This window comes from Hydra viridissima, unplaced genomic scaffold (genome assembly GCF_058129835.1).
Source record: "Hydra viridissima isolate aposymbiotic clone 2 unplaced genomic scaffold, HvirCarnegie_v1 scaffold_4, whole genome shotgun sequence".
Taxonomy (NCBI): domain Eukaryota; kingdom Metazoa; phylum Cnidaria; class Hydrozoa; order Anthoathecata; family Hydridae; genus Hydra; species Hydra viridissima.
Window position 1 is genome coordinate 1812901 of NW_028324303.1, and position 72089 is coordinate 1884989.

Genomic DNA, 72089 nt, shown 5'->3' on the forward strand with positions numbered 1-72089 from the left:
TAAACCAGTGAAATTTCCAAAGCTTTGAGTAAAAATATAAAATAATACGTGCGTAAAAACCTTTTGCGATTACACTCAGCTTGAATCGGTATTTTCCCAAATTTTAAGTAGAGTTTGAGAAGTCGCTAATTTATAAGACTGTCAAAAATCGCAAAAATGCTTGCCCGGGTACCCGTTGAACGAACGGGTGGGTACCCGGGCACCCGTTAAAAAACAATAGTTTTTATAAAAGTTGTACTTATAAAAAATAAAAAACAATAAAAACGTCATATCAATGATGTCATTCATTTAAAGTTTCGTTAAATCATTGATTAACGCTAAATCAATGATGTCATTCATTCAAAATTTCACTTAAATCTAAACTTTATTTTACATTAAGTGTCCAGGTTACACAACTCCCAATTACGGTTAAGAAAAACTAAAATGACTACTGTCTCGGGTGCCAATGATGCACGCCGTCAATTGACCACATGTCCAGAAGTTGAAAGAGCGCATTCTGCTGGCACCGAAGTCGCAGCTATGCACATGTACTTGCAAGCCAAAATAGAAAGCTTTGGATAACGTTTGGTGTTATCTCACCGAAACTCTAAGATATTTCCATTGACAGTCAATGACGTTTCCGAAAGGTAAGACGCCGATTCATCCATATGTCCAAACCCTTCGTTGGCTGTGCACAGCAATGCCAATTCATCAAAAACATTCTCCTTCGGTAAGTCCGGTTCTATATGACCCCCGTGCTCGCTTTGGGAACGATTCTTCTGCTACTACTTTTATATTTTCTTCCAATACTGGCATAACAATAGCTTCCATTTCAGCTCTAATGGCGGAGTATGTTTCATTTTGAATAGGGTCTTCGAAAAATTTTAAAAGCTTGTAACTTGGATCTAATACAGAAGCTCTTGGTCCAGGTAGTACACTTAATGCTTCCGGAAAATATCGCTTTGTTATTTCAGTAGCAATGGCATTTATGCAATTATTGGCAGCAGTGCATTCGTCTGGTTTTGCTACTTGAACATTTTTTAGAACAATAGACAACAGTGGATAAACTAACGACAGCGAGTGATATTTTTGACCAGATGACATGAGTTGACGCATTTCTTTTTGTTGTAAAATTTCGGTCAGATAGCACGGCTCCGATCACCAAACGTAGCTTCACTAATCGCTCTAACATGTCCAACGTGGAATTTTGCATGGACAACGGTTACCCTTCATTTGATAATGCTGCCCGGGCAGTAACCAACGGGGGGATAACCGGTTGCCCGGGTACCCGTTGACAGCCTTACAAATTTAGCATTTGTAGTAAATATATATGGTTTTTATACAAGGTTTTTTGTGCTTAATAATGTATGCAAAGTTCTTCTTGCGAGACTAAGAGTGGCTTAACACTTTTCACTTGCTAATGCCTCAAAATCGTTTGCAACTAGGTGTGCTAGCTTTTTTAGATTTCTCTTCAAACTTTTTTAGACCTGTTTTCCTCAAAAAACAAAAAATGTCAAATCAAAAAGAACAGGCTAAAAACCCCTTAACATTCTCAAATTTTTATTCTTCTGGGTCTGAAAAACGATAAACAGACTTTCCTGGAAAAAAAAAAAAGATTTTGTAAAGCCAAAGTTTTGAAAAATTTGGATTTTTTTACCGTTTTTTTCGTCATGCTTAGTTTATGAAATGTAATCAGTATTCCAAAATTTTTCATTCGTTGAGTCCTTATTTCCTGTGGCCCTGCCTAAGTATCTTCTTAATGTGGTTTCTTTACTTGAAAAGAGCACTTACGTTTATTGCTTCTTTGGTAAGTTGAAGATTCTATCAATCAATCAATATATTTCATGTTAACAAGGTTGAATATTAAAAATAGAATTTCATAAAAAGTTATACAAAAACACCCATAAAACAGACTTTTTAAAGGGATAAGATATAGGTCAAATAATTGATACAATTTATTTACATACATACATACACATATACATAAATAAAAAAATATATAAGATGTGCATATACACAAAGAAAAAAGCTAAAAAAAAAGGTAAAAAATCCAGTAAAAAATCTGATAATGTGAAACAAAGCGAAAAAATTTATCTGATAAAGCAAACTAGAAAAATCTTTTTGGGGACCTGAATGACTTATCTTACACTTCAATCATCAGTAGACATTAAGATGTTCTTAGGTATGAATTGTCCCGAAATTCTGTAGGATAAAGATGTTTTATTACAAATATTGATTTAGATGGGTATGTATCTGTTCACACGCCACCTAAAGCTGAAAAGGGTGGTGTTTTGATGTATATTAAGAGTCTATCTTAAACCTTAACATTAAAATTGATTTGATCCTGATTAAAAATAAAGAACTCAAGTTCATATTTTATTGAAGTAATAAATTCTAAAAAAGCAGCCTAAAAGGTTGGTTGTTTATATCGTCATCCGTCAATGTGTCCATCTGAATTTGTTGATTACTAACTAACTCCTCCTCTTGAGATAATTAGCTTAGGCAAGAAAAGCTTATGCTGATGGGAGATTTCAACTTTGACTTGCTCGAATTCAGTACATCCAATTAGGTTTTGCATTCTTTAGAATTATTTATCAAATATGTTTCAAATTCTCTTTTTCCTTTTATTATACAGCCTACACACAAAACCATTTTGCTCAATTTGTAATAATGCCACATTCCAAAAAGCAATTTTCACCTAAATCTATTGTTAGGAGTTTCTTTAAAAACTTTAAATAAGTTGAATTTATCCAAGATATTTCAAATGTTGAATGGGATGACTTAGTGATTTTAATGGTTCCATTTTAAAAATATTCAAAATTCTTTATTGTATTTTGAATAAACTTGCCGCTTAAAAAAATTAACGATAAATCAAATAACTAGTCATAATAAATCTTGGTTAACGAAAAGCTTTCACATGTCAATAATTAAAAATAAAATTCATTAAAACATTTAAAATCAAAAAACTGTAAACTGCAAAATTTATAATATAATGATATTGATTGGAAAAAAGAAATAAATGAAAAATTTGCAAATTATTGGATTGAAAAAAAAAACATCAACAAGAATTTATAGTTTGGTTACAAAATTGCGATATTTTCTTATATTCCGTTTTCATAATACAATTGATAGTTCTGCAAGCAAATATTCATCAAACCAAAAAAAAAATTATTATGAACATACGTTTAAGAATAGTATTTACAAAATTAATCTGAAGCTGCTGCAGAGCTTTTTTGCTGTGTAGCAGCTTCAAATGCTCCTAAACAGACAAACAGTTCCTAATAAAGTTGAAAACTTGTGCACAATCACTACAAATAAGAAGTTAGTTATCGCTCGTCGTATTTTGTTATAGCTGTAATATATGTATATATACATATACATATATATATATATATATATATATATATATATATATATATATATATATATATATATATATATATATATATATTTGTATATATATATATAAACATATATATATATATAAACCACCGTAATTTTGTAATTTTGTAACGGTTTTTTTACTTTTGCTTTGTATTTCATGGCTAATGATTGCCATAAGGCATGAAATTTTTTAAGAGCCATGCATATTTGTTGTTTCTTCGTTTTATATTTGTATATATATATATATATATATATATATATATATATATATATATATATATATATATATATATATATATATATATATATATGTATATATATATATATATATATATATATATATATATATATATATATATATATATATATATATATATATTGCTCTATTTATATAAAATATTTGGCACTCTTATACGAGCATGAGGTTTTGTATTTGAAAATAATTCAACTTGAAATAGCAATATTCGTTCCTCTTGTTGAGCGCTCTACTCAAGTCATCAAATAAATAGAAAAAAAAACTTAAGATAATCAAAAATATTCCAACACCGTCTGAAAAAACCTACATTTTGTAATTACTAAAGAAAACAGAATTGCAGAAAAAAAGAATGAGATGGAAAGCAATTTTCTATAGCAACAAACATTTAAAGAACAAAGAAAACAATAGATCTGAAACTTTCGGAATTAACATCGAGAAATGCCCGCAACAAGTTAAAGAAATGGCACTTTTTGAAAACGATTTATTGGATCTAGCTGAGATCATCGAGTTCCAAAAAATAAGAAGCAACTTCCAGACAAAGCTAAATGATGACATCATAAATATACGCAAATCTGATAAAACACTAACCCAGGCTGACAAAGCATCTAACATGTACATGTTGTCTAAAGACGAATACAATAATTTACTAACAGGTGCTAATAGCGTCGTCATACATAAAAGCCAATCCTATAATAAAGGACCAAGTAAATATTGAAAGTAAAAGAATTTTCACAGAATTAAAATGAATGGAACATCTAACTGGTTTTTAACTCTGAAAGACCACAAAGAGAACATTATAAACAACCCAACAGTCCGATTACTAAATCCTGCGAAAAATGAAATTGGAAGAATCAGTAAAAGTATACAATCAAAAATAAACTCTGATATCAAACTTGCTCTCAACCAATGGACATGCACTCAAAATGATATTGATTGGTTTAAGAGAATTACTGATAACACCTTAACAACTTTCTTATTTTTGGCATCAATGATTTCTACACGTCAATTAATGAAAAAACTTCTAAACGACGCAATTAGCTTCGCTGATCAACACATAACAATTAACAATAAGCAAAAAATAATTTTATTAAACACGCAAGAAAATCTGTGCTCTTCAACAATGAACAAGTTTGGGTAAAAAATGAAAAAAGTTTAATGTTACCATGAGTGGTTTTGACAGCGTTGAGGTTTGTGACCCTGTTGCTATTTACCTATTTTTCCAACTATTGCAATATTATAACAAGGCTGATTTTAGATTATGTCGAGACGACGGTTTAGCTGTATTTAAAAACACAGTGGTTCCCAAATGGAAAGAATCAAAAAGCACTTTGTTCAAATCTTCCACGATGGCCGACTTATTTCCATCCAATGTAATGTAAAAAGTGTCAATTATCTTGACATTACTTTAAACCTCGATGATAGCTCTTTTCGGCCTTACAGTAAACCTGAAAATGTTTCTTAGCTATATTCATGCTGAATCCAAACACTTACCAAACATCTTAAAGCAGATTTCGCTCTCCATCGAGCTATGATTGTCGGCCAATTCATCTAGCGAATACATCTTCAGAAATTCTTCCTATATATACAAAGAACGTTAAGAAAGTCTGGTTACAACCAAAAGCTTAAATACATTCCCAACTTACAACCCGTTAACAACAAAAATCGTCAGCGAAAAATTATCTGGTTCAACCCTCCTTGCAGTAAAAATGTTTTACACAAATAAATAAAAAAATATAAAAAAACGATTCTTAAATCTGGTCGATAAATATTTTCCGTTAAACCACAAACTCCATAAAATATTCAATAGAAATCCCATCAAAGTGAGCTACAGCTCAATGCTAGAGAAAAGACTTTTAATTGCACGGATAAAGCAAAGTGTCTTTTGCATCAGAATTGCCTCACAAGAAATATGGTTTACCAAGCAATCGTCACCTCCAACAACCCAGAAATAAAAGAAAAAACATATTACGGCATCAGCGAAGCACCATTCATATGCAAACCACCTAAAATCTTTTAATATTAAAAAGTACAAGAACGACACGGAATTATCTAAAGAGATATGGAAAGTAGAAGAAGAAAATTTTACACCTAATATAAAGCGGAAAATTTTCAAACACTGCAAACCGTTAACCCGGCCACAAAAAGTTGCATGATATGCAGCATGAGAAGCACTTGATAATATTGTTTCAACAAGGAAATTTATTGCATAAAAAGAACAAAATGGTTTCCTAATGTAGGCATAAAAACAAATTTCTCTTTTGGTAATTTGACACTAGCGACTAGGCCTAAACTATTTCTTTCTTTACTTCTTTTTTTCTTTCTTTCTCTCTTTCTTTATTTCTTTCTTTCTTTTTTTCTTTCTTTCTCTCTTTCTTTATTTCTTTCTTTCTTTTCTTCTTTCTTTCTCTCTTTCTTTATTTCTTTCTTTTTTTCTTTCTTTCTCTCTTTCTTTATTTCTTTCTTTCTTTTTTTCTTTCTTTCTCTCTTTCTTTCTTTCTCTCTTTCTTTATTTCTTTCTTTCTTTTCTTCTTTCTTTCTCTCTTTCTTTATTTCTTTCTTTTTTTCTTTCTTTCTCTCTTTCTTTATTTCTTTCTTTCTTTTTTTCTTTCTTTCTCTCTTTCTTTATTTCTTTCTTTCTTTCTTTCTTTCTCTCTTTCTTTATTTCTTTCTTTCTTTTTTTCTTTCTTTCTCTCTTTCTTTATTTCTTTCTTTTTTTCTTTCTTTCTCTCTTTCTTTATTTCTTTCTTTCTTTTCTTCTTTCTTTCTCTCTTTCTTTATTTCTTTCTTTTTTTCTTTCTTTCTCTCTTTCTTTATTTCTTTCTTTCTTTTCTTCTTTCTTTCTCTCTTTCTTTATTTCTTTCTTTTTTTCTTTCTTTCTCTCTTTCTTTATTTCTTTCTTTCTTTTCTTCTTTCTTTCTCTCTTTCTTTATTTCTTTCTTTTTTTCTTTCTTTCTCTCTTTCTTTATTTCTTTCTTTCTTTTTTTCTTTCTTTCTCTCTTTCTTTCTTTCTCTCTTTCTTTATTTCTTTCTTTCTTTTCTTCTTTCTTTCTCTCTTTCTTTATTTCTTTCTTTTTTTCTTTCTTTCTCTCTTTCTTTATTTCTTTCTTTCTTTTTTTCTTTCTTTCTCTCTTTCTTTATTTCTTTCTTTCTTTCTTTCTCTCTTTCTTTCTTTCTTTATTTCTTTTATGACGTCGGATAACACCCCACCGTAATTTTGTAATCTTGTAACGGTTTTATTATTTTTTATTTGTATTTCATGGCTGCTGATTACCATAAAGCATGAAACATTAAGTACCATGCATAGTTATTGTTTCTTCGTTATATATATGTATATATATATATATATATATATATATATATATATATATATATATATATATATATATATATTTATAAATTTTTACGGTTTGTAACATCTGATGATAGCTATTACGTGAAACTTTATGTGATGTTATTTAAAATAAACTAATTATTTAGTTTGTGTAATAATAATAATAATAATAATAGTAATAATAACAATAATAATAATAATAATAATAATAATAATAATAATAATAATAATAATAATAATAATAATAATAATAATAATAATAATAATAATAATAATAATAATAATAATAATAATAATAATAATAATAATAATAATAACAATAATAATAATAATAATGATAATAATAATAATAATAATGATAATAATAATAATAATAATAATAATAATAATAATAATAATAATAATAATAATAATAATAATAATAATAATAATAATAATAATAATAATAATAATAATAATAATAATAATAATGATAATAATGATAATAATGATAATAATAATAATAATAATAATAATAACAATAATAATAGTAATAGTAATAATATATATATATATATATATATATATATATATATATATATATATATATATAAACTACAGCTTTATATACTACTTTTACTATGTTAGTCAAGCTCTCAAAAAGAACTGGAAAGAGTATGGAATATGTATTTGAAGAAAATGTAATTGAAGAAACAGACAAAAAAAGGAAAAACGTAAAAAGAAAAAAACTCGAGAAAGAATTTTCTATTGAAAATGTAAAACTGATGCATGAAAAACGGACTTTAATGAATGCGCAAAACTTTTTCTCAGCGTTATTTAGTTTTAACAATTTAGCTAGTAGTTGCGAAGGATGCAACGGTGGTGTTTACGAAATTTTAGAAAATAACCTTATCATCTACATCAGTGGATTACCACCTGATGTTCACATAAGGGATGCATTAAACGCTCATTTCAGTGGCAATGACAGACTTGCTATTGGAAAATATCTGTCTCACATGGACTACAGACAATGGAGATCTGTCAAAGTCCGTTTCTTGCAAAGTGAAAACCCTCATGAAGATGCCAAACTTCTACTGAGACATTTTCAATTAACGAATCAAGGAAGAATGCCGATATTTAACTAATGCACCTTAGGAATTATTTAAAAAAAAAATTTTTTTTTTGTCTAGATTTCTACTTTTTATAAAATAAATTTTCTATTACTTTTAACTTTCTCATTTTCTTTATATTTGTTTTAAACTTTTTTATTTATTTTCTAATACATTAGGTAAAATTGTATCTAACGAAATTACTAAGTTTTAAATATTAAGTATTGTTCAAAAATATTGAATATTTTAGAGGCTTCTTCCAATTTCTTTAAGCGTGCATTATAACTAGGACCAATAGAAATTCAAGGAAATAAAGTCAAATTTCACGGCATCGTTCTTAAAAAATCCCATGAATTCACGGTAAAATTACAGTGTAGTTCAATATCTTTTATAAGACCTATACAGTAGTCACACTGAACAATTAAACCATACAGGCTTTAAATAACATTTTTTTAAATTTTTTACAAAGCCTTTGCAAATATTCGTGTAACTTCAGGTGGTCGAGTTTATCCAGTAGTATGTTTGAAGCAGCAAAGGCTTCAACTAACTCGAAAAGCGACACTAATTGCACCACGCGATTGAGTTAAAATAAACCAACATCAGGTCCTTGGTTTTCAGCACGAACACCTTCAGATTCATCAAGTTGTTTGCGCTAAGTCACATGAAACTGCGTCAAAAGATGTTTTTCAAATGAACCTTTGCGGCAAAGATCTAAAATTATGCTATAGCTAAAACAAAACAGCTGACCCGCATCAGCGTGCAATACTCTTTTCGGATATCGTTTTACACGATCGGTGCAAAAAATTTTTATTGCCTTCTTCATTACAATATTATTGTCAGGCCCTTTCCAAACTCAGATTTAAATTTAATCAGCGATTAATATTATTTACCGTTAATTACGGTTAATGACGGTAAATAGAATTAATCGATGTTTGTTACGACTAGTAAATTGTCTTAATCACATCAAGATTGGTTAAAAACAAACGATACAAATTGGTTGCTTTATTTAAACTATTTATTTTGCATAAATATTGTACTTATGAATTTATCTTTTTTCTCATTTCACAAAACAGCAGGAGAGTTCATTTTTAAAAAAATCCCGGCAAATGACAAAAAACTTGAAATTCACGGTTTCCGTGACTTCGTGAATTTCTATTGCCAATAGAAAGTCATGGGAACCGTGGGAGTCATGGGAACCGTGAGAGTCATGGGAACCGTGGGAGTCATGGGAAGTCATGGAAAGTCATGGGAACCGTGAAATTATAAATAATACTGGAAATATGTTAATTATTGCAAAGGCATTTAAACAATAGAAAATTCATTGAGAAAATAGAAGAAAAAAAGCTTCAACTCCCAGCATCTCATTTTTTTTGAATACTTTTACTTAATAAGTGGGTAACATTGTAATTTTGAGTAAAAATAACATGTTTTTTATAAAATTATTAGCTTTAAACACTTAAATAAATGTTCTAGCTCTTTTGATCTGTAATCATATTCAAGTTAAGGATACTTTGTAATTTCATTTACGTCAATTTGATGCAAACCGATACACAGTGGGACGAAATCCCGATTTCGTGGCCAAAAGTCAAATTTTTGAGTTTTATATTTTCGTCTTTTTACGTTCAGATCGTGTTTACAGATAGTCCTAGAACAAAGTTCCGAACAGGGCAGGTATATACCTGCTCTAGGGTGACCTGGACATTAGTTGACATTTAGCCTCCGTTCGGTACTCACTAAACAAGTGTACACGTCGAAAAATTCTTGCCTGTTTTAAAGAGCTGTTAAACTGAAGAAACTATTTCAATTGGAATTCGGCAAAATGGAATCACTTTCTGGAGGCATGTAGAATATATGGTTATGCACTTGTTTGCTAATTTTAATTTTTTTAATATTTAAATCGCGCGACAAGTAAACATAAAAAATTGTAAATTTTTTTATCTGAAATCGATTTTCTAATGTCGTTTTAAAAATTTAACCGCGGTTATCCACCTTCTTTTGACAAGGAACTGATAGTGTATAGTGTTAAATATAACATATTAAAAACTGGCTGCCATTGAGTGCCATTTTAATAGTGAGACTAGTTTTTATGGAGGAATGCGTGGTGCGACATTAATCTATTAACATAGATTAATGTCTGAAAATGGTCATGGAAATTAGTGAATTAACTTTATTTAATGGTACTAATTAGATTTTAATGCAATAATTTTTTATTTTAAATATATGCTTTACAAGTTACTTCTCATTCCGTTTTATGATAATCTCAAAGTTTTATAAAATAGTCCTCAAAGAACTCTCAGCAGTTTTTTTACAGAGTCTTCCAAATCTTCAAATATGGAATTTTCAAGAAAAGATATATTCTTTATGGTGAAAGACAGTTTAAAAAATCCTAGACCATCATCTCTGCGATTCTTCAGACCAATAAAATTGCAGTTTGTACATGAAGATGTACAGTCAACATTGAAAGAAGTTACCGATATTGAACAGCAGATTTAGGGTCTTGCACCATATGCTAATGAACAAAATGGAAAATCCGTTTCAGTAACTTATTGTATGTCATTTACGATGATAGACGGTAAAGTCTGTAATGCAGTAACTGGTACCACTTCTACACAACGCTGCTTCCTGTGCAAAGCTTCCTCTAAAGAATTTAATGACACCAACAACATTATAAAAATAGACATTACTACAGATAATTTAAGATTTGGTATATCTACATTGCATGCATGGATTCGTTTTTTCGAGTCGTATAAGCTAACAGCTGAAAAGTGGCAAGCTCGTCGAGAGGAAGATAAAAAGAATGTGAAAATACGTAAGGAAGAAATACAAACTCAATTTAGGATAAAACTGGGGCTTATCGTTGATCGACCAAAGCCATGATATGGAGGCTCTAACGATGGAAATACAGCGCGTCGCTTTTTTCAAAATGCTGCTATATCTGCTGAAATAACAGGAGTCGATGAAAAATTAATTCACCAATTTCATGTCATTTTGCAGTTAATTTCGAGCAGGTTTGATATAGATGATGAAAAATTCAAAGACTATTGTGTAAATACTGCCCATTTATTTGTTGCTTTATATCCTTTATATGCCTACATCTGTACATAAATTGCTGATCCATGGAGCAGAGATTGTAAAGTATGCCCTTTTACCGATTGGACAACTTTCTGAAGATGCCCAAGAGTCACGCAATAAGGACATTAAAAACTTCAGATTACATCATTCAAGAAAATGCTCAAGAGAATCGAATATGAGAGACATTTCTCTCGAGCATCAGGAAATTGCCCCAGAGACCGGTAAAATCTCTACATCAAGAAGCTATACAGTTGTTAAAACAACCTGAAGTCACCAGACAAGAGACAAGGAACGATTTCGATTCAGATACAAGTGGTTCAACATCAGATTCCGAATCGAATGATTCGAACATTGATGAATATGACATACGTGATTTTTGTTACTAGGATTAAAGAAACAATTTTTTTACATATATGTGACTTAATCTTTTACCAATTTTAAAAAAATAATACAACTAAAATTACAAATTTCTGTTTTTTTATTAATGGTATAATTTTGGAAATAATTTTACAATGTTTTTGTTCTCATTTAACTCCTGAATCATTAGCAATGACCTCGAAAACCAAACTACATGAGATTTCATATTTTCAACATATGAACAGTTTTGGCCACCATATTTTGAATTTTTTAAATCTGACCTCGTAATCAGCGACCTCGAAAACCCTTATGTAGGTAATTTGGGAATTTTGGCCACAAAATCAGGATTTCGTCCCACTCTGCGACAGAGCAAAATCAAAAAATACCTCAAATATACACTTTACAAAAACCCTAAATGCTGTCTACACATTCTTTTTTTTTTTTTTAAACACAAGCAGATATAGTTTTCATAAAAAATATTGAATTCAAATTTATTTCGTCTCATTCAAAACCTAAGTTATAGATTGTCAAAGTCAGGAACTTTGTTGGAATTTTCGGATAAGATTTTACTGACTCGCCTTAACTACGTCGAGTAGTAGGATGTATTTTGTTTTTTGTTTATTAGTGTAACGCGCTCTAACGTCATTTAAGTGTAGCAATTTTCAAACTGAGAAGCGTGAAATTTAAGAGTAGCAATTTTCAAACTGAGAAGCGTGGAATTTAAGTGTAGCAATTTTCAAACTGAGAAGCGTGGAATTGTGCAAAAGAAAACGCAAAAAGTTTATTAAAAAATTTTAATTGCATATTTAAAAATATATTTATAAAAATAAACTGTATAACACTATTTTTATTAACCATAAAGCCAGTCTGCAGCAATATTTCAAGTTAAACGTAAATGTTAATCATTTTTAACAATTCCTAATAAAGGAATAACTATTCTTTATAATCACAATCGATATATTAAAATAGTAAATTCTATTAACAATAATATAAAAAAATAATATGAGAATCCGGTCGAAGATCTTATTTATCCAATAAAGTTGCAGAAGAAGATTTTATTATTTCAATGTCGTTACATTAGGCTACCATGTTTTAACGTAAAAAACTGGTCGTGGTATTACTGATTATGTTTAGAATCTAGTGGGAATGTTTGTAACCTGTATGTGAAAAAATTATGATCTCTACTTGCCATGATAGTCCGGGAAACATGAAGAAATGCTCGAGCTTAATATAGTTGGAAGTGTGCAGCACTGTGAAGCACATGGTTTATACATACTTTTAGTTACAGACAGCTTAAGAACAATTCTGTATTCGATGAACTATCACTTAAATGTTGAGATATTGCGTCAGCACTGCATTTCGAGATTGTGGATGAAGGTTGCATAAAGAGCTGGCATGCTCCAAAGATAAAACTGTTCTGGATTAAAAGCAAAGCTAGCTCAAGCGTGCAAGTTGATGGAGTTAGAAGATCAGTTCCCGTTAACAGCCGATAATGAGGAAGATGCAGAAACATAAACAAACGATATACAGTCACAGCATCGGTACCGTCATTTAAGTTTAAAACTATCATGCACAACTTTTGATGTAATTCATTTTTGTAAATGATAGCGTGGTAAGACCTAACAAAGTCTTGTACTTTAAGAAGGCCCTAATTTAAGAAATGATATAAATTTTGTATATATATAACAAACATTTAGAGAAAAAAATTTAGTTATATCAACTAGATATCTAGTTAGTTATGACTTTGATTTCATTGAAATCTGATTAATGATTGTGTACAAAGCTTTTAATTGCAGCGGTAGGTGGAAGAATATAAGGTGACATGATAGTATTGCACATGCTGCGATCTATATTTTTGTCTTGGAAAAGCAACAATTAGTTTTGATTTTGCACTAAACATTCAAAAATGAGTTAGTGCACTTTTTCATAAGCTTAAGAGCATAAGTAAACTTTTAGCCGTAATTTTAGCTGCACATGGAATAAATATTCACAGTTATCATTATTTCTTTTGCATTATCAAATAAAAACAAAGCAAAAAGTCAGCAAGAAATCCGTATGAACAATTTTTCTACAATTGTTATTAAACCTTTGATTTCTAGGAATTATCATCATCTGTTCAAAGTTTTTTTTAGACAAGGGGTCAAGTGCCAAAAATGGCCAGTCTTGTTGCACATTTAGCTCCAGCGGAACTTTATAGAAAAAGGGTGTCAAAGCTTTTGCAAATTTTTGAAATACTTCGAAAACTAGCGGAAAAAACTTGTGCCTATCAAGTTTTTGGCTTCATTGAAGTTTTTAAATGATTTTTTTCTTCAGAGCTTCAAAACGCCTTTTCTTTTTCTTGCCAATCTTAGTTACACCAAAAAGTCCATTCTGTTTTTGTGAAAAAACATCAGTTCTTACTTGGATTGATGTTTGTTTCTTCTCTTCAATGAACAAGCAACCGAAGCATTGCATTCAAAGTTTAAAATATTTTTTTGAATAATACTTCAAGAAAATAACGCTTGCATCGCTCGTTGGGAGTGGCACAAGCGCTGCTCTTATTATCGTGAATATGGAAAACAATTTTTCAGTTGTGTTGTTAGCTACAAAAAAAAAGAAGAAGAAGAAGCAGAAGAAGAAGAAGAAGAAGAAGAAAAAGAAGAAATTACTCATCTTTATCTACAATATTTATGAAGAAGGTTTTCAGTTCCAGCCTCCTTTGTGTCATCTGTGAGAATTAGTAATTTTTGGCTTAAAGTAAATTTGTAAAAATATATCTTTAATAAAAATATTTAATTTTTCAGCCAATTTTTTAAAGTAACTTTAAAAACTTAAAATTTGGTTTGGAAAAAAAAAAAGATTTCAAAAACACCTTTACGTGTGTTCACAAGGCCCATACAATGTTTCCCCAAAAGAATTTTTTTGGTCCGCTTTAATGATAACTGTGAATATTTACTAGAGCATCCCGCCATCAAAAATTGCGTAAATGCGTAAATTCTGATGTGAGAAATAGTTTATAAAGGTGACTCCGATGTGATTTAATCTTTTTATTTTCCGATATTTTCCGATGGTTTGTGGTGGCTTGCAAAATTTTGCTGTAATTTTGCGAAAACTTCGTAATTATAGATAAATACATCGGAAATACCACAATATTACGAGTTTACACTTTAAATACGATTTATTGTGAAATTACGCGAAAATATCGTACGATAATGCGTAAATCTCGAAATATATCGGAGAGTGCGTGAAATTCTCCCCATCGGTCTCGGACTACATCGCACCTTCGATGTGATACCATTCCTCACCATGGCATCACATCGGAGTCACCTTTATAAACTATTTCTCACATCGGAATTTACGCATTTACGCAATTTCCGATGGCGGGATGCTCTAATATTTACCGGATGTATTTCTATTGAGTGAGGAAAGATTATCAGGCTCAGCATTGTTGTCTATTTTAAACAGACTTGGTGAATATTTTTGACCATGGAGTTATGGCTTTGTATTATTCAAAAAACTTTAATTTTAGCACTCGAATAAAATTTTTAACTTAACTTAATATATTTTAAGATCTTAACATGATTAGCATGTAAATCTTTTTTTTTTTCTAATATAAAATCAGAACAAAAAACAAAATAACTATTCATTTTCAATTTCTATTTAATTCCTTGTAAAAAAATAAAACTGTCATAAAGTATAAAACTGTTATAAGTACAAATTACAATAAAATACGGTTAGCAACTATACAAAGACGTAAATCAGAATTAGAACTTTGTAGCAGCTGACGCTTGAGAAAACCAATTATATTTTCAGAACCAACGATGTAAAACATTTTGAAAATTTGTTACTTGCTTTTGTTACCCACAATTACCTTCAGGCCCCCCTTGCTGTTAAGGAAGTGAATTGCGTCTTTTCTAAAAACTTTCACTGTTGTCAAAAGCTGGCCATGAAAGAAACTCTTGGTTTATTTTATCAAAGTTTGAGGCAAAACAAGTAATTGTTGACAAATTATCTTCGTGGTTCCGAGATGTAAAGCGGCGGAGAAACAATCGCCCTTATTACGCTACATACTTAATATTTAACTATAATAAAATAAAAAGATGGTGTTCGCTTTTTTACAAATAAACTTAATTATGCAAATAAAGTTCATTAATCTTACAAATATATCCGTTCATTGCATTAAGTATAACTTTAAATATGTTTTTAAAAATGTTAAGTTGTTAAATTTTAACTTATTACGTAAATCAAACTTTGCTATTCCTTTAATAAAGCATACTTTTAACATTTGAAAATGTATATTTAGTAAAACTAATTTAAATTAAGTAAAATAACATAATTAAAAATGCTAATTTACTTTAATTATTCGATAAAATAGGTTGTAGATATAAATGATAGGTTGTAGATATAAATAATCTTGTTTTGAAGTGATTTCCTCATTTTTAACTTTTTTTTCCATTAGTTTATTATCAGAAAGTGCTATTCTTATTTTTTCTACAATCAGTGAGACATAATGTTTGTTTGTAAATAGCTAACTGTAAATGTTGTTTAAAGTATTTAAAAAAGTTATCAAGATTAAAGCTGACTTGCAAGATAATGTAAACATTTTTTTGATTTAGAAATGAGCTAAGGAAATGTTTTTATCTGAATCTCATGTCCGTCTTCATGATGAAATGCATGGAAAGCTTGAATACATATTTCCTGATCTTTCAATGCACAGTAGCAAGAAAAAAAAGAACACTGATGATTTCTTTAGGAATTCACGAGTTATTTCTGCATCCGAAGATAACATTACCACAAAGCTTAGTCAACATATTTTATCCCCTGATTCTAAGACAAAAAAGCTCCCTACTAGTAATTTAATTTATGATACAGAAAGTGATTCTGATTTGGAAAATGAGTCTAGTGAGCATTTGTTTAGTGATAACCTTATAAGTTGTGATATATGTACTCTTGTGTCTCAGCCCACTATTTGTTTACAATTTCAGCAAGGCAATGAATCCACATCACCTGCAACTGACATTCCCATAAAGCAGAGCAAACAAAAAAATAAAAAATCAAAACATGTAAGAGAACGTAAAATTCGTTCTGCTTTAAATATCAATGATTACAAAGACTGTGCTCATAAAATGGAAGAATTCTCTGCTGACAGTGAGCGGAAATGGACTTTGGAATATTTTTATGATAAACAGGAAGATCAACATAAATTATCTAAAATAATCATTGGTCGTGGGCAGAAGGATGATTATCCAGAGTTCAACAGCATTCATTTAATAGATGCTATTAAAGGTTGGGATACTGCAGACTGGAGAAATAATATTTTTTATGCCCTGAAGAAAAATAACTTAATCTCTGAGAAATTTTCTATGCTTCCAACTAATAAGACATGCTTATTTTGTGTTAATGAGCAACAAAAAAAAATAAATGAAGCCATCAGAAAAAGACTTCCTCTATCAAAACCTGCTGGTGTTTCTGAAAAAACTGAAGAATTAAAAAAGGTTATTTTGCCTAAAGATACTGTTTGTACAGAAATAGAAAAACATTGCACTGAGAAAGATTTCAGAGAAGAACGCTTAAACATTCTTCAAATTGGCGTACGAAAGAATATGATTGAAATGATTAAAAAATTGAAGTTAGCCAGCAAACTTTTAATTCAAAATAAGAAAAAAGCATCTGCGATCATGGAAGAGGAGGAAATAGATTCAGAAGAATTCGAAGTTTTATAGTATTATCACATTAAAGCATTTCTAATAAAATCTGAAATAGATTTAAACCTTCTTATTTAATAATAATCTTTGCTAATTTTTCCTGACATTTTATTTCTTAGGTTTTTCAACAGTAATTAGCCTGAGTTAGTCTGCTATTCTTTATACTTATTGTAATACATAAAACATAGTTTTGTAGTTATTTATTAATTATAAAATGATTTATTTTATTTATTATAAATTAATTTATTTTGGGAATTTTTGTTTTTACATTATTACACATTTAAAATTAAAGAAACTCTGTATGTTTTTTTTTTTTATTCATATTGCACTTTTTTTTAATTTTGTATCTTTATTAAATATTATAGTAAAATACAATACATGTAAAACATGTTACAATTTTTTCTTATTTGTTTTTTAAACCTAAAAAGTTTGTGATTAAAAAGTAGATTTTAGATTTTTTTACAATTTTTGCAATATAGTTATTCATTTTTTAAAGCTTTAAAAGATGCTGCAATGAATGTCACAAAAGTTACCAAAGGAGGGGGGGCTAAACGTAGGAGAGAATTGAGTGAAGAGCAAAAGCAAGAAATCAAAGAGGCTTTTGAGCTTTTTGATACTGACAAAGATGGGGCTATTGATTATCATGAGCTAAAGGTGATATCCTCATTTCATCAGTATGATATATTTTTTACTCTTGTATTGTTGCAAAATATTCCTTCTATTTCAGGTTTCAATGCGTGCCTTAGGGTTTGATGTGAAAAAGCCTGCTGTTCTAAAAATATTGAGAGATTATGATCATGAGTCTTCTGGAAAGATACAGTTTAATGACTTTAGAGAAGTTGGTGAGTTACTCAAGGCAGAATTTAGACAAGACACAAAATTATGACTTGTAAAATAACAAATATACTTGGATTTTTTTTTTATTGCAGTTACTGATTGGATGTTGGAGCGTGACCCTCACGAAGAAATACTGAAAGCATTTAAGCTTTTTGATGATGACCAGACTGGTAAAATAAGTTTTCGAAATCTTCGGCGAGTTGCAAGAGAACTTGGTGAAAACATGAGTGATGATGACTTAAGATTAATGATTGATGAATTCGACAAAGATGGAGATGGAGAGAGTAAGTTATTTAATTTAATCCAGAAGGTTTATAAAAAATTCTAAAAAGTTAAAAAAATTCTCAAAAAGTTAAAAAAAACTTCTATAAAATTTATAAAGTTCTTTGAAGTAAATAAAAAAAGCTGAATCAGCATTTTCTCAAAACATTCATTTTTAAGAAATTATTTTCTAACTTAAATGAATTTTTAAATGAAGTTCACGCAGGTTTTTTGTGATTTCTTTTTAGTAAATGAAGCGGAGTTCATTTCCATAATGACAAGTGACATATGACCTTTTTATCCAAAAATTAGTATGAATCTGGTAATGATTGTGCTACCATTCTTATAATACTGCTATTATATTTAAAAATAAGTTTTGAAAATTCAAAAAAGTAACAACTGAAAGTTGTATTTTGGTTATTGTAAATGTGTAATATATATATTTAATTGTATTATAGTTAGAAAATTACTAATATTGTTTGAGTTTACAAAGTGATTGGTTGTTTCATACATGAAAATAAGTTTTACTTCGCTTTTTTTTTTCTAACTATTTCTATTTAACTCATTTCAAGTTTGACTCAAAATATCAAAAAATATCACGTAAGGTAATCATGAGTTAGGAAATATCACATAAGGTTATCATGAGCTGTTGAAGAAAAAAAAAATCCCTTCGAGGAAAAATATCTCTGATACTACTCTCGAAATCAATCTCCAAATCTGAGCTCCAAACTCAACTCAGGATCTCAACTTTCACACTGCAAAATATTACTCCATGATATCATCATAAAAATGACTCAAAGTGTACCTAAAAACCATTTTAATCAGTGGTTCCTGACTGCTACGTACAGTTTTTTTCAATAATAAAAGAAACATTTTGAGATATATTCACCATTTTGATGCAAAATGGGAAAAAAAAAAGAAAGTTTAACAAAAGTTCTTGCTTTTAGAATGAGATAAAAAAAAACGAAATCCACTCCTGGCAAAATATGGGATTTTAGTTGTATTTTAAATCAAATTTAATTTAAATCAAGGTTAGATTTTTGCATCTAATATCTTGATGAAACAGTTTTTAAGACTCGGAAATTTACCACTATTGACAAAGTGTAAAGATGCAAGATTCAAGTTTGGCAAGGGCCACACTACATGAAACACAAAATGGGAAAACGTTAATTTTTTCCGACGAAAAACAGTTTAACTTATGATGGACCCGGTGGTTTTAAGTATTGCTGGTATGTTTTGACAAAAAAAGAAACCATTAAGGTTTCGAGTCGTAACTATGAGGGGGAAGACAGTGACGATAATAACTGCATTTATAGAAAAACTTTATTGTGCTTTATTACTAAAAAATGAATGGAATGAACAATGAACATTCGAAACAATATCTAATATTCTCAAATGATTTGGTACTCAGTGTTTTGCTTGACAAAAGATTAGAAAAAAATTTTTTTACTTATTAAGTCATTCGATAGCTACAAATTGTAGGGCAACCTATTCGAAAGGGCTATTGTTTGCTTTCCAACACGAACACAGTCGATCGGGCTAGTCATCAACCACAGCATGCAGCTCATACATTTGGAGATTTTTTACTGCTCGGACGAGAGTGCGCTTTTGAGACTGGGTATTTAGGTGTCTAGCCATAGCCTCCAACACGGACCACAACTTGTAGACGGTTACTGATCCGTTGAAATGACTCCGGAACTTTGTTTTTAAGCCACACTTCAGTTGATTTTGTCCTATGGTCCGGAACAGAATCTTCTTAAAAGGTCCACGACTTGTTTGCAGGTAATGTCTGTTGAGACATTACCTGAAACTGCTCAGGTTTCCGGAGTGACAAATCTGGATGTCATTTAAAAAAAATTCCGCTCAAAGTCTTTTTCTGCTAGTTTATTATCCTTGTTAAATATAACTTGGTATGTAATTTTTTCCGCAGAATTCAAGTACTACCAAATATAATCTACATCTTTTTCAAACCATAAAATGACTTATCCATATCTTTAACATACTTTTTCACTAGAAATCATGTTTTGAAAATGTATTTTAAATTTAACACGATATAAATAATCTTTTCCCACACTAAAGTTATTAATTGCTTCTCACGGAGACATCTGCTGTAATAACATTTTTTATATCAACTTCATTCCGAAAATCTTGATTAGTTGTTCTCTTGCAAATTCTCATTCTGAATATAAAGGTTTTTAAAAACTGTGTATAATGATATTTCACTTTTTTACCTACACGAAAATGAATTAAGATGTAAAACAACAAAATAAAGCTTCATACAAATATCTGATAGAGTTAATACCGATAATATTAAGAAATTAGTAACCCTTGCTTATAATAAGATATTAAGGTAGGGTGGGGCAAGAAGCCCTTAACAAACTTTGAGGCGCACAAAATACTTTTACAATTTCTAGCGTTTTTTCTTTTTAATATCAATATTTACTTATAAAAGAAGACTATCTTAAGATTAAAAAAAACTACTATATTACTGTTAATGTTTTTGGTTGAGTGCCTTATTATGTGCAGTTGTGTCTTTTTACAATATGGCTGCTTGTTGCTTTTCTTTCATATTCTTTTCACACTCTTCTAATTGCTTCTCAAATGGCAATGAGGTGAAATTTTTGGCTGAGTCTGCCTTTTTTTTGCTGTTGTCTTCATACAGCAAATATGGTCGTGGTATAATATTTTTTCCAAAATTTTAGGGACAATAAAATTTGAGTTAAAGGTGTTCACTAACAACTGGCAAAACTACTATTTTTTCAAGTGGTAGGAACTACGGCACTTGATTGTCATGGTTCTAATGTCACAACAGTCTTCAAATTTGCAGCAGCAGATATTTTTCTCATAACAACTGGCAATTGGTACAACATGGGATAAATCAGGCAAAACAGTAGGTTGTTGGGAGTACTTTCCAATGGTCCAGTTTCACTAGTTTGCAAAGCTGCATTATTAACCTCATCGTTAAAAATAAGCTCAATTTCCAACCAGAGACAAACCACCAATCACCTTTACTTTTCCAACCCAACAACTTTTTAATGTGTTTCTGTTGATGCTCAAGTAGTGTGAGGAGGGAGAATTAAGTTAAAAACAAAATAAAGTTAAAAACAACGATCAGGAAAAGACGTACGCACGAAGACTCATCAACGCCTCATTTAAAAAAATGATATGAGGATAAAAGTGGAACGAAGAAAAGTTAAAAACAACGACTGGGAAAAGATGACACACCGAAACTTATTCAATTTGCCATATAAAAAAACGATGAATAAGTATCGTAACCGAAAACAAGAAAAAGCTATAAAAGCTCAAAAAAAAAGTAATAATAAAATAACAGAGTTTTACAGATTGAAGATGGTGTTTTACAGAAGAGAAGACGGAGTTTTAAAGAGGGAGAAGTAAAATGGAGTTTTAAAAATAGAAAAAAATGGCGTTTTACAAAGGGTTTTAAAGCGAGTTTCTGACGGTTTTTTAAGAATTTTTTTAGAGAGAAGAGAATTTTTGTGATTGAAGTGTTTTTGGATAAACAAAGAGAAAAAGAAGCATAATTTTTGATAAACAGAAGAAGTAAAGAATTAAACAGAAGTCAGAAGAAATATCGATTAAAAAAAGTAAACGGATGTTTTAGCCGTTTCTAGTAAAGAAAAAGAAAATGAAATATTCTTATAAAGAAGAATAAAAGAGAACAAATTGATAAAAACGGTATTAGGTACTACAAGAAGAGAAAATATTATTTGTATTTTACTAAAGTAATGAATAAAAGATTGTAACCAATACACACTATTAAAACCATGGCCAACTATCCTGCTTAAATAGAAAAAGAAGAGAAGGCCAGTTTAAAAATCGTATATTTTGTCAGATGAACAAACTTTTTCAACATATTTTAATTACTGCGCTGTAAATTTTTAATAAGTAAATCTGGCACAGGATAAAAACTTTTGCGTTTTCTAAATCTTAATCTCTACTAAACTTCATGTACTTGATTGTAGCATATATTTATTAATAGATAGTAACTATGGTTAAAGATGTTGTGTTGTTGGTTGTACCTCCAATTATCTAGGCGTTAAAGTAGTTCCAGTTTTTGGTTTTGCCAAAAGATGATGAGTTCAGAAAGTTACGGATTAGATTTATAAATAGAAAGTGCTGGACTGTCACAAAATCATCTGTGATCTGTTTAAAACACTTTGAAAAAAAAAAAAAAATACATAAAGGATTATCAGCAAAACAATTTCGTTTGCTGTACCTGAAGCCTGCTCCTACAACATAACCGACTAGCATAAAGACACACACAAATGTTACACGGATGAAAAGAAAAAACGAAATGCAGAAAAAATATTTTTGAAACGTAAAATTGATGACAGCAATTCTATATCTTCCCGAAATAGTGGAAAGACAAAAACTCAGACAATAAGAGAGTGCTTTGAACACTGAATCACCGCGTGGCCAACGGAATCAAGTGAATATCAATTGCGTCAGGATAGAGTGATTGAAATGATTGTTAATACCAGCTATCCAATGGTATTGCTAGATCAGCCGTCGTTTTGAAAGATGATAAAAACGCTTGATCCAAAATTTAAATTGCCAGGTAATAATTAACAAACTAAATTTTTAAATTGTTTTAAATTCATTCAATGCTAAACAATTTTTAAATGTTTACCTGTAATTATAGTATCATTAATGTAACACTATAGTAACTAAGAACACAAACTGATGTGCATTAAATTTTAACTGATTCAAATTTTATATTGCAGGGTTTGCAACACTGAACAAGCGGATAAACGAGCGTTTTCTTCTACAATCTGCACAACTGGAAGACTTGATGAATCGTACACGCAAAGTAACAATTTGTCTTGATGGTTGGACGAAGAAGCGTCTCACAGCATCGTTCCTTGGAATATCTGCTTGTTTCTAGTGTGTATAAATTATTTTCGGAATATTATTAAGTCTACAAAATTGCGTCTTACCTTATTTAAACTAAAAAAACGAAAATGGTAATAAATTGTAAGAAGTTCATTAGTCATTATCATTAAAAAACAAGACAGGGTATATAGTCTTTAAATTAGGTTTACTAATAACACGGAAATACTTTACCCTGCCTTTTAAATCACATTGCAACAGTATGGAAAAAAGAGACGTATATCAATGATAATTATTAGTTATTACAATTGTTATTAGTAACCTTTAATTTCAGACGGTTTACTTAAATTTAGGAATCGACACATTCAAAGCAAGTGAATGGGTTCGTCTTCAAAACATTTCTTCACTTTTGGAACCCTTTGCAGTACAAACAGATATACTTCAGACCGATGCCCAGTCTCTTTCACAGGTTCTACCATCTATACTCAATTTGGAATGCCATTTACAAGAATATCATACCAACAAGTCTTTGACAGCGAATCTTCTTGGAGATCTACGTCAACGGTTTCAATCAATTCTGCAGCCGGACTCAGATGCGTTTAATCCTCTTCCATCTGCTGCATATTTGTTAGATCCAACCGTTGCTGTCTTTATCCTCACACCGGAAATGGGCACCTTGCTCCATGCAGCAAAGATGTATATAATAAAAGTTTGTGGAGTAGAACAAGAATTACAAGCTGCTGCTGCTGAGCCAAATGGATCTGAATATGAATTTGCTGCCATAAAGCGCTTTAAGTTCTTGTCAAATAAAATCTTTACAAAAGAAAGAAAAATTTATAACCAAGACAACCTCACTGTTGCAAGTCAGCTGTCAAGGTATTTGGTAGACATAAGCGGTGATGAAGCGCTGCCAAGTAACGGCCTGCTCTTTTGGAAACAAAACAAAAGCAAGTATAGCAAGATTGCAATTTTGGCTGAAGATTTACTGTCCGAAAGGTTTTTTTCACTTTGTGGAATTTTAACTGTTGGTCGCCGCAATCGAATGAAAAAAATCGTTAGAGATGAGAATTTTTATGAAACTGAACAAAAACTTGTAATTACAATTCAACCAGATATTTTCTTTCAATTTCTTATTATAACTCAATTGAATCATTGAATGACTATTTTATGACTATTTTTATCCTTATTTAGATGTTACTAAGGTGGTTGCTATGGTTACTAAGTTAAAAAATTGTTTAAATATTTTTCTTGAAATTTATGTATTACATTATTTCTTGAAATGATGATAAGGGAGACCGGGACTAGTTGTCAGCAGGAGTAAGTTGACGATTTGCATTTTTCTGCAGAGTTTTTTATCAAAAAGTATCAGAAATTTCAGGGAACTTTCCTAATTGACCATTTCATCTTGGGTCGTATTAATAAAACTGCTATAAACATTCCAGTCACAATTGATTTACTATTATCAGTCAGGCTGTTTTAGTAGTTGTCGTTTTTCAGGATCTTTAGGCAGTTTATTGAAAAGTTTTTGGGGTTTATTGGCAAAATTTTCACAGGGGAAGCTGGAAAACAAAAAATATCTTTATAAAATTAATTTTTTTTAAAATTTTTATTTCTAAAAATATTGAAAAAATTTATTTTTACAAAAAAAATATTTTTGAACTTTTTTATAAAAAAATTTTTTTAGGGGATTTTGTTACCAGGAACAAAGGTGGGGTGTTGTTTTGTTACCAGGAATAAAGGTGGGGTGTTGTTTTGTTACCAGGAACAAAGGTGGGGTGTTGTTTTGGCTTCATATTCAAATTACTAACTGCTACTAGCTCATAGAAATAATAAATAATTTTTATACATTTTTACTCACTAATACGTTAATAATCTTTTTTATAGTTTGCGCCAACTTACCCCGGGGTGGGACAAGTTTTTCTTTTTTTAAGGCCCAGGAAGGAGCCATTAGATTTTTTTTTTTAAATGAATGTAACTAGTACAAGTTACCCAAATTTATAGACTTCAAGACTACACTTTAATTTTTTCAAAAAAATATGTCGCTAGGACTACTAATTGCTGTAAAATTTGATAGAAGTAAAATATGAACTGATTTAGTAACTGAAATAAGAACTAAAATGATTAAAATCATAAGAACTGAACTGAAATTAATTTCATCAGAACTGATTCAAAAGAAGTAAAATTAAAATTAGAAATTAAATCAATGCTACAAGAACGAAGTAAAAATGGAAATTGAAGTTATATTTAGAACTTAAATATCACTGCACCAAAGCAATTCCGATTGTAAAATTGAACAGCGACTGGGTGAAGCCTGAAATTCTTAACCTGATTCAACTTTTAATTAAAAAAAATAGTTTTAATGTTCGAGGTGTTGTTTGTGACAATCATTCTTCAAATGTTTCTTCTTTTATGTAGCTTCACATAAAAAAGATCGTTTTTAGTTTTAACGCCGATCTATCTATGTGAAGTTCAACATAATTTATATACAAACTAATTCCCTTGACATTCACACTTATGTCTTTTTATGCATAAAATCACTTACAAGTAATGCTAATTGATCATTTGCTATAATTACACTCCCTTTTGGTCATAACGACCAATTTAACTCACAGACTATAACACTCAGGCGCCTTTCTTTTTCAGCTGCTTTCGGAAGTTTAACGTCTCATTTGTTCATAAATAATTTGCTTTGAAATGCTGTATTATTATCCGTCAGAATTTCGTTTGGACCGCCTTGTTCGAAAAAGATTGCGTTTAATTCCTGAATAATACATGCACTAGCTTGATCTTTAAGATAGCATCATATTGCATACCGTGAAACCCCACAGTCAATCCGGGTAAGATAGTGTTGCCCCTCATAATGAGTTATATCCACATCAAGTTGTTCCCACATTCCTTTTACTTCGATTTTCCCTCTCGGCCACTTTATTCGACTTGGATCAATTGATTGGTAGGCTATACATTTTTCAACCACTTGTCTGACTTCTTCCCTGCTTACTGATGGGTCAATTCTACGAACAAAATAAAATGTTCTCTCCATAATGTTCTGTGGACCTATGATCATGATTTATTTCTTTGGAAGATAGCGAAACACTAATTGTTCCACCTGCGGCAAGTTCAGGGGGTTTATTGAAAATTTTCCACCAACTTCCAGGCACTCGAGTAAGTGCATCGGGCAAAGTTAGACTCCAAGGGTATAAGTTTGATATCGACTCTGAGTTTGTATTCGTTCACAATATTGGTAATGCCCTAAAGCCGTCTTCTAATCAGCACTTCGTTTGAAGCTTTTGTCTTTAGTGCATCGGTGACCCAATGAAATACTACAATTTGAATCTACTACTACTACTTTTGAATCAGTACGAACATGTAAAATATTCTCTTTCAACTGAAACTCATGTTTAGTCCATTGATTACTGCGTTATATGTGTTGTATCATCTTTTCCTAACCAATAAGCATCTTTTATTATATTGCCATCAACTTCGGCAGTCACACCTAGCGCTGGTGAACAGCGTCCACCCTTACTGTTGCCTCGTTGCCATAACATTCCAAACTCCTCTGGCAGGATTGTTGTTACGTGTTCTTTTTATCATATCGTTCACCATTTTTTCAACAAAATTGCATTGTACCTTTTTATCCCATGTTTTTGTTAGGGCGTTTGTCGTTATTTTAACGAATGCCGAAGCTACACGCAACCAACCACAAACTGGAAGATTCCCTGTCATTTTTCTGCATAAAGAGATCTTACGCCTTGTTAGTGAACTTGGAACTTCAACAAAAATCGTTGTCTCTCTTCTAAAATAACTTCTTATTTTCAATTCCAGCTTGTTAACCTAAAAATCTTGCTCTTTCGGACACACGAACTGCCGGCTTACAATGTAGTCCATACATTTCTAAATGGTCAAGACTTTATCGGATGATTCTCGTGAAGTTGCCAGTTATATTACTGGTTTTATTGCTAAAAAATTAACAAAAATTTTGGAGTATTTTGTAAATTGCTTTGTACTCAACATTGTCAACAGGAGTCAACTGATATAATTATTTAAATAAATTGTCCAGAAAACTCCATTAGTACAGCTTTTAGAACATGTCTGTGGCAGTTTTACTATGCTAGATCACATTTTTGATGTTATTTATCAGTCTCAAATGCAACACCGTAAAGCACCAAAGTTAGTTCTTGACAGTAGAGAAGGGTACCAACCATTTTTATATTCAAATCATCAAAATCATGGAAAAGAAATTATACACACTGTTATTATAAATATTTATTTTAATAGCACTAGAAAGAGAGTCAGGGATTTGATTGTTGGAGATAACATTGCTGCAGTTAAAAAAAAACAGAGAAAAATGAAAATATTTTGTTTCATTTTAAATCAGTTTGTGTTGGAATTTTTTTATACTTTTGAAGCATATTTTTGAGAATTTGTGTATTTTTATTTCTTGCACAGTACTTGTTTTAATTTCTTACATTTTACTTGATGTTACCTAATGTTACTAATTTCTTACACAGTACTTGACATTCCCAAAATTTAACACATATCTTTCTTAAATCATTTTATTTTGGAAAATTAAAAACTGGGTCACTTCATAACAAATATAATTAGAAGTAAAACTTTAAAAGCAAAATTAAAAGCATTTATTAACCATAATTTTTATCTTATACTAAAAAGAAACCACAATAAGGCATTCAAAGTTTAGTGAAGTTTAGTAGAGTTTTTTAAGATTTAGCTAGCCAACGCAAAATTTTTTATCCTGTGCCAGATTTACTTATTTAAAATTTACAGCGCAATAGTTAAAATATTTTGAAAAAGTCTGTCCACCCGACAGAATATACGATTTTCAAACTGACCTTCTATTTTTTTTCTATTTAAGCAAGATAGAAGGGCGTGTATTTAAGTTGGCCATACTTCTAATAGTTTGTATTGGTTAGCACTCTTTTATTCATTACGTTAGTAAAATACAAATAATATTTTCTCTTCTTGTAATACCTAATACCGTTTTTATCAAATTCTTCTCTTTTATGCTTCTTTATATGAATGTCTCTTTTTCTTTACTAGAAACGGCCAAAACTTCCGTTTACTTTTTTTTAATCGATATTTCTTCTGACTTCTGTTTAATTCTTTACTTCTTCTGTTTATCAAAAATTTTGTTTCATGTTGCCATGGTAGAACGTAAACTGAGATATATTGTATATTAGAATATACTGAGGACGAAAAACACACCTTGAACCTTTAACCAAATAATCCTCAGACCCTCAGCCTCAACCTCAATCTTCACATACCTTCCATATAACGCTAGAGCCCATACCTTCTGGACTCATCTCTATAACCCTCTATCCTAATAAAACATTTATGTAAAAAAACCGCTCTCACAGATATGATGCAGCTTTTTTCAGACTTCCAACTTTATTCTGCCATTTGATGCATGTCCCTATGTTTTTCATACCCAATTTCTCACCATTATTTCAGATGTTTCAATATGCATCAAAATAAAAACACCAAAAAAAATAATTCAAGACTTGAATTGCAATTCCGTTAAACATATTGCTTTTCACATGCACAGAGTCATTTCTAGATACCAAAAATCAACTAAAAACCTAAAAAAAATCATCAAAAGGCCCGATATGCACAACATTCCACTTTCAACTGATAGTTTAATCAGAGTCTTGCAAAAGTTATATTATGAAGAGTAATTATTATCATCGTTGTTAATTTATAGGTTGTGAGTCTTTTCTCAAACCAAAATCAACAACTTTGAACACAGTTGATTTTTATCAAACTCTAGTTCTACAGAAGTTTGCGAACTTTGGACAAATGCAGCTTCCAGATTTTCCATGGCCTGCAAATACTTGATGATATTGAAATCAGAGCCAGTTCTTTGAACCTCGCTGGTAACATGGATAATTTCAGGTATGGCTTAATCATTTTTAAAGCAGAGGAGCTTCTTTCTCCGGATACAACCTGTGACTGAAAGTTTAAGAAGAAAATGCAATGCGATGCTGAGATTACAGAAGCTACTCACTGTAAATGTAGCTCAGCATGTCTTTTAGACAGGAAGAGATATGGTTGAGAAAGGTGTGGGTGGCTAAACTTCTAAAGTTAAGTCTGTTTCAATGTCTTGAACTGTTTAAGAAGCATCCTTCACCTCTCTTGCAGTTTTTTGTCGCTAAAGATGTTGATGATTTTAAAGTTGTGCTTAAGCTTTTTTTTTTTTTTGGCATTTTAATTTTTACTCTATTTTAAACCATTTTTTCCAGTATTTGCCAGTTTTTTCAAGTTTAGAATTGATTTATTAATGTCCTTTTAGCAAAAGACACAGTTACTTGGACGTGATTTCTTTAAACTTTATTTTTAAATGTTTGCAAGTTATTTATCTAATAAACGAGATTTGTAGTTACTCAGTTGTTTTAAATAACAACTGTCAAATTACAAGTCTAGTTTCCAGGCGACTTTGTGCGTTACATTTTTCAGATTTTCTTTTCGAATTCTGAACAAAACTTATTTATACAAGAAACTCCTCTGTAATCCTGGTAAAATGAGTTTTGAAAAATCTCGTGATGATTGGAATGTTTTTAAGTAAATTCAAGATTTTTATTCATTGAAACATTCCAATCTCACGAGACAGCGTCATATTTCGTTGTTATTAATACAATGTCTCAATATCAACTTTTTATCATATATTGTGGCACATATATATATGCCACAATATATGATAAAAAGTTGATATTGAGATATTGTATTATAAACAATGTAACTGACTGTCTAGTTTTGTTAATCGTTATTTGCACCTTAAAGAGAACATAGTTCTCTTTAAGGTGCAAATAGTCTGTTCCTCTAATTTTTTATGTTCTCCTTAAGGTGTGATTAAGAATTAACGAAATCAGACAGTCAGCGGAACGTATTTAAATCGGAGCAAGTATCAGAAATAGAGTGCTAACTAAAAAAAGTAGTTTTTAAGTCATTTACACCATTCGCCATTGACGTTTAAAGTGTTCAGTAAAATCTTGAATTAACGAACCTCAATACGAAGAGCATCTCGTTATAACGAACTAAACTCAATTTCCCTTCGTTTGTCTCGAATGTAACTTTCTGTATAGAAAAAAAAACTTTTAATATAAGAAGAACCATTTTTTTGTTTACCTTCAGGCTTCGTGAGATCAATATTTTACAGTATTACGTTTTTATGGAAGCAGATTACTCAGTAATAAAAAATTAATAAATAAATAAAAAATTTAACTTACATCTAATCATCTGTTTTTAAATTAAACGACAAATTAATGCTAATTATCTCTTAATTTTGACAAATACGCACAAATAATTTTCGGCGTAATTTTTTTTTTTTTTTTTTTTTTTTTTTTTTTCAGATTTGAAAGGGTATAATGTGGAGAGTATTTGGTCCGTAAATAAAATTTTTGCAAATATATGATTAAAAAAGTATGACCATTTCAAATTAATTACATAAAACAAATTACTATGAAAACCCGCGTTCGTCTGAGTTGAAATCCTTTTGCAGACACAAAGCTTTTATGAATTATTTCGACCACCGCCTGAGTATAGTGATTAATTTAAAATGTTACAGTAAATATTTATCAAATAAAACATAAGAAATGATAAAAATAATAATAAAATTGTATGTTTACTTCTATTGAGTTAAATTTCATTCAAGTTTTTACAATCTGAAAAATGTCTCAGCCAAAAAACAAGGACTAAGAACAAACATTGCACAGCCACATGTGTAAACAAACTTTAGAAAAATAATTTTAAAAAAATAAGAAAATAAATAAGGCATTTACTGTTTATTTTTTTTAACTTTCTTGCTGATATTGTGCTTTTTTGTTTTGTTTTGTTTTTATTCTTCGTTATTATAAACAGGGTTTAAACAACTTGTTACTCAGCCACTTCTTCTTCTTTCTTCACTGTTTTTGGAGAAGTTTCTGAGTTTTTCGTGGAAGTTAACTGAGGCTCAGTATGAAAATGTATGGTGGTGTGTAAAAGAAATTTTTTTCTATAAAAGATAAAAGTTGATATTGTTGTTTGCATTTAATCTATGTCACTTGTATGTGACTAATTATGTTAATTATGTCACTTGTATGTGACTTGCGGATCTAATTATATGATATTATATGATTTTTTTATTCTTTCCCAGAATAAAGTAGTAAAACAAATGCTATTTTAAACATTGACCAAATTTTCGGAAGAATCTTTTGCACGTTTCTCAATTTTAAAAAGTTTTATATTTTTTGATTATTTACAATTCATTTACATTTAATTTCTTTTAAAAAAAAGCGATAAAAAACAAAGCAGCTTCATTTTTAAATCACTGAATAGCATGGCTCCTAAGTATGTTTTGAACTACTTTGGTCTCCAGGGTCGTGGGGAAACTATTCGACTTCTGTTTCATTACAAACAAGTGGAGTTTACGGATAACATTATTAACTTTCCTGATTGGCCAGCACTAAAGAACGATAGTAAGTATTTAATATATTTACTGCATTTGTTATTTATCTGTTGCTTTCTAAGTATGCACAAAACTTTCTCAGACTTAACTTTATGAAATATTTATTTTAAGGTTCTAGATTTCCATTGGGGCAATTGCCAACATTAGAAGTAGATGGAGAAGTTATTTGTCAATCAGCAGCTATTTACAAATACCTTGCTGAAGAGTTTGGTCTTTATGGAGCAGACATTTCTGAAAGAGTGATAATTAATCAGGTTTTAGAAACTGTGAATGATTTTTTGAAAGAATACTCTACTGTGTACAAGAACAGTACACTAAATGGAGATGAAAAGGTGATTATTATAAGCTAGTTCTGAATTGCTTGTCGTTCAAAGAGATTTTAGTTTAGAACATTGTTCTTATATTTAGCTAACTTTTATAAGGTTGCAGTTGACAAATGACTTTTTGCTCATGCAATATTTTAGTTTTATTTTAAAAATTAAACAAAAAGTTTAAGTAAAAGCGTTAATTTTGCTAACATTTATGCGATAATTTAGATTTTAACAAAGATTGTTATTTTAAACATCAGAGTTTTTAAACCTAATTTGAAGCTTGAATTTTGTAGAAAGAAGCATTTGCACAGCTCTTTTTGAGACCGTCAGTCATAAGTCAATTTACATTCTTGGAGAACATAGTAAAATCTAATAGTGCTGGATCTGGATATTTTGTGGGATCCTCAGTAAGATTTTTATGTCTTCTGACAACTTTATATTTTTCAGTCTTATTCATTCCTCTTTCTTTCTTACATTTATCTGTTAACACATTTTGTTATTACTTTCTATTTTAGATTAGTCTTGCTGATCTAGTCTTTCACAGTTTTACTGGACTGATTTGTCAATCGTTTTTAGATGGCTATCATTTACTAAATGAATTAAACCAGAAAGTAAAAGCAGCACCAACCTTGAAGAAATATCTTGATGAAAGAACACTTCCTGTGTTATTTTAACACACAAATTTGTTAATGTCAAAAAAACTATATGGCAATAACTTGTTTTTAATGCTGTGAAAAAAATTTTGAAAACAATTTTCTGAAACAAGTTTTAACAAGAAAATTTTTCCTCAGAAAATTTTTTGAGGGATGAAAGTTAAGAAATAAAATAATTTTTTCTTTTTTTTTTTTTATTTTTCTCTTGATGTGCTCAAACTTACACATACAGGGTGTTCGTAAAGTCGATTTAAGTCTTTGATTAAAAATTTCTCCTTATTATGATAATTTATTCATTTAAATAGTAATATATGCTTTAAAACTTGATTCTAGGAAGTATAATTTCAGAAAAAAAATGAGCTACCAACTATCTCTTGAAGAGAGAATTAAAGTTGTTCTTCTCTATGCCAATTTCGAGAGTTCTGAGCAAGTTCGATGAGAGTGGAGAAAACAGCTCGGCACGCAGCCACCCTCCAAGCCGGCGATTCTAAAGTTGGTTGACAAGTTTAAAGAGACAGGCAGCGTTCATAATCAAGAGGGATCGCACCGGCCTTGCTCAGCTGTGACAGAAGAGGCAGTCGAAGGAGTGATTGAGCAACTCGTGAAAACCAGTGATCTTTTAATTCGAAAGGGCAATGTAGCTCTGGGCATGAAACAGACCAGCTATTACCATGCCGTTAAAGAGTCAGGCCTTTGACCCTTCAGACCAAGCAAAGTCCAAGAGCTTAGTAAAGACGAATTTGATAGACGAGTGCAGTTTTGTGAAATACTATTGAACAATTTTTCCAAAAACCCAAGTATGATTGTCAAGATTTGTGGTCGAATGAGAGTCAGTTTACTTTGAATGGAGTTATAAATTGTCACAATAGCTGCTACTGGGCCTAATCTAATCCGCATGAAATATTTCAGGTTGGCAAATCTAAAGAAGGACTTATGGTGTGGTATGGAATGACTTCAGGTGGACTTATTGGACTATACTTCTTCGATGGTTCTGTCACTGGCGAGTCTTATCTGGAAATGTTTAAGACGAATGTATGGCCTAAAGTTAAACAACTTTGTCTCTACTTTCAACAGGATGAAACGCCTTCCCACTATTCACTTGTAGTGATAGAGTGGCTCGATCAAAAGTCCCTTGGTCATTGGATCGGCAGATGAGACCCTATTGAGTGGCCTGCGCGTTCTTCTGAACTGACTCAACCAGACTTTTTCCTCTGGGGCTACTTAAAAGATAAAATATACGTGAACAAACCCTCTACGCTTACTGAGCTACGCAGCCGAATCGAGTAAGCCTGTGCGGAGCTACAGTTATCAATGTGCGAGAAAGTATACACAAGTGTACCTGACACAAGTATACACAAGTGTACCTGATCGGTTGAAACTCTATATAACTGCAGAAGGAGTTCATTTCGAAAATTTTCTCTAACTATATATATTATCGACAATTCTACTTTAAAATAAAATATATATAAATTGATTATCTTATTTCTCTATTTAACTATATTTCATCAAAGACTTAAACCGACTTTACGAACACCATATATATATATATATAATAAATCGTGGAAGACCAGAACATCCCATGAGCTGCTAATTTTTTTAACCAGTAAATGTAAGGAAAGGGTTTGCTGCAGACCTTGACTTTCAGGAACGGTTATTTGAGGTGCCCCAAATCTCTCCACTCACCACTAAATGTTTACATTTATATATATATATATATATATATATATATATATATATATATATATATATATATATATATATATATACACACACACACACAAATTTGTTCATGTCAAATGTCAGCTAATCATGAATTTCTTTAAAGACAAAAATTTAATGGCTCCTAACTATGTGTTTAACTATTTCAATCTCCAAGGTCGAGGTGAGATTGCAAGACTGTTGCTACATTATAAAGGAGTTGAGTTCACAGACAACAAATTCAACTTTCAAGATTGGCCTGCGCTGAAAAATGACAGTAAGATGCTTTTGATAATAACCAATGAAAAAACATTTTTAATAATTCTTGTCTTAAAAATAAAAATTGTTATCAACTGTTCGATTTTTATAATATCATTTCTCAGGTGTTTGTGTATGTAAATGCGACATGTTGTTGTCATGGTATTTTTTACATGCTTTGCATGGCTCTAATCTTTTGATTCTTTTATTATTGTTAATTTTAAGAATCCAAGTTTCCTCTGGGTCAATTGCCAACATTAGAAGTTGATGGACAAGTTATTTGTCAATCTGCAGCTATATATGCATATTTAGCTGAGACATTTGATCTTTATGGAGCTAATGCTTCTGAAAGAGTGGTCATCAATCAAGTGTTTGAAACATTAAATGATTTTGTTAAAGACTACTTTGAAGTCGCACTAAATAAAAGTTTGGTTGGAAGTGAAAAGGTTTTTTTTTTTTTTTTAAATAAATTCTTTGGATGCATACTTAGCATAAAATTTAATTTTTTTCTTTGAAATATTAAAAACTAATGTTTTAGGAAGAAGCAGTTGCACAATTCTTTGCCAAAGAACCCACCAAGCTAAAGTTTGCTTTTATGGAGAGATTGCTGAAGCGTAACAATGGCGGAGTTGGTTACTTTGTTGGTGATTCAGTGAGTTTTTTTTTTTTTTTTTTTTTTTTAATATTTATCATTGATATGTTGCTAAATGTATATTCATTTTTAGATGCTTTTTTTTTTTTTTTAACTTATTATTTTTAAATATTAATTTTTTAAATAACTATTATTTGTTTTGTTTCTTTCACGTCACCGATGTTGCATTATATATGTTTACATTTATGTCGTTACATTTTTCTTCTTAGATTTCTTTCGCAGATATAGCAGTCCATTTCATTTGTGAGATGGTCAACGAGTTGTTTTTAAATGAATATCCTTTATTGAAAGATCTGAACAATCGGGTTAAGGAAACCCCATCGCTAAAGTCGTATTTGGCTTCGCGAAACATCCCTCAATTACCTTAAATAGATTCTGTTCTCTTATCAAACCGAGTGATTCTTTAAGCAAGAATAAAGTTTTTTCAAGAATATTCTTTTTTTTTTCTAAAATGTGTGATTACCAACATTATAACATTGATCAAATAATTTTATTGTTAGGAGGTTTAATCCGAAGCCATGTCCTAATCATAACCCTGAAAACTATCATTGTAAACGATTTGAAAACTCGCGTTACATAATGCGTTACAAAAGTTTAGTCAAATGTAAATCGGTGATATTTCGTTTGTTAACGAATCAGTCGTTTGAAAAAAAGAGACGAAGAAGCGAAAAACCGTCAAAAAAACTAGTTTATGTATAAAAAAAACTTATCCCACAAAAATCTCTACTGTTTTAAACCACTCATTGAAAAAATAGTGGAGCTCGCTTATCTAAGATTTTTTATGTTCAAAATCTTTCTTTTCTTTCATCGAATATCATCAACAACTCGAACTTTTGTGATAATGTTAATTAATTAATTATTTAATTAATAGTTAATAATTAAATAAATTAATTAGTTCTGAAGCCCATGCTTTTTTTTGTAAAACAATCCATTCCTTTAGGGACTTTAAAGGAAGCAATTTTTCACCTGCCATTTACAATATATCCTGAGTTACTCAAGAAAAACAGTCAGTTTGTTAGAAAAACAACTGGATTAAAACTTGGGCATGGGTTGGATTCCTATCACAGTTTTGTCAAACTGTTAGTTTGTTAATGGAATTCATAACGTCAAGCGATAACGACATTGAAACTCAAAGTTACAGTAAATGACCCCTTTAATAGTTTTTTGATAAAACGATTTATAAAAAGACCAAACAGCATACGAAATTTGATGATTAAGAAAAATAATGGAGACTATAAAAGATATTACAACAAGAAACTGTACCTAGAAAAGTAAACGATTGTAAAGGATTAAATTGTACTGTGGGTTATCTCGATGGCGTTACAGAATCGTCGCAACCAAAAGCAACGTATGACATGAAGAAAAGGATTTGCTGGAAAGTTTACCGAAGTCAATAAGCAAAATTTAGGCTCAAGATCTGCCGAAGGTTTGATTAAGGTCCTCTACTTTGTTGAACAACCATTTTTAAGTTTAAAATTTTTTTACACTTTAAAAATTGAAAAATGTTTTTAAACGTTTTTTTTTGATTTCCTTGTCCATGGAAACAAATGCTTTTGTTTTCAGTTTAACAAGTTTGACTTAAAACAAAAAACTGTAATTATCTGCATTTTTTCCAAATCGATGAAACAATAAAAATTAGGGGAATCGAAAAAAAGCAAATTTTTTATGATGCTTTTGGGGAAGAGGGGAAAAGTTGCCTCGATACATAAGTAACTTCTGCTCAAAACTTCACCATCCTAGGATAATGTCTTCTGTTCTGGCAAGGGACGCTAGAATTTCAAAAATTTAGTAAGATAGCCAAAAAATCTTTTTTTTTGTTTTTGAAAAATTTTTCAATTGTCACAGCACTTTTCCGGTAGTATCAAAAAGTTGCACCTTTTCTATGGTTAATTACTTGATTAAATATTAATTGCAGCGAATTGAACCGAAACTTATATAAGACTTTTTTTAAGTTGAGATAATTTGTTTTTAATTTAGTTTGGGATCATGACGGTTTCCTAATTGTAATCGTTTGTTAGTAAATCAATTTTTAATTATCATAATTGTAGAAATTTTAATGGAAATCACGTTACATAATTGATTCTAGCTACTGCTCTCAAATCATTCTTTAAGTGAAGTAACATTTAAGTGAAGTAACCAAAATCAATAATTTTATCAAAAGTTTCTCAGTGCTAAATTTTACGATTGAAAATAATCGAAACAAAAGCTATCTGTGGAATCATTTTACCATAACAGCCAGTGATTCCAAATGCGTAACTTGAAATATCTGCAATTTGAAAATATCTCGTGGATCGCACAATCCAAAACTTCAATCACTTGGCGGACTTTTACCACATTTAAGAAGTTGGCACCCACAGCTTACTCTAAAAAATCTCCTTACTGAAAAAGCAATACTCACAACTACCGGCAGCCCTGAAAATATACCAACTTCAGAATTAAAGCAAAAAAAACTATTTTACATATCTCAAAACAATCACCATGCAACATTATTTAACATAATATAACATAATTTAATAAAAAGTAGAATATGTTAAATATATTTAATAATTAAAGTTAATAATTGAAATATTTTCTCTGCAGAACAATATTTTTTCCTGCAAAAGTCTGTTTCTTTTATTCGAAAGTATGTCTCCAGCAGTTGAAAACAACCATTCAAATTTTGTAGATGTTGGTGGTGGGTGTAAGGAATCTCTTTGCTACTTTTGCCAAACCAAACATTGCTCAACACCGGTGACTAACTAGTGACATGTTAGTAGTAAAGATTATGAACATGCACAAAAAGTATTGGGAAGAGTAGGCGATGGAAACTCTCAGATTACAACCTTTATAATAAATTAGATGTTTTAGTTTTTGGTGATATTTTTGAGAACTTTAGAGTAAATACATATAGTCTTGACCCTTCATGGTAATACACTGCTCCTGGGTTGACTTGGGATGCTGCTCTTACATTAACTAATATAAAGTTTGAATTGCTTCCAAATCCTGATCCTGTTGCTTCCAAATCCTGATCCTGTTCCCAAGCCGCTGCTTATGCTTGAATAAGGTATTTGAGGTGAAATATCATGAGATTCTAATAAAGTTAAGATTATGAAAAAGTTAAGCACATAAAAAAGCATGAGAAAAGTATGAGATTCTATATGAAAAAGTTAAACACATTAGTGTAATCCAATTAAAAATTTAAGTAGGTAAAGGATTACAGCTTGCACTCAAGTGCTACCTGTAATTCTTTACCATCTCATGGTTATAAGCCAATAACTGAAAATAAGATTAGCTCATGGCAAAAGCATACTTGAATTTTAGAAGTAGGCTTCGAATATCCAAAAGAGCTACATGATTTACACAAAGAAACCTCGAGCTCCTGGAAGATTAAGATTAGGTAGTGTTGATAAACTAATACCTTATTTAAATTATAAAAGTAAATATGTTCATCATGAGACTCTAAAACAATATCAAAGATTTGGTCTAATGATCAAGTAAATTCATAGAGGAATAAAATTTGAGGAAAATCCACGGCCAAAGAAATCCAGGGTCAGAGAAATATATTAAAGTAAATCCTGACTTGAGTGCAAAGGCTAAAAACAGCTTTGAAAAGGACTTCTTCAAGCTTATTAATAATAGTACTTTTGGAAAAATTATGGGCGTTATACGAGATGTTAAACGTAGGCTTTAAAAAATTTAAAAAGTTTAAGAATGGAAGTAAAAAGAACTGAAGAATTAAATTTGATTCACGCGGATTTACCTACAATAGAAGTAATCAGGTTAACATAATGCGATAAAATTGAAAGGGCTCAATAATGAAGTTGTTAATACGACAACTTTGTTTACTTTTACTTTCTACTGCTTTTATTCAATTCTCTTACAACTTTTATACAGAAACAAAAAATTCTCGAGGGCGTAATTATGTACAAAAATAGCGTATGACTTCACTAATAACTTACATCAATTAACTTTAATGACAAGAATTTTATAAACGTAATAATAAAGTTTTATAACAATCAGCTATTATCACATCACCCCAAGAACTAAAGTTCTTAAGTAACATAGTCATTTAAATATGTCGGCTTTCTCCTTTCTCTGGTTGATCGTCTGATCGCTGGTAATAAATTATCGACGATTTCTCTGTCACCAGCTTCCTCCTCAGCGTTAACAACTGTTTCTTCGGTTTCTTCCTCTCGTGCAGCAAATTTTGTCTAAATCTTCAAAATCACTTTCATCGCTGTCGATCTCTTCACTGATAATAGTTTCTCTTGAAGCGTTTGAAACATTTGAGGCAGGAGCTATTCTCACATCTCGCACATGTCTTGGTACACCATCAATTTCAGTATTTGTGTTTGTGAGTATGTCAGTTACAGTACCAATTTTCGAAACTGAAGTGCACTTTGCATCAGCAGGGCGAACGTAAACTTTTTCTCCAATTCTATAAGTTTCCATAACTCGTTGTGATCTTTCCTGAGTTTCAGTGTTTTTCTCCTCTTGAATTGGTAGACGCCAGACGTACATATTTTTCTGAGAAGCAGGTGCAGAGTTCTCATTTGTTCCCACCGTTGGTGTTGCGAACACATTCTTCAACGTCTTTTCTTAATACGTGCGGAAGTCTTCGTTGCACTGTAAACATTGTCCGATTAACGCCAAAATGATGCTTTGAGTGACAATTACGAATTTCTTTAGCAATACTTACCCCAGCTAGTTCTTTAGTATTTCTTTGTGAAAGTTCATTTATCCAAATTTTTGGAACTCTTGTCAACACGTCAGCTTTGTTTTTGGAGGACGGAACCCATTTCAATGTGATGTTTATATTATATTCTTTTATTAAGTCTTGCAATAGAGAAAGTCTCCTTTTAATAAGCATTTCTGATAATCCATTTGATCGAACCCTATGACTTTCAGTCAGCATACTTTTTAACCATCCATGAACTGTTACTGAATCAGTGAATACTGACAAATTCTTCATATGCCACTTAGCAGCTAGGTTTATCCCACGCACCACAGCATCTAATTCAGCAATATTAATATGCATGACATCATTTATACTTCGAAGCCAGGCTGCATCCTCAATTATTACGCCATTGTATTCTATAGCAACCCCCATTGACATGCTGCTTGCATCACACCACAATGTCCCTCCATTTTGAATTCCTTCAGCATTCCATTTTCCTCTCACAGAATCACTAACTTCCAATCGGCGCAATATTTCAATCAACCATGACTGAGCTTGATCTCCGATTAGATCATCCCAAGCATCTCCTTGACAATGTTGTTTTATAAAACTGCAGGCAATTCTGAGCCAACTTCCAACAGGATAGTGACCTAATAAGTGTCCACATATCGAAAAAAGTTTCCGTCGTGTTACTTTTTCAGTTTTGATATCTTGTGACTTTGGAATGGTGTTTCCTCTTTTCCAACAAAGCTCCTTTTTTTCATTTCTAAATAGTTGCAAACCCAACACTCGTGCAGTATCGCATTGCTCTGGCTCTTTGGTTACCAATCCATAACGCGCCAAATGATTTACGACCTTTTCAACTGATGTTTTTTCCAAATTAACAATTATATCGTCAATGTAGTGGTCAGTTGCTTCACTAATACCTGCTTCTAGATTCAACACGCTCCCTAAGATTGAAGACATTATTTTTGGAGCAGAATTTAACCCAAAACCAAGACGTGTAAGATAGTATTTTTCTTCTTTGTAGATTACCCTCTGATGCTCCCACAAACTCGGATCGATGTGTATTTGCATATAGGCGCATCTAAGATCAAGTGTTGCAAATTTGTCACCAAGAGTTCTCCATTTTCTAACTTTTTCATCACATGCATCACTTGTGGCATTATGCGAATTAACGTACTGATTCAATTCGCGAAAGTCCAGAACAGGTCGTACCTTTCCTTTATTTTCCTGCTCAACAGCCATTAACGGGACAATCCCTTCTGTACTTTTTTCTTCTTTGTTGCATGGTTTCAACCAGCCATTTTTCACCCATAAGTCCACCTCATTATTAAATTGAGGTACCAACTGGGGTTTTACCTTGTACTGCGCAACAGAATTACTCAGTTGTGCTTGACTTTGTTTCCATTTATATTTAGCAGTCCATTTTGTACCATCAAAGTAAGCATCAAAATTCTTTTCATTTATACCAACACTTTGTTTCTCTGTATAAATTGAAACAAAACCAAATTCAATTTTTCCATTGTACAAGTGCACTCCTCCACAGCGATTAATGACATCCATACCAATAATAGCATCAATACGGTTGACAACACTTTTTAGAATCATTACTGATGTTTTGAGCTTTTTTCCTTCAATGATTAATGTTACTGTAGCTTCTCCCTCCATTTTCACAGCTTCTCCATTAACAGCCAACACCATTATGTCATGTCTTCTAATACGAGCACCAGCTTTCCGAGCTATGTCGTTTGAAATAATAGTTCGGGTACATCCGCTGTCAACCAGTGCTTTCCCTGCAAAGGTGTTCACCTGCACAGTGCATATTTGAAGCGCCGTTAGTTGTTTAGGGAAACAGCTGGCGCTGGCAATTCCCCATTTGAGTTTCCCTGATGCAACAAACAAAATCTTGCAATGTGTCCAGATTTTCCACACCTGAAACATTTTATCCCATCACTGACAATTTGTTTCTTCGAAAAACAGATTTGAGCAACATGTCCAGGCTTGCCACAGTTGTAGCAGATAGCATCAGTAGCGGATGGTTTCTTAACATTTTTATGGAACTCAGAGATGGTTGTTGAAACATACTCTTCTTTTGTTTTATCCGTCATGAGTACTCTTGCATGGTTTAATGCATCCTGTAAACTGATCCCAAATATTTTTACTTGTGCTCGTAGCTACTTTGAAATTTCTCCCGGCAATCCAGTTATGAACGCTTTTAGCAATAATTCTTCGCTTTCAATATTGGCCAAATTCATAAGTTGACGCAAACTGGCCAAATACACATCGACAGATTCACCGTCAATCCATCTCCGATCTCTGAACTGCTCGTAAGCTTGGAAACCATCAACTGTAAATGCATTTAGTAGGGCTTTTTCAGTGTCCTTAGCGGAGGTTTTTTGGCTCTCCCCAAGTTGCTCATATAATGCGAACGCACTGCCTTCAAGAAACAACGGAATGATCAATGAAAGATCGCCCAACTTTTGCAGCTCTCTCACCAGTTTGATCTTTTTCAACCACACTACAACATCTCCAGATCCATCAAATTTTCCAATCATTTTTGCCATGGATGCTATACTGCCGAAATAGCTTGTTAATACGACAACTTTGTTTACTTTTACTTTCTACTGTTTTTATTCAATTCTCTTACAACTTTTATACAGAAACAAAAAATTCTCGAGGGCGTAATTATGTACAAAAATAGCGTATGACTTCACTAATAACTTACATCAATTAACTTTAATGACAAGAATTTTATAAACGCAATAATAAAGTTTTATAACGATCAGCTATTATCACAGAAGTTAAAGCAAAGAATCTAACAGTCAGACCAAACTTTAAACACTCTAATATCAGTGATAAGAGTCTAGTAAGTCTAAATATAAAAAAGACAGTATTATTTTGGTAAAGGTAGTATTTGATAAACCATTATTTCTAAATGTCTCAGAGAAACTGGATCTGCTCTTCTAAAGGTAAGAGCCACTCCGAATCGAAAAAACCAGAACACCTGGCCTTATTAAAAACACTCAAGAAAAAATTAGGAGAAATCCAAAGAAACGGATAAAAAATTTGGCTTCAGCAGCAAATGTCAGCTATGATGCAATTCAAACCATATTACAAGTTGATCTAAAACTTACAAGATTCAAAAAGAGCAAAGCTCAATTTCTGTCACAGTCCAAACCAAACATAAATCGAAACGGCTTGGTAGAGCGAAGCTTTTTCTGGATAAACTTAAGGATGGCGCGCAACCTCCAGTGCTGTAGACAAATGAGAAATTATTTGCAGTGTAAACAATACGTAATAATCAGGATAACCAGATTTACCCACAGCATAAAGAAAATATTCCAGTGAATAAGCGAGTAGCTAATCAGCACCAAAAACCAGAATCTGTAACGGTTTTGGGTAGCTGTAACCACAACAGGTGAAAAAAACATACCTTACTTTAATAAAGAGGGGGTAAAATTAAATCAACGTGTTTACTTGAAATTATGAAAGGAGGAATTAATATCTTAGATCAATGAGACGTTTAAAGAGACTGGCATCACTCTTCAACAAGACGGAGACACATCTCACACCGTAAATGTTGTTCATGTATAATATGGCAGGATTCTGGGGAAAGGATTTATGGCTTCCCTCTTCAACAGATTTAAATCCAATGGATTTAAACCTGTTGAAGATACTATTTGGGGTAATTCGGAGAGCAATTCATATTCATTCTCTAACCAAAGTGTAATATCGCTGAAAGCTAAATCAAAGCAAGTCTTGGAAAAATTTTCACCAGAAACCATCCGTGCTTTATTTAATCAGGTTTCTGAGAGATTAAAGGGGAGTGGTGAAAGCTATAGGAGGTTACATCAAAAACTTATTTGTCACTTATATTTGCATAGTTATGAACTTTATTTATGCAAATAATTAAATCATGTTTCCTTATTTTCGCAAAGATAAAATGGTATAAAAGCTGGATGGAATAAAAAAGGTTAACGGTTCAAAATTAAAGAAAAGGGTAAGATTATTTTAAAAAATTGTTCGTTTGAAGTGTATTCAGTCCAAAATTTTTGATGAAAGAGTTGACAAAAGAAATGTAAATCTGCAAAAAGCCAATTGTTCGAAGCACCATTACATTTGAAAAGAATAAAAACAATGAAAAGTGTTTGTTAAAGAAGCAAATTATAATGACATCTGTGAATATGATTCGTAGTCGTAAGCATAAAGTATGTATGGAACATATAAATTGGCTTTAATTTAAACAATGAAAAACATGTAGTTTCGAATGGTAGTATTCATCGACATACAAAATTTTTTTAAAAATAATGCATGTAAAATTGTATTGTAGCAAATGTTAAAAAGCTACAGAATCTGATGGTGATCAGATTGAAATTGAAGAGAAAGAAATTACCAAAAAAATGGTCATAACATAAAACGAGAAAGATGTAAAGTATAAGGTACAACCGAAAAACTTGACTAGCAAAAAAATTGATGGTATGAAGGTTGAAGCTGGATCCATGTTAAACTCCATTATTAACAAGCTACCGTTTCAGATGCATTTACCTCATCATCATTTTACAGGACCTGATACAAAGATGAAAGATTGAATGAGAATCTTACACCAAAAGAATGGAGTAAACCTATAAATAAAGTTAACAATGCTGCAATCATCATGATGTGCGCTGATTGAATGATCTATTGAACAAGGACAAGTCAATTTGCAACAACTTATGCGATAAAGAAAAGTTGGAAGAAAGGATAGTATTGATAATCTTACCTTTAGTGGAAATTTGGATAAACCTGTTTTTGAAAAGATTATTGGAACAATTTTAGGAATAGGTCATAATATAAAAAATTCAAAAAGATTCTTCAAAAAAAAAAAAAAAAAAAAAAAAAAAAGCGCAGATCTTTCTCAATTAGCAGATAAACTGAGTAGATGAGCAAAAAGAAGCTAGAAAAATAGAAAAGTCATTTTTAATTGTATAGATAAAATATGGGCTGCTAATCTTATTGATATGCAAGCATTCTCCAAATTTTGTTGTAAATGGATTGGCTACTCAGATTTATTCAACTAATGAAGATGAATAAATCTTAATAATTATTAAAAAAGATGTGTTTGGCATTTTACTCTTATAACCAATGACATGTTACTTAGTAAAAAAATGATATTATCAAAATTAAATTTTCAAATGCTTCATCCACCACTTAGCCTTATTCTTAATTTTTATTCTTCGTTCTATTTGCTTCTATATAATCTCTACAACAAATACATGTCTTCAACTCTTTTCATCTCCCATAAACTATTCCATTTCTTTATTCTTCGTGTACCTTGTATGAATTTGTCTTTCCATTTCATTATACAACAGAAATGTTTTTGAATTCTATAATGGTTGAAATTTGACAAAGTGTTGATGGTTGCTTAAAGGTTGCTATTCAAGTGCTAATTCCACCCTCCCTAACCTACTTTTACGGCTGCATCTAGAAAAAAGCATTAACTTTCCCTTCTTTGCAAAACGTGAAAAGCAAAAATAAATAAAAAAAAATTCCGCAAGAATCATTTTTTGGTAGTAATGGACACAAGCAACAACAATAATAACAACAACAACAGCAACGACAACAACAACAAAAATAGGATTAATATATTTTGTGTTTATAAGAATGTTACAAAAACACAGATCATTGCAAATAGTGATTCATTGATAAAAAGCAATGACATAACTAAAATAATAAAAAAGACAGAAGAAACAAAACATTAGAACAAAAAAAAAACATTAAAAATAAACAAAAACATTAGAAAAAAACCAATCACATAATAAAAGCAGAATTCCATAAAAATTTATAACACCCATAAAACAGACTTTTAAAAGAAAAAAGTCAAAAAATTGAATTTATAAGAAAAAAGTCAAAAAAGAAAAAAGGTCAAATAATTAATATAATGCATTCACTTATATACATGCACATATACACAAGTAAAAAATTGTAAGGTGCACAAATACACAAAGAAAAAAGTTTGAGATGAACGAAGAATGAAGAAAGAAGAACGTTAAAGAACGAAGTTAAGTAAAACTGTTTAGGTAAAATGATGGAGTGACTTGAACATGATGGAGTGACTTGGACACGATGGAGTGAGAAGAACAGATTCTTGAACTTAAGAACAAAATCTGTACCTATGGGTGTTTTAAAAGGTGTTTCTAGAAAGGATATGCTGGTATGTAATGGAATTTATCCCATGTTTAGTTGTCTGTTTTAGTGGGATAGTTAAGTTATTATATATGACTGATCTTAGGTTATGTCCACACGTTGTCCTTTTATTAAAGCAGTTATGAAATTTGATAGGAAGAAGCCAATTTTGATCTGATAAACTTTACTAACTCTGCTTTTTTACAAAGTGGTATTTCCTACTTTTAAAGTTTTTCTAAATTTCACTGTTTATTTAGAAATGGTAATAAATCATGTATTTGTTTAGAAGTGTTAATAAGTCATAACAATCCTTAAAACAGGGTGACATTTAAATTTGGTTTAATTTGAATCAGAAACCTCTGATTTCACCAGCAACCAAAAAAAATTTTTTCTCTTACTTGTAGATGTACACACATTGACCTGAAGCAAACAGCTTAGCCTGAAACAAGGCTGTTTAAGAGAATTCAATACTTTTTAAATTTTTTAAAAGCTTTTTTTTATTTAAAAAGTTAATAACTTTTTGCTGTCTCCAATAAAAAACAACAAATTTGTAGTTAGGAACTGTTAAGCCTGACTAACTTAATGAGGCAGGTCTCTCAACTTGATTTTAAGAACGAGAAACTCTTTTAGATACCAATACGCAATAGGTTATTCTGAGAGACAGGCACAAAATAATAAAACCACCTATTGCTTATAAAAATTTAACACTTTAAGATTTTGGGCAAGAGTTTGCTGGCAGAAAATTTAGGACTGTTTTTATTTCAAGTTTTAATGTGGGAAAATTATTGATGTAATTAATAGGCAATCAGGGCTAATATACAATTTATTCTTATCAAAAATTATTTTGTTAATCATTATACTACATTAAAATTCTCACTAATATTCTTTTTAATATTCTTTCTTTATAAAAAAAAAAAAAAAAAAAAATCTTTATGTAAAGATGAAAAAAGAAAGATATCATTTTTCTTTACCTCAGAACAGAACTTACGGCTTTAAATTACCCTTTAAGAAGGATTTGGTAAAATTCCTAAATTCTCATTGAGTTGTTTGTCCTGACTTAAATAAAGTAAGAAATTTGTGAACGAAATCTCTGGAACAAAAACCAAAACATTTTTAACAATAGTAAGCTCAGGAAAATCAAGAGCTCCATCATAAATGGTTGCTTTAGAATACAAAGTTTGCTTTAAGTTGCCGAGTATTAGGTAGGAGTTTACGAAGCCTGATTGACCTTTCAGATTTTCAAATATTTTCTTGCATTTTTTTGTAAACTTGTGGTAAAGAAAAATAAACTGAAATATATATATAAAAAAATTAAAATCACACATAGCATTTGGGCAACTGTCACCTAAAACTAACTGCACCTCTTTCATAATATCTTTATTAAAATCATGACACAACAAGCTTACAAATGCACGATAATCATCTGCAGTAAACTTATTGTTTGTTAAGTTGAACAAATGATTAAACTTTTCCCAAACATGTTTGACAAATGCCTTTCGATTTAGATGAGTTGCATTAATATAAGAAAACTCTCTGAACAAAACATTTGTACCATCTTTTACACTTAAAAAGTAGCTATGGAGAAACTTCCTGGGGTCAATATCTTTAGTTGATCTACAAGCCAACATTTTATCAACTGCATCTGCGAAATAAACTTCTAAATGATGCTTTAAAATGTACCTCTCTGGGCTTAACTGTTTTCTCATATCATATGATAAGTTTTCAGTATAAAAAGGGTTCATTTTATTTAAATCTGAAACAAAAATTATAAAAACAAATAACAAGTGCTTAAGAAGACCAACATAATTTTTCTGTAAAATATGGCAATTATAAGATTAATGTTAATATACATACCCTTAAATTAACATACACTTATACCTAAATATATGTATATATAAAGCAATACAAACATTAAAAAACATGGATATGTTTACATACAAACAAATACTCACACAAGTTTAAATACAACAATATATTAACTTTTTGTTAAAAACTATTTACATAAAAGTTATAATCTACATTTACACAGAATATTATATACATTTAGCCAAAGGGTTGTATGTGTAATGATTTGATGAACTTGTACTTTTCAATAATGATTAAATACATTTTATAAATTTGTACAGGCATTTTTTTCTCACAAGAATAGTTGAATTTTTTTAAAAAATAAATAAGATGCAGCTTAAAAATCTGTTACTCTTCCTTTCCTTTCCCAATCTCCATATCGAGTTGGTTCTGGACCAGTTGGGCCACCAATTTCACCTGTTTCTGGGTTAGTTGCATTAGGAAACTTTGAAAAAGGCTCATTTTGTTTTTGAGTTTCATTTTCTTTGCCCTCGCTGCTTATTCTACCTAATGGTACTTTTTCTTCCAAGATAGTTTCTTCTTTGTTTATAATCTGTGATGTGACTATCATACGAAAAAATGCAACATGAACAGCAGAACATTTTGCTCCAAAAATGTTTGGTAAACGATTCATTACATTCATTCTTTGCTATTGGTAAGATTGACTGGTTTAGTTATGTCATTTTTTCATATATATATATATATATATATATATATATATATATATATATATATATATATATATATATATATATATATATATATATATATATATATATATATATATATATATATATATATATATATATATATATATATGTAAACACGCATAATCTTGAATAATTGGTTAATTTTGTTTAAAATTCATTGTTTAGAAGTATAAATAACCTGGTTTTTATTTTTATTAAAAAGATTTAGAAATAAAACTTTACCATGTTTGCAAGTCATATTTTTTATAACACTATTCACCTCTCCCCCCCCCCTCTCCCCCTCCTTCAATCCCCCTTATTAGCTGGATTCTTAGGGCCTGTTTACATGGAAAGCGGGCTGGCTTGTTTGCCGAGCCAGCCCGTTTACCAAGATCTCGACGTCGTCCTTATTTAAACTTAATTTTATTTTGCGTTTATATGAATAAACAAACTGGCCCGGATAGCGATTGAACCACCGACTCTTGCTCAATGATATAATAAAACAAAAAAGTTGGATTTGCATTTGTCTATTGGTAAAAAGAGAGTTTTATTGGAGCATGGCATTTGTCCCATTCATTAAGTATGTCTCATTGAATGGGACAAACATAAAAGAATTAAAAGTAAACGTATTTAATTCAATCATTTTTCAAACTAGTTTATTAATTGTAAATGTAGTTAAATATATAGATACATACATAAAGACCACACAAAAAATATTTTTAACTTTAAACATTTTAACTCTAATTAAATTTCAATCAAAGCAGAACTTTCTCATTTTAGAATATTATATTTAGTTATTTTTGTTAAGGTAAAATATTGAAGTATAAAAGTGTGTAAATAATACCCATTACGCATGGGGATAAAAGTAAGGGACTGCAGCATCCCTATGCTGAGCTGTAAATAATACTTTATTAAATTCTTTCAATAGGTAGTATTTTGTCCCATTCAATATGCTCATCACTTTATCCAAAAATGATTAGTCACACCAAAAACACCATTAACTAAGCTTGAATGTTTTACTCACTGTAGTACTAGAGACTGCTATCTATTTAAGCATGGAACTTTATTTTCCATAACTTCAAAAATTGCTGCAAAATCAGAAAAAAAAAAAACATTTTTAAAAATTACTTTTTACATTCGAAAACACAAAAACATCCATTGTCATTACGGTCATAGAGCAATAGAATGGATGAGTTGGTCAGTTGAGTTCTTGTTTCTATCACTCTTTGTTACAGGAATTTGAATATCCTCACATCGATGCTAGTATAAGAATCTGAGTTTGTCCCATTCAATAATCGTCCCATTCATTAAGGTTCTCCCCTATGATATTATGTCAAACACACAGAGCGTGTATGTCATACACAAAGAGTGTGTATGTCATTGACATACACACTCTTTGTGTATGACATACACACTCTGCGTGTATGTCATACACACAAAGTGTATGTACAGAGCTGTCGAGACAAGATGAGCAAATCAAACATTTGTACAGAGGCCCACGCTAAAAGGGCCCCCAGAAATTCAAGTACGTAATCATTAATTTGTTTTAAGTATTAAAATATTTGGATAGTCGTAGGCCCTGAACTAAAGGGGGACCCAGACCGTCAAGTACATAATTGTATTAAAATGGTTAGGTAATTCTCGGACAATAGCACTCCATTTAAACAAGACCTCCTAACATACCCGCACTTATAACGCATTAGCTGTATGAGTCAGTACAACCACCAATCCACACACTCAACCAATGATCGCAGCAGGTGATCAGTATCTCTCCTCATTGTTCCTCTATTAAGGAAGTTCCATTCGAGCTACCTGACTGCGATTCGATAAGATGTGCGCGCTGCCTAAAGAAATGACAAACCTATTCGAAAACAATACTCTAGCAAACTTGAAAAGATGAATTTCTTTGTTGTATATTTTTGGGAAAATCCTGTTGATCCAGTAGGATTACGACATAAAGAGGTTGTATAAAAATTTAATGATTTTTTTTGTCAAAGAGCCATTTGTTTAAAAATTTTTTATTTTGTTTTACTTCTTCTCAGCTATAAAATGGCAATTAAAAGGGTTGGTTTTTCGACACTTGCCAACATCACCCTGTTTAACATCTTGGTGACAGATAAAATTGTTAGCCCCGATAGATTTGCCTTCAGAAATTCTGGGTCATCGAAAAAAACGAGCAAATATTGGCAAAAACTGAGACAACAAATAAAAACCCAGATCCTCTACCCAACTTAAGCAGCAAATGATCGAACAACACAAATATTTTCGCAAATAGGCATTTTTTTTTTTCATTTGTGCTGAAATTTAAAACATTTTGCATAATATTTTTTCATGGTTCGACCAAACCTAGATTTATGCGTACGCTTTAGCTCCGAGCCTAAGAATTAGATCCCGATTTCATCGCCATGGCGACAATGTCGCACAAGTGATTTTTAGGCGTAATAAAACACCTGTCCGAGCAAAAGGTAAAAGCTTCCGGATTGACCTACTTGAGCGTTGCCGGAGTTGAAAGTCACCACGAGCCTTCTGCCTGATGAAACGATTGGCATGGAATCAGCTTCTCCAAAATTTCTGTAAAACGAAATGGTGGTAGTGGAACCGATAGAAGATGTGGATTGGTACAACAGTCCAGTAGATTTGTTGTTGAACGATGATATGTTTGCGCCATTCCATGACGACAAGTAAAAATCTTCCAATCCAGATGAAGCGAAAAAGCATGTGGTGTCTCCGTCATACCCAGAAAAAGATGTGTAATTGTTGGTGTTGTACGGCGTCCATGGAGTGAGAACGGTGCCGTTTCCTGGAGGCAAATTTCCATCATACATTCGGACTCTCGATTCCCACCAGTTTCCAGAAGCGCCAATGATATGCATCCTGATGTATTTCAACGACACACCATTTCCTTTTCCGTTGGTGTTTATTAAAACATATTCGCTTCCGTAAGTGGTGTGCATATATCGGAACGTCCTGCAGTACAGCTTGAAAAGAGGAATGGTGGCAGGAATGGAAGCAATAGTAGAAATGAACGGTTGAATCCAATACGTGATGGCTGTGGCATTTTTGTTTACCAGTTGAATGGAGACGTCGTTTCTAAAAGGCATGTCCAACGTAAATTATCCTCCCAAAGAAGTGGTGTTAAACATGTTGCATCCTTGCAAAGAATCGGCGTAAAATGCACCTCCCAATGGTGAAAAAAGCAAATCAGTGGCAAGTCCTGTTTGATCCACTCCAATTCCGTCAGTCACTTCAACGTAGTTCCCCACATTGATTTCGCCGTCTGTAAAGATTCGAATAAAAACATTTCCAGGAATATTTGTCCCAGAGGTGCTGTATAAAGCCAGCCACAACCTTCTCAACACTCCAGATTTTCCGGAAAACGAAAACACAGGAGAAGTGGTTAACGCTGCGACCGTCTGAGACTTAAATCCTAAACTGGTGAAACTAGAGCTTGGAACAACGCTGGTCAAACTCGATTTTTGCAACAGCAAGTCGACGTAACTTTTCGTCGCTCCATCTTGCGCGCTTGACGGATCAAACACATTGATCAATTTATGGGAATTTAAATCCAAGTCTGCCGTTCCAACTGTAGTTGACGCATGCGTGTCCACGTAATTCTTAGTGGCTGAATCCGAAGCAGAAACGGGTTCCGCCATATTAGTCAATTTGTGCTGAGTCATGTTGACGTCTGTGTATAAAATACTGGAATAAGAAACTCGTGTGTCCACATAATTTTTTGTTGCAGCGTCGTGAGGAGTGGTTGGATTGGTGACGTTGATCAATTTGTGAGAATTTAAATCCAAGCTTCCAGTGATGGTGCTCGATCCGTTCACTTTAACATTCATGTTTGAGCTGACGTCGACGTAATTTTTTGTGGCGGCGTCGTGAAGATTGGTCGGTTCGTTCAAATTGATCGCTTTGTGAAAATTCAAATCCAAGTCCGCGGTTCCCACAGTAGTTCCTCCTCTTGTCAAATGCGTGTCCACGTAATTTTTGGTGGCGGCGTCGTGCGAAGTGGTCGGCTCTGCTAAATTAATGATTTTGTGAGAATTAAAATCAATGTCTGACGTGATGGTGCTGTTTCAATCTGCCCTGACATACAGATCGCTTGAAAGAGATGTTAAATAAGGGTTGTATAAATACCGACCCAATTCTGATCTACCAAATTTATCAATCATTTTTATATGCCTCAGATTTTATTTTTTTAGTTTCTTTACCACAAGGTATTAACAACATCTTGAAAGTCAAACCCTTCTTCCCATTTTTTCAAGACGTAAAGACACAGGTGACCACAAAAAACCGTGTTTCCTTTTTGAACCCTTTCGCTGTTGTAATAAACGGGGCTTTTTAAATAATCCACAAGCTCGACAATAGATGGTTGACCATAAGAGTCAAAACTGTATTTCTTATCGCCGTCTTTAAACCAGCACACCCAATGAAACCCACCTGTGCTAGAATCCTCCGTGTTGACAATTCCGCATTCTTTTCTTCTTGGATTTTTAGACAACTCGTCTCTAATAAAAACACCTCGAAAGTTTCTTATTTTTAGCCGTTTAGCAGCCTTTATCAATTGAAAATTCGTCAAAGCCTCATTGGGTAAAACAATTCCTTCAACGTTGATCATTCTTAAATTCGCGCAAAATTTAAAAATCATTTATGCGACATTGTCGCCATGGCGATGTAATCGGAATCTAAAAAGGATCTAAAAATTTGAAGAATCTAAAAATCATTTATGATTTCCATGGATCCAAAGGATCTACAACTCATCATCAGTCTCTCCCAAATCCAAATCGCTCATAATGCTTTGAACAGAAGAAGGAGGTGCATTTTTTGCAATGACCACTTCGGGAATTTTAACCTGAATGGATTCCATCTGAGAGCTAATAAAAACAACTTCAATCCTCAAAGACGCAACAGCAAAACACCTTTTACGAACACACTCCAAAGGATCAGCTTTTACAAGATCCATTTTTAAAAACGAGGAAGTAATGCTCTTTTCTCTTGTAAACAACTTTCCAAAAAGAATACCGTTTTGACTATCTGGTCTCTTCTTAAAGATAGACAAGTCCTCTGTCATTATTTTTTTAGTTCTTCCCCCTTTTTTCAACAAGGCTGTCTTATGAATGACTTGCTCGCGAAGAAATTTTGATATTTTTTCAGTCACCTCTATAAACTTTTCTTCTTCTGCTGTCATGCCCTTTTTATCGTCAAAAGCAACAAAAGACATGGAATATCCCGTCAGCTCTTTTGTCTTGGGGTCGAAGTTTTCAAACACACCCAAAGAAAACAAAACGGGGGTTCTTAAAATAAAAGGACCTTTTCCATTCGCATACTCATAATTTGGTACTGAATAGGCTTTTGGTACTGAATAGGCTTTGTGGCTGCGTAAATCTCTCCAGCCAATAATTTGCTCTCGTCAAAATTCTCAATCGTCACAAAATTCATCTTTTTTAATGGAAAAGAAATTTTTTAGATCGTTTCATAATTAGACGCTTTGGATTTATTCAGCTCCTTCACTTTATTTATTTTTCTTCGAGCATATTCAAACACATCTTTTATTGGCATGCAGCTTTTTTCAAAACGAATCTCTCCGCATTTTATTTTCAACTCAAACTCATCCATTCGACGAATAATGGTAAAATCCAAATCATTTTCAAAGCTGTAAATCTTGTAATGGTACTTTTCTTCATAAGGTGAATAATAATACGACTCCTCGTAATCCTCCGTCTTAAGGTACTCATTTATAAAGGGCTCAAACAAAACCATTATCTTACTCATTTTTTAATGGACTCGAAAATTTTTTTTGAAAAGGAAATGACCAATGTCACTCGAAAGCAAACTGATCAATTCTTTATTATCCACCCACGAATTAAACGAGTCTGGATACCCCAACCATTTGACCAATGATTTGCTCTTGGTTTTACAAACAATTTTTTCAATTCTGAATATATCCTGATGCGTCTTTTGCATCTCCCGCTAGTAAAAAGTGCCTTGAATTTCTTCACCGTTAGCATCAGCGATTTTATACGTGGGAGGATCTGTATACTGAACTTTTGACACGGTAAAAACCTCTTCAGTCCATCTCGGTGTATACCCCTTTTCAAAATGAGACTTCTTTTTTGTGACTCTCACTTGATCACCCATGAAAATTTTTGGATCTTTTCTTTCTCTCTGCTTGCCCTTCAGGCTCATCCAGACCTTATATTTATTCTTTTCATCGCTGGCTTCCACTGGCGCCATTTTGATGGAAGAGTGTCTTGTGCAGTTGTAATTTTTCGCCATCTTATCTAATACGTCAATGTATTTATTGGTGTTGTTGACTGAAAAATATTTAAACATTCTCTCTTTCATCGTTCTGTTCCATCGCTCAACGACATAACTTTTTTCCTCGTTTTCAGTAGAGTACAGTTGCACACCCAACGCTCTCACATGCCTGTTGTAAAATTCTTTTCCTTTATCCACCCATAATTTGGCGCATTTTCTTTCTTCAAAAATCTTTTTCAACGCTTCAGCCACTTCAAAACTCGTTTTGCTTTTTAACGGAACGATCCATCCATACTTTGAAAACACGTCAATCACCATGAGCAAATATTTTACTCCGTTGTTGAATTTTGAAAACGATTGCATGTCGACTAAATCTGCAGCCCATATTTCATCAATGTCGTTCACAATCACCCTTCTTCTTTTAAAATGACGAATGACCGGTTTATGAAGCTCCTCTGCAAGCTGATCCGTCCATTTCAGAGGTATTTTTTTTTTTAGATCCACCTTCTTTTGCGAGCGAAGAAACAAACTTGCATTTGGTTGTTCCGCAAAAGTCGCAAGTCCCTTTCAACATAGGCCTGTTGTTTTTACTCATCTCGTTTTTCAAGTGAATGGTTTCGGTTTTCCTTTTGCATTTAACGCAGTACATTTTTAAATACAAAAAAAAATATTTCCTAATACAAAATGGAAGTTACTGATTTGTCATGGAACATCGGAAAAACCAAAAGAAACAGCAACGCGCTTTTGCCAAGAAGCATTCGAGGGATTATCGTTGGAAAGTCCGGTTGCGGAAAAACAACGTTGCTTCTCAATTTACTGCTCAATCCTGGATGGCTGGATTACAACCACTTGCAAGTTTTTGGCAAATCCTTTTTCCAACCCGAATACAAAATACTCAAAAGTTCCTTCGAAAAGAAACTGCCAAAAGAAATCATCCTCGAATTGTTCAACATTCAAAACAAAATTGAAGAATTAAACTCCAGTCATGAATGCGTTATTGAAGAAATTTCTAAAAATTGGGAAGGAAAAACAGACATGGAATGCCAATTCTTTGAAACGGCTGACGATGTGCCCGAGCCTGAATCCTTAGACTCGTCCAAAAACAATTTGATGATCTTTGACGACTTGCAACTCACCAAGCAAAACAAATGCGAAAAATTTTACATACGAGGAAGACGCTCTAACGTCGACTGCTTTTATCTTGCTCAAAACTATTTCATGCTCCCTAGAAAAACCATACGAGAAAATGCCAACTTTATTTGTCTCTTTCCACAAGACCAAAAAAACGTCGATCACCTCTACAGAGACCATGCTGCTGTTGATATGGCTATAGAAGAATTTAAAATGTTCTGCAAGTACTGCTGGTCTCAACCTCACGGATTTGCCGTCATTGATCTCTCTTCTAAAAAGAACCAGGGAAAGTACCGAAGCGGATTTGACGATTTTTATTTTCCAAGTGTATAAAAAACATGTCCGGATTTTATTTACTCGCAAAAGCAAAAAATGATAAACCCACCGTATCAAACAGCTCCATCAAAACATACTTTGAAAGACCCATCGAACTGGATTTAAACAAACAGTACGAAATGGCACTTGTGGGGATTGAAACCTATCACAGCTACTCCAACGTTACCTCTAAAAATAACGTCTTCAGATACAGTCCAAACGCTGGCTCAAACAGCTACACCATCTACATTGAAGAAGGCTCTTACGAAATTAACACTTACTTGCAAAAAGAAATGAAAAAGCAAACTGGAAATTTGTACAGGGCAGATGGAGTCATTCTTACAGCAAACGAGTCTTCATTGAAAACCGTACTGATCTTTGGAAAGCCTGGAGCAACGACAAAGTACTGGGTCGATTTTAACGTGAATAACAGCATAGGAACGCTCCTCGGATTCGACAAAAACGAATACACCTACGTGGAAAAAAAAGAAGACCCTACCAATCCTGATAAAGTTACAAGCGTGATCGACACTTACGAGTCTGAAAAGATTGCAAGAGTTGAAGAACTTGCTGTCGTTAGAGTCACTAACGACATCATAGGCTCGTCCTACTTAGACGGAAAATCAACAAACGACATTTACTCCTTTTATCCACAGGTTAATCCAGGAACCAAAATTGTTGAAAAACCTTTTCACTTGATATACCTTCCCATCGTTGTAAGCAAAATTTCAAGAATGGAAACGCAACTTGTAGACCAAAATGGAGATTTAATAGACTTTAGACGAGAAGACATTATCGTCAGATACCACATCAGAGAAAGAATTTCATCAACTCTCTCCGATCTTTTCTCCGGAAGCGCTTTCAATCAATAAAAATTTTTTTTTTTCCTATTAAAAATGACCAATTATCAAAAGATCAGAATAAACATCTCGCAAGGACAAGCTAACAAAATTAAAAAAGCCATTCAAGACAAAACCGAAGTCAGCATAAAACTCACACATTCAGATTTAGAAGGAAATCACATCATCGCAGTCACAAACTCCCAATTGAACAAAATTAAAAAAGCATACAGCAACGGAAAAGGAGTCACTCTTAAACTCAGCAAAAGACAAATCGCATTCAACTCTAAAGTGGAAGGAGGGTTTATCGGCGCTCTACTCCCTTTGCTCGGCATTCTCGGAAGCACTCTAGCCACAAAGGTTGTCCCTGCTCTTGCCACTGGATTTCTCGCCGGTGTTGGCTCTTCTGCCGGTTCCGCCATGATCGACAAAATCTCTGGACGAGGAATTGTTTACTTGAGCAAAAATGGAAAAGGATTAAAATTAGTAAGTGTTAGTGGAGGCGGATTGTTTTCAATCCCGTGGACTGGAAATACTCAAGGCGATGGACTCTTCTTAAAAACTGGAAAAGGGGTTTACCAAAAAATTACAAGTGGAGCCGGTTTTTTGTCAAATATTCCCATAATAGGACCTATATTAGGAGCCCTGTTTCCAAGCATTTAAATACACTTTTTTAATTATTTGACAAGCTTTCAGAGAAAATACACTTTTACCATCCCTATTTCTCCTGTGGATGAAATCATCAACGTCTCTCCTACAAACACATCCAACACGCTCGAAAAAGAAACTATTTTTGATACTCGATACAGCTGATCAGACTTACGCACCAAATCAAATTTTACTTCATCTTCAGTTTCTTCTCCAAACTTAAAGCTCTCTGAAAAAATACCGCATGTCTCCATTGAAAATATCAACACCCCTTTCTCTAAACACACTCTAAATTCCGAGGTCGGCTTTATCATCTTACACATATCGCTAAACCTCGAGGCCGAAATTCTTCTCTTTGACTGAAAAGAATAGCGCTCACTCAAATTTACGTTTTAAGCGCTTTCCGTCGTCACCTTCATACTATACGCAAACTGGTCTAAAGATCTCACGGCGATTTCCAAATTTCCCACATTCAAAATCGACAAAGTCAACTCGCTACCACTTTTCACCGTTTTAAACACCTTGCTCATATAACTCTCAACACCCACATGCAACGGTTCCTCAAAATCAAACACGTACTCGTCAAACCGATCTGCTAAAAGCTCCACTTCAAACATCAAATTTATCGTTGTTTTTGTTTTCACACTCATTTCTTCTTTACTTATCTTCAAACACACCATCCTCATGTTATTGAACAAAAGATCAAACAACGCTTTCATTTCACCTACACGCTTTGTTCGCGCTAAAAACATTTTTTAAAGAAGAAAATAATTTTAAATCATTGCGGTCACAACAAGAAAATATTTTACAACTTAACAAATATTGACACAAGAAATGTTTTTTGAATAAAAAAGGTAAGTCAACTTAGGCATCTTGGAAAACCTTGAACCTCACAAGAATATTTTATTAATACTTCATCGCGGGCGCCATCTTGGAAAAAAATGAAAGGTATCGTCCTTATATGTATGGGAATATATAATAGTATGGGAAAGGGGTCAATGCGCTAGAACCTGCATTTTGTAGTAGTTACCATCAGCTACAGAAGCAATAACAATGTTTAGATCAGTTCTAAGAAGTGTTCTAGCATCTTTATGCAAATCTAAATTTGATTTTTGAAAATTCTGAAGCAAATTATTTATAGCACTATGAGATATGTTAAATGCAATCGTCTATTGCTTTAATTCATTTGATACACTTTTATTCACTTTTTTTCGCAATTGTTGCCATCAATATCATCACTTTCTAAATCATCATGCAAACAAGCTTTCCATTCGATGTTATCACTATATTCTTCTAAACTAATGATAGAGTTAGTAAATTGTAAATTTATATTGTCATCCGACCAGCATTAATTTTTGGGAATTTTAGAAGACTCGGGTAACAAAGTATTGTTGACAATTGAATATGATTTAGAAGAATTAAACACTAAAATATTATTCAACAACTCGGATTCATTGCATGATACTTCTTTCACAATTCTTGCTATTTCAGCAGCAATTTTTCTACGTTTAATTCTGTCAGAACTCATAGTAAGGTTACTTACATCTTCGTAATTTTACAAAATGTTTTTCTGTTATTTAATAAAACAATAAATAGATAATAGTATAATAACAAATAATATAAAAAAAGGATATGGGTAATAAAATCTTATTAAGTTATAAATATTCCCTAATTATTAAAATAGTTTTATTATAAATTAAATGAAGATAGATTTTGTAAATTATATGCGGTAAAAATTATTAACAACGTATATGTTGCTTTCTTGCGGCGAACGCAACGTTTCAACTCTACATTTTCTCTTCTAATAAAAAACTCCCATCCACAAAAAAATCGCCTTTAATTTATACTTTACAAATCAACTCAAATATGTCCATAAAAATACCGCTCAAAGTATGTTTATAGGATTTTAAGGAAACTGCGCAATGTCCACTCTTTGTAATTGCTTTCGCGCGTAGTGTAATTAGAGTATCTCAGACAACTAAAAACCAGTGTTTTCAACTTAATGTTTCAATCAATTTGCAAAAATCAACATAGAGTTATCTATAAATAATAACGAAAACATTATAATGAAACTACAATACCTAAAATACTGTTAATAAAAAACTTATCCCAAAAAGATTTTACTATAATTAAACAGTAAAAAAAGTTGTCCTTATCCGACAATCGTAATTTAAAAAAGGATAATTTTAACAAAATATTTGAAAAATATATGCAAAAAAATATATACCACTATTTGAAAAAGAAACAACTTTAAAGCGTAAGAGAAATAATATTAACAAAATATGGCAAAAACTTTCACACAACAAAATGGCCATTTCAAACTTCGCGCATGAGGTAAATTCTAATACAGTCGATATGTAGCGTTAGCACCCGGGAAAACCGTACGGTTCCCGTCTGATTCCCAGTGCCATTACCCGGATGATAACCATACCAGATCCCCGGTTCAATAGCGTACGGGACCCGTCTGTATAGGCTAGCTGGGTTATCCATTTTTTAAATGTTTTAATTGTTAAAAAATTTAGTTGGCCAACTTTTAATTCTTAATTACTCTTACAAGAAAAATTAAATTCACAGCTTAATTTTTTTTTTCCAAACAATTAGCTGCCATAGTTTACTAGTGTGACGAAGGCCTTAAAGTGAGAAACTATCAACAAAAAATAAAAGCACAGTTTTTGACCTGTTTAAGTTCAAATTTAATATTTGATAAACTTCACCATAAGATTATGTCAAATTTGTCCTAAGTTTTTAGAAAATAAGTAGCTTAAATAAATGGATACAAAGAATGACGGTTACAAACAATAATTCCAATGACGGTTCACTGGAGCTGTTTTTTAAGTTGAGAACAGCTCCAGTGAAAAGCTATTGTAAATAACCAGAAATTAATATTTTTGAATTTTTTTTTAACAAAGTTGATTTTTATTTTTGTTTATCATTACACAATTAACTTTTTGAATTATCATGCTATTAATAGGATGTTAACAGCCGGTTAACATCATGTTAATAACATAACGATTCAGTATTGGGTTGATTGATATTCTCATATAATTATTGTGTTTGTATAGCTTTCTCGCAGAGAACCATAGATATATAAAACACTGGATACGGCATAGCCGTATCTGGCCTTATAAAAAAATTGAAGCCGAGCTTTTTTTGAAAATGTGACGTAGAGTGAGGCAAAATGTTCTTACGCGAATTCGTAAACAGTTTAAAGATGCATGTAAAAAGATATAGCATTTTACTTTTGTAAATAGGTTTAATAAAAGTAATTATGTAATAATAAATTTAGATAAAATTTATCTAATTAGATTATATAATCTTTGTCAATAAGTTATTTGGCTCAAGACTTGAGGCTATTAAGAATTTATCAGTATAGCGTGAGTCAAGAGACCTAAGGAATCGATAATAAACGGTTAACCTACAGTGAAGTTATACTGGCAAACAAAATATACAGTCTAAATGTTGAAATTATGTTCCTGTTGAATATTAATTTGGCTTTCAAAATATGGTATTTTCAAAAGACTTAAAACAACTATATATATACATCTATATGTGTGTACATTATATTCACTATAATATATACCTATATTTATGTATATTATACATGTTTAGTTTATTGTATATTGACAAAGACTTTAATCTGTTGGATTAAGGTAATTTTTTTACAATAAAAGGAAAAGAACTGGTAATATAAAGGACTGAAAATAGTTAATATGTATGTACCAGTTTGTGTGTATATATATATATATATATATATATATATATATATATATATATATATATATATATATATATATATATATATATATATATATATATATATATATTCAGAAATAATTTACATTATTTGCAAATGTTTTGTAATGTATTAATAGCAGGAACATAAACACTTTTTTATTGATTTTTAAACAACACTAGTTTGGTCAGTTTATTTCGAACTCGTACTCCTTGTATATAACTTGTTGCACAGGATGAGACATGGTATAAACGCACATCTAAATAAGCATCAATAATCAAATTGATCAATTTAACCAAATGATTATCTTTAAATGGAAGTTCCTGGATGTGATTTATCAGTCCTTGAAAAATTACTTTTGAAATTAGTTGATGACGGATATTTAATTTTAAATATGGAATAGATTTTGTAAAAAGTTGTAATTCTTTGATTTTCGATATGTCTGGAATGCTATGTCTTAAAAATTTTTCAACAATAGTACAAATTACAATGACTTCTTTTGATGGATGAACAAGACCACCTCTACTTTTCTGTTCAACAAGTAAACATTGTGAATTATCATCAGTTAGAGAGGCAGTACAGGCCTTACATTTAATAGATCTTTTTAATTTTTTACAAACAAACCCACTTATGTATTTCACCACTTCTTCAGAATATTCAGACAACTGTGGTGGTTCCATAATATTTACTTGTGTAATATCATTAGCTATAAAAACAGTTGGATCAACATCATTGAATTTAAATTCCTGATGATTCACAATTCCTCCTGTTACAGAAAGTATTTGTGTTGCATCCTGAGCTAAACAATTCCCAGTTTTTATGTTTTTTAACGAGTGGTGTATCAGCAAACGTCGGTATGTTGCCATAAATTGCTTTGCAGATGGATTATTGTTAAAACCACCTTGACTTCTAACAGCACTGAAGAACATTTCAATGTGGTCTTGACTCAGTTTATATGTCAACAAGAATTTGAACTGACTCTCTGAAGATAAAATCAAGTATTTGCTAAGTTGAATAACTGATTGAAGGCTAAACATAAATCCAATAAAACCAGTTTTGCAATTTGTTTTACAAATTAATTTACCAGCACTGTCTGTCAAACTGGACAAGTACTGACATACAAAATTGACAAAATTTGCATAGTCTTCCAAATTACTTGAAGAGATAGGAGCTTTATAATTTTTACCAAGAAAATTTCGACTGTTTAGTAAATCAAAACTTTTGTCTATAAACTGAATAAAATTGATGGTTGGCCCACAACCTTGAAATTCTTTTAATTTTAATTTATTTTCACAAAAATCAAGAGCATCTGCAACACTTTGACTTAAGGTTTGTGCTGCCAACTTCACCTTCATCTTTTGTTGTTTCCATTCTATATGATGTTTTTTCAGTTTTAGGGATTGCAATCCCGCATTGCGGGATCCCGCAATCCCGCGGGATCCCGCATTAATTTAGCGCATGCAAGATCCCGCAAAAACTACTGCGGGATCCGCGGGATTTGCGGGATTTTGAAACAATTGCTTTTAAACAAAAAAGGTCAATTCTTTTAAACAAAAAAGACAAAAAAGATATCAAATTAAAAGTGTTTATTGTATTTGTGAAACAAATCAATTTAAAAATTTATCTTCAGCTATTAAAATATTTTTCTTAGCTATAAATATAAAAAAATCATTCAAAAATAAGCAATTATTTAGCAAAACATTAGTCGAACTAAGCATGGGAATTTCGGCCTTCGAAATCGACGAAATTAAACGAAATTCGTGTTTCAATTTCGTATCGAAATTGAGAACGAAATTTCGATTTTTTGGATTGTTTAATTTCGCGAAAAAATTTCGTATAATTTCGGGTCATTGAAAATAACGAAATTGACACGAAATTAAACATAAGTTTTAATTTCGAAATTCGTGAATTTGTAATGTTTAAAAATTTCGTCTTTCGAAATTCAATATAAATTTCGATACGAAATTGAAACACGAATTTCGTTTAATTTCGTCGATTTCGAAGGCCGAAATTCCCATGCTTAAGTCGAACTCGTTCAAATTTTTTTTTGTTTAATTAATGATTATGTTGAAATTTTCGCTAATGAGTATGTTCAAATTTTTGTTAATGAGTATGTTGAAAACGTGAAATTGAAAACGTGCGTGTATAATTGTAAAAAATATACTTTTAAAAACTACTTTTTAAAAAGTCTTTAAAAATTATTTACATCAAGATTTTAAAACAAATGGACTAAGCATGTCGCAAATTAAAACTATATGGAATTATTTTAAAAAAAGTGATAATGAAGAAAATGCGAAGTGCATGTTATGTTCGGCTATTTTAAAAATTAATCAAAGATCAACTAAAGGGTTATTAATCCATTTAAAAACTAAACGTGGCACCGATTTAAAATCAAACGTTTTACAACAAGACGGAGCTTCAACTTCAAAACAGCATGAATCAGTTGAACTAGAGCCTAAAATATACATCGACTGCGAAGACGAAGAAGTAATTCCATCGAAAAAAGTCAGAACAATTGACATGTTTTTCGTAAAGGAAATTTCTATGGAAAAAAATGGTATCGCGCATGGTTGCAAAAGATGGCTTTACATTTAATAGTTTTTGCACATCTTCAGATTTACGGTACTTGTTTTCAAAGAGTGGTTTCCGGCTCCCTACTTCACCTAATACTATAAGATTGATGGTAGTTAAATTCTCAGATTCTGTAAAAACCGATATAATGCAAAAACTCACATCACTAAAAAAGCAAAATCAAAAGTTTTAGATAACGTTTGACGAATGGGCATCACAAAATAGTCAGAGATACTTAAACTTAAATGTACATATAGAGGCGAAACACTTTAATCTTGGATTGATTCGAATCCATGGATCGTGTAATGCAGAATATTGCGTCAAGTTAGTTTCAGAAAGGCTAAATAGCTTCGATATTGACCTCCAAGAAGACATTATTGCCATGACCACTGATAGAGCAAGTGTGATGGTAAAAGTCGGTAAAATGATGTCTTGCTATCAACAGCTATGTTATGCTCATGGAATACAACTTGCAGTTATTGATATCTTATACAAGAAAAACAGCGGAGAAGTCGAAGAATCGTTTATTACATATGAAAATTGTGAAGAAGAAGATGAATGTAGTAAAACTGAGGATGATGAAGCTATAAATAAAGAATATGGTTTGACAATGATTTTGGACCGAGCATCAGCTGAATTGGTTAGCAATTACAAAGATCTCATGAAAAAAGTGAGAAAGGTTGTAAAAATATTTAAAAACTCTCCTGTCAAAAAGGAAATATTTACAGAAAGATATCCTACAAGAACACGGGAAAAAGCTTCAGTTGATTCTTGATTGTAACACTAGGTGGGACAGTATGTTCGATATGTTAGAAAGATTTCATAGACTAAAAGTGTGTATTGAAAAAGCCTTAATTAATGTTGGGTCAGAAATTCGTTTCACCCAAGAAGAGTGGTCCCAAATCAATGACTTAATTATTTGCCTGGCACCACTAAAACTTGGTCTCGAACTTTAATGCAGAAGAGAATCGAACCTTGTCACGGTGGAAACAACTTTTCAATTTATGCTAAATAAATTGCGAAAGCAATCATCACTTTTGAGCAAAGATTTAGCCGCGGCACTTCGTGAGAGGTTTACACAACGTCGTAATAAGAATTTAAATGGACTACTAGTTTACTTAAAAAATCCGACGAAGAAAATGAACTCGAAGAAAAAGAAGCAGTAGATTTTATTAACAATTCCCAAATACTTATTCCTACAATTCTATCGCTGAAAAAAGAATTGGAAAATCAAGCACAGAAAGACAAGAACAGCTGGACAGAAAATGTAAAGGAGAGACCAAATTTAGATTCTTTAGACTTTGATAAATTATTGAAGCCGGAAATGTCTGCCTATGAAAGTAATGGAGTAAGAGGCACGTTTCTAGATATAGCGCATAGTTACTTGATGACCATACCACCAATAAGCGTAGAGGCCGAGCAAGCTTTTTCAGCTGCTGGTTACATATGCAGTCCTTTGAGGAGTAGATTAAGTGATGATACTTTAAGTAGGGTCTGTTTCTTAAGAGCCCATTTCTTACAATCATTTTCTCAATTTGATATTTCAAAAAACAAATAAAGCTAATAGTTCTACGTAAAGCTAAAAGATGTTCTATGTACTTTGGCTTATCTTTTTGTTCATTAAATGTTAAGAATTATATTGATTTACAAATGAATTGCATTTTTTGGCTTTATTTACCTTATCTTATCAATCTAATAAGTTGAGTATATTTTTTCTAAAATACTTGAAAGAAAAATACAATTGTCATTTTGCCTTTTATAATGTGCATAAGAAACCTACTAATCCCGCGCGGGATCCCGCGGGATCCGCACAAAAATTAAAAAAATCCGCGCGGATCCCGCGGGATTGAAAAGTGTGCGGGATTGCAATCCCTATTCAGTTTATTAGCAGCATGAATTCCTTCTTTTGACTGAAGCTCGTACAACCGTTCAATGAATGCATAATTGATAACTCCATTATTACTGTCTTTTAGCAATTTCTTTTCACCAAAGTAATTTCTAACCAATTTTAACATATGGCAGGCATCAAGAATTAAAAATACTGGTTCTGCACTTACTGGATGTTGGAAGTATGGTTTCAGATTTCTTACATCACTAAAGTCAGCACCAAGAATCTTCATCATAGATAAATTTGCAGCTGTGCCATCAAAAGTTAAAGAAATAACTTGAACTCCAGTTTCGTGAACTTTAATGAGACATTCAGAAATAATATTTGCTTTTTCTTTTGAATTAAGTCCATCTGTTAAAAAATAGGCTACTGGGATCTTCCAATGTCCATTAACAGCAACTAACAGTAAAACAAAAGCTTCCTTAGCAACACCAACACTGTCATCATTAAATCCTGTTCCATAATCAATAAAACCATATGATTTATGTCCATCCCAATCAATTTGCTTTCGAATTGACATTTCATCCATCATCAAACTGCATATAATTTTTTTATTGGATTCATCATTTTTTGACTTTAAAATTTGGAATGCTTCATGAGTAAAGCCTGGTTGTCCATTAACACTTCTATACCACTGTCTCAGAGTATCTGGATGAGGAAGACAAGTATCAAAGAATTGTCTAACATAATCATATGCTTTTGCTGAATAAAAATGTAATGTTAATGCAAAAGTTTGCAATGATGGAGGATATTTTAAGTTCGTTTTGGATTTCAGTTTTCTTTGAATTAAATCTTTAATACCAGGATTAAGACTACTTAAAGTTGCTGTGGCTTCATCACTAACCAAACATTTACCTTGTAATTCATTGATCACATTTTGAAGTTTTGCAATTTTTTTGTTGAGTCTGCGCTTTTGTTGCATTACACATCTGATACGTTTTTTCTGTAACTTATATGCATCTAAGACAAAAGACAACTTCTTTTTGACAGTTTGCAGATTGTCTGAATCAAATTTGATGCAATCTCCTAAACACAATATTTTATCAGTACTAATCATCTTTTCCTTAAAGGTATTTTCCATATTTATCTCAATTTTTTCTTCTTTATTCAGTTTTTTTTTAATTCTTTCAGTGGGTGCTTTCTGAACATTATCTGCAGCTGGTTTTAAATGTTCTGGAAAATCAAAAATTGTTGGTACTGCATCAGATTTAAGATATTTTCTCAAGCAGAAACCAGATGTTTTGCTTATATCAAAACAATCTTTAGAAAAATGATCTGAGCAAATATAACTTGCTGAAGAGGGAACAAAATTCTTTCTTTTTGTTGCAAGAACCCATGCTGCTCTTTTTTCTGTATTTACAGGAAATCTATTTAAGAATGCATAGCTAAGATTCATCATACATACTGTGCCTGTCTTTTAAAATCTACATAAAATTATATTGAATCTTTATAAGTAAAATGTTTCAAATGTATATGAACTACTTTCTTACCTATGAAAACTTCTTGAGACCCCTTTAGCAGATCTAGCTGTACATCCAAAAGCACTGCACGAGTTAACCATTTTAAAACTAATACCAAATCATGAAATATAAAGTACATAAACATATATGTATATTATAGATAAATATATTATACATAAATGTAGATGTATAATTTTGTATTCATTGTTAGTCTTCTAAAAACTCCATATAAATTTTACATCATACAACCATATGAAAGATATTGTGTTAATTCACAGCATAACATTTTAATAATATTATACGCTTTTTTAACAACATTTTTCTGCCTCACTCTACGTCATCATGGTAAACTTTTTTCGGCTTCAATTATTTCTGTCTATGCCGTATCCAGTGTTTTATATATCTATGCAGAGAACACAACGTGGCAATTTTAAATATTCTTTACTCATTAAAAACAATAAGCAACGAAAGTTTCGTATTCAATTTATACTTGAAAAAAAAATACCTCAAGACGTTCATTAAAAAAAACCGCTCAAAACCATGTTTATAAGGTTTCATTGAAAGTACGTCAGTTCCCAATTTTTGTAAAATTACAGTTTGTTAACTAACTTTATAAAAGAATTTAAAAGGCTAACTTGTGAAACTTGATAAGTTCGATAGAAAATTTGAATGAAAATCAAACTTGACAAATTTGAACTCGAATTATTTAAAAAGTTTTACTTTTTGACAAACTTGCAAAAACTTGGAAAAAACTTGAAGAAAATTTCTAGACTTGAAAAATTCGAACTAAGTTCGACGAACACGCATGTGCTTAATGATTGAGTATATGGTTGAAAATAGTTGATAAATAGTGTGACTTTTTCAGTTTAGTATTAAGCATAGCTTAATGGTTAAATGTATGACCACATTGGGTTGAAATATGTGAGGAGAATTTAAAAATATTAGCCACTAAAATTTGACCTTTAATGGTTAAAGATATGGTTTAAATGGGCTGAATTATGTCAGGATTTTTCAAAAACTTTAACCGTGTCTTAACTATATGTTAACCAGGCATATAAAATAGAACATTTGTAAAGCAAAAGTGACATCTTTAAAGCAAATGGAACATCTTTAAAGCAAACAGAACATCCTTAATTATGAATGTTCTGCGAAGATTTTCTAAAATATGGAGACTAATTCAAAGAAAAGGTGAAAAAAACCAGCGCAGTAAAAAATGATTTAAAAAAAGTTAACATCTGTATTTATATCATGTTTCAGCCAGAATTAAAGATTTCTTTGAAAAATGCTATACTCATGGACCTATATACATTCTCCTGTTGAATTGCTCTGTTATAACTTAATAGCTTTACTTTTTAGTAAAAACTACAATATAAGAGGATGATAATAGAATTCTTACAGAGTCTAACTTCATTCCTTTTTTAGTATTATTTAATAAGTGCATTTTGACCTTTTTTTTTATATTTTTATAGACTATCCATAGAATAGACCTTTTTTTTTCTAAAAGTTTGCAGTGAAAATTTATTTTTATAGTTAGCATATAAATAAAATCTTCCTTTAAAATTTTTAAATCCCTTTTAATTTTATCTAATGTTGCCATCAAGTTGAAACAAAAAAGAAAATAATTTGTATCGGTCGAAAAGCTCGGTATCGCCAACATTCAACCTTCTCGGTTTCGGCCGAAAATTCCGTTCAAACTACTTACTGTAACGAACCGAGAAATGTCCCGGAAAAAATAACGAGACAAAGGAAAAAACTGTTCCGGAATAAAGTTATAAATCGGGACAATAATTTTGTCTCGGAATTTAAAAAATAACGAGACGCAGATGCTTAGTTTTAATGTTTTGGGGATACAAATCAATTTTTAATTGTAACAGTTGAAGTAATTTTAATTCAAATCACGTTACGTGATTCATTCAGCTTATCATTCTCAAACCATTTTTTAAGTGACCTTCAACTATTAAAATGTCTTTGCGTGTTCTACTTTTTATTCAATTACGTCACATACTTATCGTTTAAATTTTAAGACGCGTTTCAAAGTCGAAGACGATGCTTCGACGTCGCTAAAAGTTGTGAACGTGTTTTAAAATCGTTAAAAGTTGTATAAAATTCAACCTAACGGTTTTCAAAATTCTATTAATTCAAATAAAGTATATTATCGCGGTTTTCAAAATTGTAAAAAATTATATAAATTCGAACGTGTTTAAAAATTGTTTATAATTTCTAACGGATTTCAAATTCGCTTCCAAAAATATAACTGTTTTCGAAACCATTTGTGTAAACGAATGTCGCGTGACTTCGTTCATGTTTTAAGTTCAACGACTCCAAGTTCAAGTTCTATTTCAAGCTCTATAAGCTATACTTTAAACTAACATGTGCCTGTGCTAGTACTATTACACTTTTCCTTCTATTACCCATCCAGTCTCCTAGACTCCTACTCCATCCCTTAGATTTGGAAAAAATCACAATCAATAAGAAGATACCTATGCTCAGGTTCAAAGACTAATAGTTAGCTAATAATTAACAAATTTACTTTATATTATACTTCATAGCTATTACCTCTGCAGCTGCCTTCCAGAATTTAGTCTCCCCATCATCTTCAAGAAGCTCATGGGTAATCTCATATGAGACATTGATATGATGTCACAGCTTCCTCTTGGGAATCGTTTCTCGAGTTCTGCAATTAGCTCAACCATGAAAGAACCTACTCCAGTGATACTGTTTTTTCTAATTTCTTTGATCCTCAGAGAAGCACACCTGTCCAGAAGATAAGCAACGGCTGTTAGTGCTCTAACCATTGTACTTTTCTTATTACCCGACATTGACTCAGAGATGATTCGACATACAGTAGTTAGGGGTGGTAGAATGATTGCAACCAGCTCAAATTGTTCATCCAAAGGAGTGGGTGAGGTCCATTACTTTTTTTCAGTTCTAAGAGCTTACAGCACACTTCGGAGATGTTGATGTCAAGGAACATCATTTAGGCAGATTCCATCTGCTAGCACAAGGAGCAGTGATCTTTTTCTAGGTTACTGAAATAAAAACTAAAAATAAAAATTCTCATTAAACTTTGCATGAAGTCGTAAAGTCTTAGAAATCTTTGTATAAAATTTAAAAATATTTGATAAAATTGTTAAAATTTGACATTAAGTTGTATAACTTCGTATTTGTATCTTAAATAGTTAAAATTATTACCATTCATTTTTTGAGGCACTTCTTTTTCAGCACGCCTTCAGCAAGAGTGATGGACTTGGGTGAAGATTGTCATGCATCCACCAATAGAAGCCTTGATATCAGGTTGTTTGTTGACAGCCCTTTCCAGGGCCACGTTAAGCTTGTGATTAATGCATGCGATTGAACCACTTTCAAGATCACTAATAGTCTCTGACTCCCTCAGTGTAGCTTTCATATTTGAAGCTTGGTCACTCACAACAACTCGCTTCTTGACCATTTTGAGTGGCTCAATACTCTTAACCAAGTTGACCAACTGAGTAGCAATTTTGTCACCAGTGTGCTTAGCTGGGAATGGAACAACTCTAACAGTTACCTTTTGGAGAACAAATTCCTTGGTGATGCAATGAAGAATCACTGCCATGAATAGATCATTGTAGCATGAGATCCAGATGTCAGTGCTGATTGAAACTCGATTGCAATGTGAAAGCTCCTTGTCAAACATGCTCTCATGGCCATCTGCAGATTCTTGTAAAGGAAAGGTAACTTGAAGCGAGCCATGCAGGCACCACTTTTAGCCTTAAACTTCTAGTCAAGTGGTCTTTGGAACAGGATAGAGTTACACTTTGAGAAAGGCTGATTGTCAGTTGCAATGTAGATCATGAGATCCTTGTCACAACGAAGTTGAGTGGTGCTCTGTGTTGGGTAGCACAAATTATTTCTGGCTTTTAGAAGCCTTTTTTCTTTTTCTGTGACCTAAAAAAATTGTATACATTTGTTAACATTGAATTAATCTCGGATTCCATCGTTTACATCAATAAAAAACCGTATAAGTTTGACATGAACTCGTACAACTTCGCATCGTAAAATGCATTACTTAAGTTATCAGTCCCAGGTAATGCTTTATTTTCTAACTTTTCAACTTTGTCTTCCTAAGCAGCTTCTGCCTCATCTCGTATTTTTTGATTCTGATGTATTTTGGTGTACTCATCCTAGTGGTTGGTCTGCTGGTGACCACTCAGGGTCGATGTTGATCCAGAAGTCATCTTTAGGTCCTTCTTGCAGATTAGCACCCACTATAAGCCTTATCTTCCCTATACTTCTTCAGGAAGTATTGCTAAACCAGCGAGCGATGGCTCTTTGGCATATTTATTCGTTGTTTTACAAATGTTGAAATCGTGTTAAATAATAAAAAAAAGTCTCAAGATTTTGAAATTCATTAAATATAATCTAAACCAATTTATAGAATTTTCATAATAGTAAAAATTTGCGGCTCTCAACATCGTTGTAATTAAGTTTTAACACCATTAACAAGGTTTTCAGAGTCGATTAAAATTGAAATTACAACTTTTTACGGATTTCATAATTTTAATTGAGAATCGTCGCTAAAACAACGGTTTTCAAAGTTTAACGAAAAATGTGCGAATTTGGAAACCTTAACTCGATTGCTTGATCTCTATTGAATATATGTAAAATAGTTGCTTCATGTCATTTTGGCATTTTAATTGGGTTTTTTAAACTCTCGGTTTCTGCTTCGGGTTTTTTTAAGCTTTGGTCGCAGTTTCTTAAAAAAATTGCATTCAATTTTACAA

At 31.7% G+C, this 72089-nt stretch overlaps 7 protein-coding genes and 1 long non-coding RNA gene across 10 annotated transcripts in view; 4 read left to right on the forward strand and 4 right to left on the reverse strand.

The window, feature by feature from the left end:
• The first annotated feature begins 3217 nt into the window (after positions 1-3217).
• Positions 3218-8228, forward strand: LOC149889366 (uncharacterized). Of its 3 annotated transcripts, none has more exons than XM_090085529.1 (2): positions 3218-3300; positions 7578-8228. In XM_090085529.1, exon 2 carries the CDS (start codon positions 7607-7609, stop codon positions 8072-8074), a length of 468 nt encoding a protein of 155 aa, XP_089941655.1. In that variant the 5' UTR covers positions 3218-3300; positions 7578-7606; the 3' UTR covers positions 8075-8228. The 3 variants fall into 3 exon arrangements, with proteins under 3 accessions (XP_089941655.1, XP_089941656.1, XP_089941657.1); XM_090085530.1 differs by lacking the exon at positions 3218-3300 and adding an exon at positions 3745-4806; XM_090085531.1 differs by lacking the exon at positions 3218-3300 and adding an exon at positions 6894-6910.
• Positions 8229-17557: 9329 nt separating this feature from the next.
• Positions 17558-18776, forward strand: LOC145182940 (centrin-3-like). The gene is made up of 4 exons (XM_080058224.2): positions 17558-17805; positions 17879-17993; positions 18081-18272; positions 18498-18776. The coding sequence occupies exons 1-4, from the start codon at positions 17665-17667 to the stop codon at positions 18539-18541; spliced, it is 492 nt and encodes a 163-aa protein (XP_079914350.2). The 5' UTR covers positions 17558-17664; the 3' UTR covers positions 18542-18776.
• A 12604-nt stretch (positions 18777-31380) lies between these two features.
• Positions 31381-33989, forward strand: LOC145182773 (glutathione S-transferase 1-like). The gene is made up of 4 exons (XM_080058008.2): positions 31381-31565; positions 31667-31887; positions 32160-32273; positions 32382-33989. The coding sequence occupies exons 1-4, from the start codon at positions 31427-31429 to the stop codon at positions 32538-32540; spliced, it is 633 nt and encodes a 210-aa protein (XP_079914134.2). The 5' UTR covers positions 31381-31426; the 3' UTR covers positions 32541-33989.
• Positions 33990-34322: 333 nt separating this feature from the next.
• Positions 34323-35558, forward strand: LOC149889367 (glutathione S-transferase 1-like). The gene is made up of 4 exons (XM_090085938.1): positions 34323-34494; positions 34701-34921; positions 35014-35127; positions 35337-35558. The coding sequence occupies exons 1-4, from the start codon at positions 34329-34331 to the stop codon at positions 35493-35495; spliced, it is 660 nt and encodes a 219-aa protein (XP_089942064.1). The 5' UTR covers positions 34323-34328; the 3' UTR covers positions 35496-35558.
• Positions 35559-39655: 4097 nt separating this feature from the next.
• LOC149889368 (uncharacterized) lies at positions 39656-41728 on the reverse strand. Its single transcript, XM_090085104.1, has one exon. It carries the CDS (start codon positions 41726-41728, stop codon positions 39656-39658), a length of 2073 nt encoding a protein of 690 aa, XP_089941230.1.
• A 3664-nt stretch (positions 41729-45392) lies between these two features.
• LOC145183596 (centriolar satellite-associated tubulin polyglutamylase complex regulator 1-like) lies at positions 45393-47691 on the reverse strand. The gene has a single exon (XM_080058996.2). The coding sequence runs from the start codon at positions 47689-47691 to the stop codon at positions 46954-46956; it is 738 nt and encodes a 245-aa protein (XP_079915122.2). The 3' UTR covers positions 45393-46953.
• Positions 45393-48477, reverse strand: LOC145183597 (succinate dehydrogenase assembly factor 4, mitochondrial-like). The gene has a single exon (XM_080058997.2). The coding sequence runs from the start codon at positions 48435-48437 to the stop codon at positions 48132-48134; it is 306 nt and encodes a 101-aa protein (XP_079915123.2). The 5' UTR covers positions 48438-48477; the 3' UTR covers positions 45393-48131.
• Positions 48478-60071: 11594 nt separating this feature from the next.
• LOC149889369 (uncharacterized) overlaps positions 60072-72089 on the reverse strand; it is a 98649-nt gene continuing 86631 nt past the window's right edge. Inside the window, exon 3 of the long non-coding RNA XR_016452225.1 lies at positions 60072-60154. This is a non-coding gene — a long non-coding RNA (uncharacterized LOC149889369). The remainder of the gene's footprint in view (positions 60155-72089) is intronic.

What these genes read in the sequence shown, in the direction of transcription:
- LOC149889366 (XM_090085529.1), top strand. Translation starts at nt 7,607, where the DNA reads ATGGAATATGTATTTGAAGAAAATGTAATTGAAGAAACAGACAAAAAA.
- LOC145182940 (XM_080058224.2), top strand. Translation starts at nt 17,665, where the DNA reads ATGAATGTCACAAAAGTTACCAAAGGAGGGGGGGCTAAACGTAGGAGA. An exon ending in TTGATTATCATGAGCTAAAG is followed by an intron (nt 17,806 to 17,878) that starts GTGATATCCTCA and finishes CTTCTATTTCAG; the next exon opens with GTTTCAATGCGTGCCTTAGG. An exon ending in CAAAGATGGAGATGGAGAGA is followed by an intron (nt 18,273 to 18,497) that starts GTAAGTTATTTA and finishes ATTTCTTTTTAG; the next exon opens with TAAATGAAGCGGAGTTCATT.
- LOC145182773 (XM_080058008.2), top strand. Translation starts at nt 31,427, where the DNA reads ATGGCTCCTAAGTATGTTTTGAACTACTTTGGTCTCCAGGGTCGTGGG. An exon ending in CACTAAATGGAGATGAAAAG is followed by an intron (nt 31,888 to 32,159) that starts GTGATTATTATA and finishes TGAATTTTGTAG; the next exon opens with AAAGAAGCATTTGCACAGCT. An exon ending in GATATTTTGTGGGATCCTCA is followed by an intron (nt 32,274 to 32,381) that starts GTAAGATTTTTA and finishes TTTCTATTTTAG; the next exon opens with ATTAGTCTTGCTGATCTAGT.
- LOC149889367 (XM_090085938.1), top strand. Translation starts at nt 34,329, where the DNA reads ATGAATTTCTTTAAAGACAAAAATTTAATGGCTCCTAACTATGTGTTT. An exon ending in GCCTGCGCTGAAAAATGACA is followed by an intron (nt 34,495 to 34,700) that starts GTAAGATGCTTT and finishes GTTAATTTTAAG; the next exon opens with AATCCAAGTTTCCTCTGGGT. An exon ending in GTTACTTTGTTGGTGATTCA is followed by an intron (nt 35,128 to 35,336) that starts GTGAGTTTTTTT and finishes TTTTCTTCTTAG; the next exon opens with ATTTCTTTCGCAGATATAGC.
- LOC149889368 (XM_090085104.1), bottom strand. Translation starts at nt 41,728, where the DNA reads ATGTTTCAGGTGTGGAAAATCTGGACACATTGCAAGATTTTGTTTGTT.
- LOC145183596 (XM_080058996.2), bottom strand. Translation starts at nt 47,691, where the DNA reads ATGAACCCTTTTTATACTGAAAACTTATCATATGATATGAGAAAACAG.
- LOC145183597 (XM_080058997.2), bottom strand. Translation starts at nt 48,437, where the DNA reads ATGAATGTAATGAATCGTTTACCAAACATTTTTGGAGCAAAATGTTCT.